The sequence below is a fragment of the Magnolia sinica genome, chromosome 12 (assembly GCF_029962835.1).
Source record: "Magnolia sinica isolate HGM2019 chromosome 12, MsV1, whole genome shotgun sequence".
NCBI classification, from domain to species: Eukaryota; Viridiplantae; Streptophyta; class Magnoliopsida; order Magnoliales; family Magnoliaceae; genus Magnolia; species Magnolia sinica.
In genome coordinates, this window is record NC_080584.1 from 64,608,420 (window position 1) to 64,680,508 (window position 72,089).

Consider the following 72,089-nt stretch of genomic DNA (forward strand, 5'->3'; position numbering starts at 1 on the left):
TAGCACGACCGTAGCCATTGGTACCATAGCCATAGGTCTAAAAGCTCTGGCTACGGATTTAATTTGTAGCCATATAAACAATAGCTACGGATTAAATCCGTAGCAATACTTTCCGTAGCTCTAAAGTATATATAGCTACGGATTATATTTATAGCTAAAAGTAGAGCGAGAACCGTAGTAATAGGCTGAAATTAGCAACTGCTACGGTTTCCAGATAAAGGGCTACGGTTGATAGCTGTAGCTACTACCTATTTTTTTTTTAACAAAAAATTAAAGAAAATATAATAATGGCATCTCTTACCATTGTAGTACATGCCCTGATAGATGAACTCATATAAGCTAATATAGATAAATACTTCATGGATAAATCATTCAATTAAACACAATCATTCATTCATTTAATCAAATACAATCATTTATTTTAATCCATTTCCAAAATTACAATGCCAACAAATGTCTATTTAAAGTTCCCATTGACTCAAGATCCAATGCCTTCTTGCAGCAAATAGCTTCTCAACAATCACAAGCGAGAACTCCATGGATGTGCCTCTACTGGTTATCACTTTGCCATCAACTAACACCTTATTCTCAGCTTCGTTTTGATCTGAAAGCTTACTGCACATGGCTGAAAATTAATTTCATCATACAAACAATGTAGTCATATGAAAAAGCTATGCCCCGAAACTGAAGAACTAAATTATAGAGAAAGATGATGACAAGATGGCATAAAAAAGAAAGACAATACTCAGGAGCATACACTGATCTTCTCATTTCTGAACAAGAAAAATCTGCAACAGCCAAAGATAAAATAAACATTCAGCTATTCAAAATACCAACTAATATAGGTATAGCAATACTAACTAAATTTGTAAAAACAGAATAGATCAACTATTTTAGCTAAACTCAACCAATGTTTAACATTGAGGCAAGCTTCAAATTTAATAAAACACAAAACCAAGAAACTGAGGTTCCATATGCACATGCTTTGCCAAGAAAAAGGCACTTTAGAGTCACTTTCCACTACAAAAGTCTGCAGCAGTGATTTAAAATATCAGCATTGATGCATGTATTGCACTGTTGGGATACAAAAACTCATCAGTATCACATGAGAAATATCACATGTATTGGGGAATGTATCAGTCTGAATGAAACATTTGGAAAGTATGATGGAAATTTTCAATGATTATACACTCTTGAAAACATTACAAAAAGCAAGTATGCACAATGAGTTTTCTTGTATAGGGTCCTAAACTATGTGTTGTCTATAACGATGCAATTATATCCAAAATGAGTTAGCATAATCCATAACCACATCTAAGAAAGATGGATGGATAAATCCACATTGTTTTTTCAAATTTAAATGGAGATCTTTTCCAGTTGAAGGATCTGCTGCCATTGAGCAAAAATAGAGAATGATCATATGCAACTCTGTCCAGATGGTGAAGAAAACAATGCTTTTTTTTTTTAAAACCATTCTAAATCTATAAGAGTTTAATCCAACCATCTTGCAACAAAATTGGTTTGCTTGCGATTGTTATTCCAATGAATGGGTGCTTTGAATCTCCAATATTCAGGAAGTCACAATCAAAAACGATTTCCTGAAATCCAGTAACAAGAAACAGATTGATTGATGGACCTTTTGCTTCTCATATAGTATGGCATTGAAGATCCCCATAACACACCATGGAAACCTATTAGCAGCAGCTCCATCCGCTAAAATATTCCATAAGTTAAAGATTATCATTGTAGCATGTCCCAGATATTTGGGGCCAGCAAAGCATGGAATTACTGACAGAATATGACAACAATGAATAAATTGTTAATGCATGCAGTGTACTGATTAAAACTACTAATCCCATCCTCTACTTCTAAAACACTCATGACATGGTTAGCTTCATAGAGCAGATTCCAGTATTAAATAAAGGCGAAGTTTACCTGGTTAGTCAGTTCCTCAGTTTCCTCTTCGGCCTCATCATCATCTAAGACATTGTCAAGCGATTCTGACATTATCTCACTATGCATATAGGAATGGAATATTGTTAAATATTGTAACTCCACAAACCAAACAAACATTACATTTTCCTCCATCATGACAAAGATGTCTCTAAAACTGTGAAAATAACATTTTATGAGCAAGTCGTTTAAAGTCAACTGAAGGCAACAGGGCCTTAATTTTTTATGTTCCTCAACCTGGTTAGATATTTCACTTAACCATGTGGGTAGAGATGCTGTTGGCTTTAGAATTATCTTGTTTATGAGAGTATTAAGAGCAGATATTTGTTTTTGGGATCTGTGGCTCCTTAATGCAATAATGTTGTTCCTCTTTGACAGAACGTTTTTTTTTTTTTTTGAGAGAGAGAAAGAGCATAAATGTTATTAGTAAAGATTTAAGATGAGCAATAGATGCTCTATAGATTTACAAAGAAGCGGCCAAAACGAATCAACATAAATGTAAGAAATTCCGGCCAATAGCCTAAGGTTCGATGCCCTGGTGCGATTTGCAATTTGGCTTGCATAAATTACTCATAAAAAATCATTTTTTTATTGGTTAATGGAACAGGTTACCACTAGAAGATGCATGCATACATGAAAAATGCTTAAAAGATTTTTTTTTTTAAATGCTCGCCTCTCGAGGCAGGGAAAAAATGCAGGAAATATTTAACAGAAGCCCTTGCAAGCAACAAAGATATGAAGGATGGCTTAGCCATAGAAACATGGAATTCAAAAATCGAAGTTATTGACAATATGAAAGAGAAATTCTTCGGCGAAAGGAACTTGCAGACATGGAGCTTCAGTTTGGTTATCTTGTGCAAAGGCAATTAATATGAACTGGGAAGTGGGGAAGACAACTCCACCCACACATGCTTTTTAGAGACTCCACTCACACATGAATGTAACCCCATGAATGGTAACAGCTACGGAACAGTAGAATAAACTTCCATGGGACTTTGACATTGTCATTTGTCAGTAACAACACCACAGTATTTCACAATTGAAATAAAAGATAATATCTTACCGTCATATCTATTTGTGTTGATTGCTTCTGAAATTCTTGAATCACCTTCATTTGCTTTCCAAGTGCCATTTGCTAAAAATAAGTTCTAGATAGTTTAGTCAGGTGCAAGGAAAAAGGAGACACGAGAAAAACTAGATGAAGTTACAATTTTAGGCCAGATCTTTATGGTAACTGAAGCCTAGACACCAATGAAATATCCACTAGACATGTCCATTGAAACAAAGGTAATTTCTTTGGAGTCATAAAGCACAGAATATTAAAGAGATCTAACAGTAGCCTTCAATTAATATGCGTGTAGTTTCCAGACCTTGTTCATGGCTTTCATCACCTTACTTGCACCTTTCATGCCATTAGCAACTGAAGTATTGGCATGCATTGCCTGCAATGGATTAAACAAAACAATTCAAGTAAACAATCTCATCCAGGAAAAAAAAAGGAGTCAATCTGACAACAAACCCACTAAATGAGGTAATGTTGGTTCACCTGTGTGTGAGTTGCTATACCTCGCATTTGAGCTCGACTACCTTGTAAATTAGTAATTTGTTGCCTAAGCCTGATAAGTTGACGGGCTAAAATTTTAGTTGCAGCCTGTAAATGAAACAAAAATATATTTAGTAGTCTTTCATTTGAAACAATAGAAGTACTTCATAACCATTGACAATGGATTTAATGATGGACACTCCTTGTAAGACCCGTATCCTAGCCCGTACCGTTCCGTATGCCTCCATTGTCCTCTCGGTCGAATTCCGGCGACCCACGATCTGCTATCGGCATTTGCGCGTGATCCTAAGTCATATCCCGCATTCTAGAGTCGGCTTAACTCAAGACTTGTACCCTTGCGACCGTGTCATCGCCGTAGTTCCGATGCCGTGTCTCGTGCACCGAGGTGATACCCGAACCAGGAGATGTGTGCCCACATTCAGTTCGAGAAAAATGTCGCGCGTTGCAAATACTGAGGGAATCTCTACGATACGTCACATCAATCCATCAATCAAGTACAAGCATCCCAACCCATCCATCTCTTACACAACCTTACCTAAAGTCAACTCTCCCTTACATGTCAAGTACACCCATCCATCACTCACCATCCCTCTCTCCCATCACTCCTCTTACATCAACCCTCTCTCTCATCTCTCTCTCTCATTCCCCAAGCAACTCCAACGTCCAAGCCTTCCAAGAGAAAGCTAGGTGTGGCCCACTCTCTACCCCCCTCAATCCTCACCATCCAACCCTTAGATCATCATCTCCACCATTGAAGGAGCTTCTTAGGAGACTTGGAGCACTAGGGAGGAAGAAGAAGGAAAGGTGGGTGATTTTCTACCGTTGTTTTTATGATTTGAGGGCCCACATATGGTGAGACCCATCTTGATGTATGTGATTGTAAGCTAGAGGGGCCCATAGTGGCGGGGTCCCTCTTACTTCCTCCGATCTCTCTCTTTTTCTCTAGTTCTCTCTCTTTCTCCCTTTTGATATGTGTGGCCCACCCTGATGCAATCCCATCATGATGTATGTATTAGATCTATGCCATCCATACGCGGGGCCACCTCGATGTGGGTGGCTGGTGGGCCACTTGTACATGGACCCCACATTGATGTCGGTACTGTATTCATATCGTCCAGCAGCTGAGGCTGCTGGACTGCATGAAGGAAAATACATATATCAGCTTGGTCCTAAGCTTGTGGGCCACCTGTGTGGATCCAACCTTAATGCATCTGCCATGCACGTGGGTCCCGCGTGGTGTATATATTTTATTCCATGTTGTCCATCTGCTTGAGCCCCACTAGCAAGATCTGTGGGTCTGACCGTGTGGATGTGTTAAATCCAGACCGTCCGTCCACCAGCAGCAATAGCTGATAGATTGAAGTCAGCAAGAGTGGATCTGATCACGAGGTGTGCGTTTTAGCAAACCGTCCAGATCATGTGGACTCACTTGATCTCCACGTGTGACTCCACCGTCCAGCAGCAAGGACGGTGGGTCCCACATGGGATTTATATCCAGACCGTCTGTCGGTTAGACGTCCAGGTCTGGACGTTTGAACTCATGATAATATTAAAATAATAATGTTATATATATATATATATATATATATATATATATATATATATATATATATATATATATATATATATATATATATATATATATATATATAATGTTATATTATATTTTAGTATACAATATATTATATTATATAATATGATATCACCTCTTCCATCCGCCGTCTAGTGGATTGGACGGTGGATAACTCACCACGCCGTGATGCAGGTGCCTTATCAGCACCGTCTAACTGTGGAGCTCACATGAGATGTATGTGCTGTATATCTAAGCCGTTCATCCATCTTCAGCAGCAACAGCAGCTGCTGTTGACGTCAACAACTTCTGTGGGGTGACGTCAACAACTTCTGTGGGGCCCTCATGATGTATATGATGTATCCCAGCCGTCCATCATCTGTACGGTGGGCCCCAGCAGCGTGGCTACTATGCTAGAATGACTATAGAGTCCCGTGGGGCTAGCTGATGTGTGTGTTACATCTAAACCATCCATCCATTTGGCAAGCTCGTCACAAAGCCTGAGATTAAAAATAAGACATATCTATTATCATGTGGACCAAACTACAAAAATAGTGGAGATTAGACGTCTACCATTGAAAACCTTTTGGGCCACAAAAGTTTTGGACCAATATGATATTTGTTTTCTCTGGTTGGTTCAGGTCCCTGTGACTTATGAACAGGCTGGATAGAAAATACATGTTATCATGGCCCATTTTGTACGGTGGAAATCATTGTCTCCATTGCTATTTGTGATGTGGTCCAACTGACCTTTTGATCACTATCACCACCGTTATTTTTCGTATGGTCCAGATGATCTTTTGATATGATTCATTGTTTGGATAATGCTCTAAAATGATCTTTATAGATAGATGAATGGTGTAGTTGTTGAGGCCCATTGATGTAGCCCATTTGATGTGTATGAGGCCCATGTGCAGGGCCCTCCAGTGATGTATATTAGGCCCATGTGTAGGGCCCACCTATTGTGTATTTGAAGCCCGTGGGCAAGGCCCAATGTGATGTATTCGAGGCCCGCGGGCGAGGCCCAATGTGATGTATTCGAGGCTCATTGCGATGTATATTAGGCCATTATGCGAGGCCATGCGCCCACTTATATTTGGCTCTATGTGGGCCACTGCTTGGGAGTAATGTTGGTTAAATGTCCACATTGATTGGCGATGATGGTTAAATGTCTACATTGTGACCTTCCCTTAGGTCGATTGTTAAGGCCGATTTCGATTGTTGTGACCGATTGCCGATTCCTATTGATGTGACCGATTTGCCGATTCTGATTATCGATCATTTTTTATTGTCATGACCGATTGCCGATTCCGATTAACATGACCGATTTACCAATTCTGGTTATCGATCGATTTCGATTGTCGTGACCAATTATCGTGACCGATTGACGTGACTGATTTACCGATTTTGATTATCGATTGATTCCGATTGACGTGACTGATTTGTCAATTCTGATTATCGATCATTTTCGATTGTCGTGATTGATTGCCGATTCCGATTGACGTGACCGATTTACCGATTCTGGTTTTCGATTGATTCCGATTGTCGTGACCGATTGCCGATTCCTATTGATGTACCGATTTACCGATTTCGATTGTCGTGACCGATTGCCGATTCCGATTGACGTGACTGATTTGACGATTCTGATTATGAATCAATTTCGATTGTCGTGACAGATTGCCGATTCCTATTGACGTGACCGATTTACTGATTCTGATTATCGATCGATTTCAATTGTCGTGATAGATTGTCGATTCTGATTGACGTGACCGATTTGCCAATTCTGATTATCGATCGATTCCGATTGTCGTGACCAATTGCCGATTCCTATTGACATGACCGATTTGCCGATTCTGATTATTGATCGATTTCAATTGTTGTGATCGATTGCCTATTCCTATTGACGTGACCGATTTGCCGATTCTGATTATCGATCGATTCTGATTGTCGTGACCGATTGTCGATTTTGATTGACATGACCGATTTGCTGATTCTAATTGTGGTGACCGATTGCTACTTTTGTTTGACGTGACCGATTTGCCGATTCTGATTATCGAGTGATTCTGATTGTCATGACCGATTGCCAATTCTGATTAATGTGACCGATTTGCCAATTCTAATTATCGATTGATCCTGATTGTCATGATCGATTGCTGATTCCGATCGACGTGACCGATTTGCCAATTCTGATTATCGATCGATTCCGATTGTCTTGACCGATTGCTGATTCCGATTGACATGACCGATTTGCCGATTCTGATTATCAATCGATCCTGATTGTCATGACCGATTGTCAAGGCCGATTCTGATTTATCGAGGCCAATTGTATAGGCCGATTCTGATTATCGAGGCCGATTCTGATTTGCCGATGTCGATTGTATAGGCCGGTTCCGATTGTCGAGGCTAAGTATCGAGGTCGATTCCGAGTGTCGATTTCGATTGTTGAGACCGATTTCGATTGTCAAGGACGATTTCGATTACCAAGGACGATTGTTGAGACCTATATGATGTATATGCGACCCGTAATTGAGATCCATTGTGTTGTGTATTCGGCCTGTGTGATGTATATGCAGCCCGTGTTTAAGGTCTAATGTGATGAATATGAGGTCTATGTGATAGGGCCTATTATGATGTATTTGAGGCCCATTGGCAAGGCTCATTGTGATGTATTCGCGGCCTATGGGTAAGGCCCATTGTGATATGTATTAGGCCCATGATGCATGGCCCATTTGATGTATTCGAGATTCATGTGTAGGGCCCACATGTCATGTATTTGAGGCTCATGAGCAGGGCCCACATGTTATGTATATGTGGCCCTTGTGTAAGGTCCATTGTGTTGTATATTAGGCCTTTGTGTGAGGCTGTGGACCCATTATATATTTGGCTCTATGTGGGCCATTCCTTGGGGTCAATGTTAGTTAAATGTCCACATTGTTAAGGTCGATTGTTGATACCAGTTATTGATACCGATTATGAGTATGTGACAGCATAGCATCCTGATACATCCTCATACGCATCATCTATATGTTCGTTATGAGATGTGGTTGACCATTGCATATGTCATTGGGCAGGTTGTTATGAGACTCCCTAATAGGTGAAGGTTATCTTACATGAGCGCACGGTATGCGCAAGATTAATGCATGACTGGATTGTATGACTCATGCATCTTGCATTGTGATTACTATACGCCCTAGCGACATAAGGGTCGTAGCCTCCACAGGTATATCATTGATGGCCAGATGGGACATCGAAAATTTATTCTAACATCGGGCTGCCATAGATAGCCTTGGGTGAAAATCTCTAAACCCTCTTGGTACCAGAGGACCTCCCAACGTCAAGACCGAGTGGATATATATGAGCGCATGAGGGCCGTATACCAGTAGGCCGCGTCTCTCATTGTGTCGTGGTCGGTTAGGAGGGGGTGTGACCTTACCTACCTAAGTGAGGGGGCATTATATAAGTTGAGTTTTACCAGCTTGAGGAATGGGTCCGCTATCGACGAGTCGAGCCTGATATTGGCAGGCGGATAGTGAGGTCTCTTCCACTTACCCAGTTGTGCGCTTGATAGGGGCGACGAGATGGCGTAGAGTGTAATAGACCCCGGTGATAATCCTAAGGATGAACAGTACTAATATGTAAACTTATTGGGCAAGAGTTACATACTCATTCATTTATTCATTCACTATCCACTCGGGCTGGTGGTGCATAACTATTTGTTACGTGTACCTTCGCAATGGCCAGGATTTCGGTTGGGGCGCGCGACTAACCTGAGATCAGGAGTTTACCACATCGAGTCTAACTATCTAAATTTAGGTATGAGACTGGTTTGGATAGAAGTCCCTTGTGGTGGACCCCATAGCCTACGATACTACGTATTATCATCTCGACTTCACACTTCAGTTTGGTCATTTCATTTGCATCGCATATTGCATTACATCCGCACGCATATGACATTTTGGGATTGTTATGTTTCTGCACTTATATGGCCTAGATGGACTCAGTAGGATTTACATATTGCATTGTACCCTCGGCATCTGGTATTTGACTCTCTTGAACTCCTCATTTGCATAGCTGAGTTGTATTGCATACTCTGATATTGTATGTCTCATGGACTTATCAGTACCTTCGTTTACTCTTATATTACATTCTGAGCACGCATATACTGCTCACACACTTAGACCACCCTCTAAGCTTTCTATAAGCTTATGCACGATAGATGCGTGTAAGTGGCGTTAGGTTTCAGCAGCGTCGAGCTTAGAGCGTGTAACAGACTTCTGGAGCTTCGGTTTTGACATGTGTATTTCCTTTTCAGCATTGTATTCAAATATTTATATTAGTGGATATGTAATGATGATGATATTACCTTTGTGATTTGAGTAAACTTGTGGTTATGCTTCTTATAAGATAAACGTACGTTGGAAATCCTTTTTGTAGGATCTCAGGATCGAAATCTGGCATATGAGCTCTGGGAGCTGAGAATGGGGTACTACGGCGGTGGTCGGCACCAGACTCGGCGATCGGGATTCCTGTGAGTCCGATCTCTGGGTTTGGGGTGTGACACTCCTCGCCTCCTAGGAAAGGAGAAACACAATCTGCTAATCAAGCAAAAATAAACAAAAACCTACTTCATTTCCAGTTTTGGCAGTTTCCTTTATTTAAGCAACAGGCTTTTTCTCCTGCCATGATGATAGCTAAAATTAAATCTAATCCGATCTAAAAGTATCCTAGGAATGCATGACATTGTTTCAAAATTCAATTCCAAGTTCTTAACATACTTCTAGCTGCAGTGCTCCAATCTCCATCTCGATCCCTGAAACATGAAAAAAAATAAGAAACTTAATATAATACATAATGATGACTAAACCTGCAATTTTATGCGTCTCCAGTTGGAATTGAAATGACCAAATGTTAAGGTTGGGGCTACTCCCTCATTATGAAGGGAGCGGTTTTAGCCCCACATTTGTCGTTTCCCCCTCGACTTTGTATCATTGCGGTTCATTTCGCTAGAGTATCCAAATGCGTCCTTGTTTAAGTGTTACATCACTTACACATGATGTCATTTTGAGCAGGACATGAAAACATGAGCAGAACATTTGTTAATAACCATGCTCAAAGAAGGTAAAAACAGAGAAGCCCATACCTCCTGCACTGATTATCAGTACGCGAAGGCACCAATGCTGCTATCTTGGACCAGCAATGTCCATGTTCAGCAATTGCTGCTTTCAGTTTAGGGTCCTCTTCTTTAGTCCATGGTTCCAGATTTAAAGACGGATCCAGAGTGTTGACCCACCTGTCACCACAGTCAAGACTCTGCAATTTAGTCAAATCAATGGTTCATTCTTTATATATATATATATATATATATATATATATATATATATATATATATATATATATATATATAATGATATGTGAATGAATCATACAACCCTTGTTTTTTATGCATGTGCCCCCCTTTCGACTATTTATGGTATTAGAATAGTTCTTTAAAATGCTCAGCTACCACCCATAAGAAAGAGAGAATCTGTATATCAAAGATGGGGGCAGAATAGTAACTAATGGTTTTAAGCAATTGGTCAGGTTAAATTTTTAGAAAATTATTTTGAAATACCTCTCTCTACATTGAACTTGAGTTCGGCTAGGGACAAACTAAGCAATTTTCATCCAATTTTTCTGCCAAGTGCTTGTCTTCATCCACATTCCATCTCCCTACCCTTTTCCTAGAAGGGTGAAGTGTCTTTCTCCATCTGCATTAAATAGGATCACATGATTGACTTCAATGAAGAAAGTTCATGACCCAAACCCTATCAGGGACTACATTGTTTCAATCTTCTAGCCTAAAAGTTTCAGGCTGTTCCACTCCTCAAGTAGGCCACGGTGTACAAAGTAAACTAACCGTTGAAACAAAATTTCCAACCGTGCATTTGTATTGTATGCTGTGACCCACCTGAGGTATGAAGTGGCCTAATTTCTAGGCCAGAAGATCTAAACAGTGCATCCCACCTGATGGAAAGCTCAGAGCTTGCAAACCTACTCTAGCAAATGAACCTGCATAAGGATGAGCGGGGCTCCACGACGTGCAGTATTAGAAAGCCTTTTTCTCAGAAAATGAAAATAACAAAAGATCTCGACCTGTTTTCCATTTTCTGTGCAGTAGAAACAGGTTGTGGTTAGCTCAATTTCAATCTAAAGAAGTCCTAAACAACTAAGAAGGGACATTGGTATAGAGAACATTTAGAAAATGGAAGTGCCGACAAATCAAACTCAGCAAATTAATTCATTTCTACCTAGCTGATGTAAAAAGAAGGAAATTAAAAAACAAAAGAAAGAAGAAGAAGAAGAAGAAGAAGAAGAAAGTTAGCAAATAGTATAAGGGCAGTTTGCAAAACATTTACAATACAACACAGAAATGATCCAATGCTTTCAGAGCACCATCGGTTATAGTGCTCTTAGTAGAATCTGGACATTTGGACCATCCAGTAGATTGATCTAGACAGTCCAGGTCTAGCACATATTTCATGGGCAACAATGCAAAAAATGTATTGATTGGAAAATTCTAACCATCATTAAAATCTATATAACTGGAACACAAGGAAGTGAAAGAAACAGTCCAGGAGAAGTGAATTCTTTCTTACATTAATATCCTCATATGCTTCCAAATTAAAAGCACATCCACAAATTACTAGGCAATGAAACACAGGAATTATATGTTCCTCAACCAGGAAGATATGTATAGCATCCTTGAATCTACAACTTACACAAGCGGGGCCCATGATTCAGTGATCCATAATGTAAATCGATGGACCTCACCATGGACAAGGTATATATGCTCCAAATTTTCTTAGATTGGAAGATCCTAACCCTTCAATTCGGGGCCTTTCAGAAGACCATTAAGGAAGTAAACATAGGAACCATCCACATTTAACTGGAACAATGTGAAAGACTGGTTGTTTCAGATCATCCAACCCAGGAGATATTTGGGCATGGTCAATCCACACGGGTCAATCTAATGAATGTTCTGGATAATTGAACCATGGGCCTGGCTCATACACAGAAATCCCAGCCGAATAGAAGGATTGTATAATTCCTCGAAGACAATATATGCAGCATGCTAACATGTATTTCACCCAGATGATCAGCATAATTATCAAACCCTCACACTCCAGCATAACATGGATCAAAGAAATCTGTTACTCAGATCTGACAACATCCTAGTCAAAAAGGAAATCATGATTGAGAAATCTCCTCCTAATATATCCCAAACAACAGAAAAGGGTGGGAAAAAAAAAACCCGAAGCTGCAGTTGCCATCATATGGCGAAAAAAAAATGGGATCTTTGCTCTCTTTGACTGCCCAACACACATGACGTGTATGTTCGGAGTTCTAGTCATTCTGTGCTACATACAGTTAATTGTGAGAATCTTGCTGGGAGCTACAACACAAAACAAGGAAACATACAACCCTAACAGAACAAGGAATAAATTCCAGTAAACTGGTGGATATGCAACCTCTCTTTTATCAGCAACTAAGAAACACAAACAAGCAAATCATTCTTGCATACCTAAAATGGACGCGGATTATGGCGTCAGAGTGGGAAGTCTTCGTGAGATCGAGAGAGAGGGGATGGTTAGGTAGAGAAGAGAGATTCGTGAGAGGGGAGATCAAGAGAGAGAAAAGGGTCGCGGGAGAGAGAGAGAGAGAGAGAGAGAGAGAGAGAGAGAGAGAGAGAGAGAGATGGATGCAGAATGGTTTTTTTTCCAGGAGTGGAGGGAGATGAAAGGTTTCGTGCGAGGAGGGAAAAGAAAAAGGGCAGCACGAGATGAGTTTTCGCATTTTTACTTGTTATGGCTTTGCTATGGTTTTAATCCGTAACTAAAAGCCTACTGGACCGTTGTCGTTTACCACATATCTACTTTCACACAGTTTTGACGGTTAAGGACAAACGACCCTCTCAAGGGCGGCTTTGTGGGTCCATCATGATACAGTTCATATATCCAATCCGTCCATTAATTTTTTAATTTTTTTTTACAGGGAATGACCGCAAAACATAGGCAATTCGAAGGTCAACTTGTAACACACCATTGATCAATGGTAGGTATTTAATCTCCACTTTTCCTATCGTGTGGTCCACTTGAGCCTTCAATCTACTTTCTTTTTTGAGCTCTTGCTCAAAAATACTCTTCCAAAATGAATAGACGTATTAGATGTAGCACACACATTTTAATGTGCATCGTAGAGTCCCTTATGGGGTCATCCCAGGTTGTGGGTACTAGTAGTGGTGTCAACTTTTAGCTACAGTTTGATTATTTTTAGCTACGGATTTAAGCTGTAGTAATATAGCTACGGTTTATATCCGTAGCCAAAAACTATCATAGTCCGTAGCTTTTGATCGTTTTTTTGGTAGTGTATTGATCCGTCTGTAACAACCCCTCCACGTTCACACGTTCGGCGAGATCCGGACGGACGGAATTTTCATGCGCTTTGTGGGGTCCATATTGATGCATTTGACATATCCACTCCGTTCATTAATTTTATAATTTTTTTTATAGGGAATGACCCCAACATCTAGGCAAATCAATGGTCCAATTGAACCACACCAACAATCAATGATAGGTATTAATCTCCACTGTTTCCTAACATGTGGTCCACTTGATCGTTCAATCTACTTCCTTTTTTGGGCTCCTGCACTAACATTCTTTTTCAAAAAGGATAGACGTATTAGATGGAGCACACGAATTTTAATGGGCCTTGTAGAGTCCCTCGTGGGGCTATGCAGGTTGGATGCACGTGTGAATGGTGCTAGCTTTTAGCTACGGTTTTGGTATTCTTTAGCTACGGTTTTAAGCCATAGCAATTAAGCTGCTGTTTGTATCCGTAGCTGAAGGCTAACATAGTCCGTAGCCTTTGGTCGTTTTTTTGGTAGTGGATTCTCAGTCGCTCTAAAATCATTTGTTGTTTCTGTCGCAGATTTCGATCCGCATAGCAGTTGCATTAACATATTGAAAATAGTTAAGAGATGCATAACAGATCAAGCAAGATTCGCCAAGCTAGTGGAATGGAAAATTTACATCTATTTTTGTGATGAAGCTTGGGCATAATTTTGTTTTCAGGTTTACACTTTAAATGCAAAAGATTTACAAAAGAAAGAAAGAAAAAAAAAAAAAGAAGAAAAGAAAAGAAAAGAAGCAGAGATAACAAAGTGAAAATGATTAGAAAATGCAGCTCATAAAAATATAAGACCATCCACACAGCAACTCATCCTGAAACATACATATTTCAAAGGGACGTCGATTTGTTCCCTAGTGAAACCAAGTCAACTTGGTTTTAGCGAGTTTTAAAGCCTTTTTTGGTGTAGCACATGTGTAATTTTCACTACTTATTTAAATGTCTCAGAAGCCAACACCAATTAGTCGGAATAAGGCTTAGAAGATGGTGATTTAGATGTCTCAGAAGTGGCAAACAAACTTAAGAACTGAGAAGCATAAAGCAGTTGGAAATCAAAGCTAGAAACCAAAAGCTGAAATTTTAAATGAATTACCTGGTATGCAACACTGTGACTATTGGCAATTCCTCTAGATTTCAATTCATCCATTCTTAAACTGATACAATCTTCCATCTAATCTCTACAAGGACCCCTGCATCTTCAACATAAATTACCATAGCACCATGCAGCTTGGCATATGTCATCAACAACCTAGTGCTCAGCCCCTATCCTATCTGGAAGAATCCATCGGTCTGCAACAAAGAAAAGGACAGAACATGAATATCAGTTGAAGAAAGCATTTGATTCATGTAAGCAGTAGGCCCCACTCATCAATTTCAATTTGGTCAATTCTTGGCACACTGAAGATGAGACGTGACTTGATCCTCAGTCCAGCCTTGTTGGGAACCAAAAGGATTTTGAATCCTTTTCAGATACAATTGTGAATAGGAAAGGGAAAAAAAGGCAATGCCCTATAAAAAACAAAATAATAGACCAATAAAAATAAAGCAAAGTCCCCTTGTCTGATGGCTTTTTGATCAATAATTTTCATTGGGATGTAGGAGTTCCTTGTCCGATTGGAAATAAGGAAACCAGATTTTCAGATGGTCGTCCATTGATGTTTCTTATTTAGAGATGCAGATGGTTTTATCTTTTACATGGGTTGCATGCAAATACAGGTATGCAATGATACCCATGTTTTTCTTTTGTTGTTTCATTGTGAATTATGGCAAATCGAAGTAAGTGTGTGTGCATGTGAATGGCTTGACTAACCCATACAACTATCTTTTCTGTGCTATCATGCACCATAAGGAAATGGGTCAAGATTGTAAGGATGCAAGTTAAAGGGGGCATGATCATGTTGGTGGGACATAGTCTCAAGTTCCTTTTACGACCCAACAAATTTAGACCATCCATGGTGTGCAATTGGCGATCACAAGATACAAGTACGGCAATCATGTAATTGTAATTCTGTTTCGGTGGCAGTCTCAACTTTCATGCTGAATGCACCATGACAATTAAAACTAAGTTTGAATCAAGTATTGAACCAATTTTCGACAGAGCATATAAACTTCACAGGTACAGCATCTGTTGAGATTGTTAAAATGTTGGTAGTTGAGAATCACAACAATAAATTCTAGGACCCTGCTGAAATCTTTTCAAACTAATCCTATAACACTGAATTTCTTCATAATAAAGTAAAAAACATCTATACTACAACCATAATACGAGCATATTTAATAAGAGAAAGAAATAGCAATTCTGTAGCAGTTAACTCACAACTTTAACTGTTTCCAATTGGTGAGTGGGTTGGTGGGTAGGCTTATTTTTAAGTACCAGAATGTTCAGTGTACTGTGCCAGATGAACGTCCCAGATCTGGAACACATGCCATGATAGTCTCCATGCATCTCTCGCAAGCAACCAGTAGCAGGTACACTTATCATATGAAAGCTAATGTTAAACATCTGTGATGATATATAAACAGCTTGAATACATCAATATCATTTGTAAAGCATGAAAAGAAGGATCATTTTGATGCTTACCTCATAAGAAATCGCTTCATCATCAGAGCCACTTGTATGATTTCTTGGATGAGAACGAAGGAATTCATCTTCATATTGGAAATTGTGCATTTCAACCTCATCCTCGGAAGAGAAATTTTCGAGCTTCTGAGCATAGTGATTTCATCATTTAACTACCAGTCTACCACTTAATACAATCAATATGGTTTGAGAATAGAAAATGGAACAGTAACAATTAATTCATCATTATGGTTTGAAATACACACACACGCGCACACACACACACACGCACGCACACACACGCACACACACACACACATAAAGAAAAGAAAGAAAGATGGAACAGAGAATTCAAAGAGCCATGTCTCAAGCGAATAGAAAATGAATCTTCTTAAGCGACAGACTACTTTTCATTTTCTCATGTATGAAACTTCTCCCACATTGCAGGTTTGTTCATGCACAGCAAGCCTTCCACATGCATTGATAGGTGAACCATATAAATAAACTAGAAAAGTAGTGATAAATATTGCAACGAGACAAGGTTTGGCCATCATTGCCGTCTTATGGAAACTTTAGCTTTCCATCTACAACTTTCATTGATTTTTTATTTTATTTTTTAGCATTTTTTGCCTTTCTTACTTCTAATGCATGTTTTTCATTCATCTGATCACAGAAGAAAAGTGGCCCACTGATTTGCTCTTCCCAAAGGCAAATTGATGAGTGATAAAATATGTTAAGCAGCCCATTCTCCTCAAATAGTACAAACAACCATATAAGTGAGCATGGAAAATGCTGCAAACACATTCAATATCAACCTCACAAAGACAGCAAGAAAAACTCAGAAGGAAAATGAAAAATAGTATAGTACATGTCCTCGGAGCTCTCAACCTATTAGTAACGGAAAATTAGCCATTGATGATGTCATCGAGAGAAAGTATAAAGAACAAAAGCAGAAAACAACATGGAATAACAGCGTCAGCATATAAACATGTTACCCATGTTCAGTGATCAGAACCATCAATCTGATGAGACCACCCTGCATGGGATGCAGCTCCAAAGTCGCACCAGTCAGAGCATAGTTGTAAATAACAGTTTTGGGTTGTCACTCGCCTGGAGACCAAAACCAGTACAATTTGCCCGGCTAAATCAGATTGCTCAGCCTTGGTCTGGTTTCAAAGCGGGACTCACCCACTGACTAGTTCTATTGTCCACTCCAATTGTCTAAAAATACAAATATTCTATCCAAAAAAGCTCGATGTGCAAGTAATAACAAAGGTCAATAACAACATTGTATCCATTCTATCCCAACTTTTGTAAAATCAGAAATCCCTAATTTGTAAAATCAGAAATCCGTAATTCTGGTTGGATCCTCAGATCCCCAAAATCCTAAAATCCCCAAATCCCTAATTTGTAAAATCAGAAAAACCCCAATTCGGGGTCCACATTCAAATCTGTAAGCCCTAAAATCCCCAAATCCCTAAATGAGGGTCCACATCAAATCAAAAATTCATAAATTACTAAATCCCCAAATTCCTAAATTGGCATTGAGAGAGAGAGAGAGAGAGAGAGAGAGAGAGAGAGAGAGAGAGAGAGAGAGAGAGGAGAGGGGGACCCGGATTAGCTACTGACAGGTTGAGAGAGAGAGAGAGAGAGAGAGAGAGAGAGAGAGAGAGAGAGAGAGAGAGAGAGGATTAGGGCGAGAGAGAGAGGAGAGGGGGATGCAGATTAGCTATTGACAAGTTGAGAGAGAGAGAGAGAGAGAGAGAGAGAGAGAGACAAAGACAGAGAGAGAGAGAGGATTAGGGCGAGAGAGAGAGAGGAGAGGGGGACGCAAATTAGCTACTGACAGGTTATGTAGCGAGACTGCTATTGAAGTGACGTCACTAAGTTCTTTGGGGCCCACTACGATGTATGTGTTGTATCCACACCATCCATCCATTTGGAGATATCATTTTAGGGCGTTATCCAAAGAATGAGGCAGATCCAAAGCTTTAGTAGACCCCATGACAGAAAACAGTGGGGAGAGTGATTCTCACTGTTGAAACCTTCCTAAGGCCGACCATGATGTTTATTTGAAATCCAAACTGCTCACAAGTTAACATAGACACGAAAGAAGGTAAAACACAAGTATCAGCTTGATCAAAAACTTTTATGGGCCTTAGAAGTTTTTAATGGTGGGCATCACTCTCACCACTCTTTTCTGTGGTGTGGTCCACTGGAGCCTTGGATTAGACTCATTCTTTACCTATTTCCCTAAAATGATCTTTCCAAATAGATGGACAGAGTAGATACAAAGAATATATTATCATGGGGCCACAGAACTTAGTGATGTCACACTCGCTACTCAAGCTGCATGTCAACAACTAATCTTAAGTAGACTACAACATAAAAAACAATGGTAATTCAACACCTAACATTAAAAACTTTATGGGCCCACCTTAGTGCCCACTATAATATTTATTTTTATCTGACCTATTAATTAGGTCAAACATACTCGGACAAAGGAAAATTAAAAAAAAAAAAAAAAATTAAAAAAAACAAATATAAGCTTCATCCAAAATGTGGTGTGGTCCAACAGAAATTTGGATGTGCTCCATGAGCCAACAAAATGGATGAATGGTGTGGATACACAAATATCATCTTGATATAAAACTTTTGTGGCCTTTAGAAGTTTTTAACGGCGGATGTCACTATCCCACTATTTTCTGTGCTGGGGTCCACTGGAGCTTAGGATTTAACTCGTTGTTTAGATATTGCCCCTAAAATGATGTCTCAAAATGGATGGAAGGTGTGGATATAAAATATACATCATGGTAGAATCAGAGGTATATAAATATCGACCACACCACATTAAAACAATAGTGATTGGATATCCATCATTAAAATCCTCAGCCCACTGTACTATTTATTTGACATCCAATCTGTTTATTAGGTCATACAGGCCTAGATGAAGGGAAAAAACAAAAATCATCTTAATCCAAAACTGTTATGGCCCCCAAAATGTTTTAAATGTTTGACGCTCATTCAACATTGTTTCCTGTAATATGGTCAATTTCATATTGGGACGTGCCTCATTTTTGGTCTTATGCCATAAGATGATCTTTAAAAATAGATAGACAACATAGATTAAATACATACACCAAGGTAGGGCCCACAGAGCACCAACCACTAGCTATTGGATGGTGTTAAGGGGAGTAGCTAATCTGTTCCCCTTATTTGTGGTGTGGTCCATTTAATATTTAGATATGATTCATTTTTTGGATAATTCTCTAACATTATCTCAAAAAACGGAACAATGGTGTGGGTTAATTCCAAAATTTCGGTAAATCCAAAACCTAAGTGTACCATGGCATGTGAAACAGTGTCGAATAATGATTTCCACCGTTGATACCTTCCTTAGGCCCACAGTAATGTTTATTTGACATCTAGCATGTTTATAATATCAAAAACAAAAACATCAACTCGATCCAAAACTTCTATGAATGTTATTTTTAATGGTGGACGTTCAGTCCCCACTTTGTAGTCCACTTAAGCTTTGGACCCGCCCCATTTTTTGGTTAATTACTTAAAATGATTTGAGAAAAGCGTTGAATGGTATGGAGAAAGTCAATCCATGACTTAGGTGGGCCAAGAGCTTAAAAATAAAGTCAATCAATGACTTGGGTAGGCCACACCACATAATATATAATGGAGAGGGGTTTCCTTAAAACATTCATAATCATATATTGGGTTTGCCTAAATGTGATTCACATATCCAACCCACTCATTATGTGTGTCCCACTTGGATGAGGGGTCAGACCAATTTTCAGCCGCATCCAAAACTCATGTGGGCCCCACCAAGTGCTTTTATATTTTTTAGGATGTCTTCACATAGTTTTAGATGGTATGGCCCACTTGAAATTCTTATACAGATGATTTTTGAGATATTTCATAACCTAAAGGAGACACATCAAATCCATGGTGTTGATGTTTGACACACATCATGATGGGGCCCACAAAACTTACTAACATCAATTCTTAGGTTCTCACGATGTCAGTAAGTTGGGTCACAATTTTGAATAGAATATTGGGCCCATTTTACATGTTTGGTCCATTCACTCTATTTTACTGATCAATACCCTCAATTTGAATAGTTACTCGCCTCAATCAGGCTGCATATGAGAAAGATATTGGGCATACCGAGATTGATCAACAATTTCAGTGAAATTTGATTTAAACATCTGAAGTTATTTACTCTTCAATTTGAACTGATTAGATTGTCCAAAAATGATTAAAGGTTCAATTAGTCGATGTGCCTAATAATTTAGTAATTTTATTTTTCATAGAAAAATTACAATTTCCATTTAAAAATAACATTTTTTTTTTCAAAATGTATATATTTTTACTCTTTTAACAAAATATCATTTTTATTATAAAATATTTAAAAAAAATTTAAAATACAAATTCTAAATTTTTATTTTCAAAATCTCAAAAGAAATCTCATATTTTAATTTTTTCTCAAAAATTTCAAAATGCCAATTTCTTTTTTCTTCAAAAGCATCATTTTGTTCTCAAATTTTTTGTCAAACATTGTTAAAATTTTTGAACTTCTCAATATTCTTTTTCATGTGACATTAGAAACCATTTAAATATTAATTTTTAATTATATATATAAAAAAATTCCACTCATTTGATATAAAAACTATCCTAAAAATTATAACTTTTACCGACGAAAATTTTCATCGGTAAAAACATTGTTCTCAACGATTTTAGCTCGTTGGTAAAACTCTTACTGCGTAAATTTTCAAAATAGTGCGAAAATTTTCTATCTTAAGAATTGTAATAGTTTTACCGACGAAAATTTTCATTAGCAAAAATATTATTACCAACGAAAAAAAATTTCGTTGGTAAAAGTAGTGTTACCGACGAAAGTTTTTTTAGTCGGTAAAAAACATTATTCTTGACAGTTTTAGTTCATCGGTAAAACCTTTACCATGAAAGTTTTCAAAATAGCGTGAAAATTTTCTATCTTTAAACTTATAACAGTTTTATTGACGAAAATATTCGACGGTAAAAACATTATTACCGACGGTTTCCAGCCGTTGGGAAAACATTTACTGACGAAGTTAAGTTTCGTTGGTAAAAACATTGTACCAGATTTTCGCTGATGATTTAGGTCCATCGGGAAAAACACTTGTACCAACGAAAATAGATTTCGTCGGTATTAACATTGTGTTGGAATTTTGCCAACGGTTTATGTCCGTCGAGAAAATAGTTTTTACCTACGAAATGAAAATTTCGTTGGTAAAACTGAATTTTTTTATTTTTTTATTTTTTTCCAAAAATGAAAACAGTCATTAGCAATAAAACTTTTCATCGGTAAATATGGTTTTTACCTACAAAATTCAAATTTTGTCGGGAAAAGTAAATTTTTCAAAATTTTTTTTTCAAAAATTCAAAATAGCTATTACCAACGAAACTTTTCGTCAGTAAAAAGCACTTTTTACCTACAAAATGAAAGTTTCATTGGTAAAACTAAATTTTTCAATTTTTTTTTTTCAAAAGTTCAAAACAGCCATTACCGACGAAACTTTTCATCGTTAAAAATGGTTTTTACCTACGAAATTCAAATTTCGTCAGTAAAAGTAATTTTTTTGAATTTTTTTTTTTCAAAAATTCAAAACAGCCATTTCCGATGAAGCTTTTTGTCTGTAAAAAGCACTTTTACCTACGGAATTAAAATTTCATTGGTAAAACTAAATTTTTTGAATTTTCTTTTTCAAAAATTCAAAACAGTCATTACCGACGAAAATTTTCATCGGTAAAAATGGCCTTTACCTGCAAAATTCAAATTTCGTTGGTAAAAGTTTATTTTTACCGATTTGTTAGTAAAAGTCCTTTTTACTAACGAAAATAAATTCGTTGGTAAAAGTTTCATCGGTAAAAATCATATTTCTTGTAGTGGTTGGTCTGCCTCATTTTTCGATTCATGTTCCAAAATGTTCTAATAAAATAGATGGATGGTGTAAATATATCATATACATTACGGTGGGGTCCACATATTTAAGTCAACACTTTTGTTTCAATTTTTGAGGTGGAATTACTCTCATATTTTCAAACAAGGTGAAAAAGTAATAATTACTTATTTACCATGATTTACATGTATAATGGAAAATCAAACAGGCCCCACGGATATTGTGTACTGTGTGTGGGATGTGGCTTTAATCAATACTTATACATAAACTAAATCATACATCAATGTGAACATACGATAATATAAGCATAATTAGGTAAATGTACTCAAAACAGTCCCAAACACAATCATGTATAGTGGTTTAGCTACTTGCTTATTCCACTCTCGGCGGACACACTCTCTCTTAGAGTGTACCAGATTTCACTACCCAATGGTTTTAAATCAGGTTAACCATGAACCTTCACAACCTACACAAGGTTAAACTATGACACCTACACAAGGTTCCTAGATGCCTACACAAGGCAACACGTCCTACCCAAGGACACAACACAGGGAGCCAACACAAGGCGACACGACCCTACACAAGGCTAACCGTCCTACACAAGGACAATAAACGTATTCTCCCGTTGGAGGCCTACAACTACAACTTGGCGAGTTTGACACTCAAACTCTAAATCTCAATCCTACACATGGAGAGAGCTTCAAACACTTTTAGACTCTAAGTATTTACGAAGTAAGTTGGTGAGTTCCGTTCTTGCATAATGAAGATCTTCGATGATGACGAAGAATCTTCTAATCCCTTGAACCGCAACCTGTTGATGATGCTTTTGTGACATCTCTGAGGTTATGAGGTTTAGGGTTTTGATCTTCACTACTTAAATGATGGAGTTTAAATCAATAGAGAAGGTTCCCATGAGCTAGGCATTTAGAAGTTCCAAATATAATATGATTAGTTGGAAACTTCATGAATGCTAGGTTCATAATTCAATGCAAGCATGAAAGATATGAGTTAATGCTCAAGCAAGGGAGTGAATGATGAACTCTAATGGGAAGGAGAGGATGAGTATGAGGGTAGATAGATCTTGGAATAAGAGGGTTAAACTCTCTTGGATTCTAGCTCATTTTAATCAGAACAACGCTTGTGTATTTATAGAGGCAAGATCCCAACGGTAAAAATAAAGGGCAGAATTTTGAACTTGTCGATGCCATTGAAGGATGTTCGATGTTATCAAAATTTGAATTTCGATATCATTAAACCATCTTCGATTGCATCAACTTCCTACATAAGATTTATATTTGGGTGCAGGAAAAATTCCAATTGTCTTTCATCGAGCATCCTTCGATGATATCGACGTGCACTTCAATTCATCGAGGGACTCTCGATCCATCAAGATTTTCATTAATAAAATACACAAGGTTGTTGGACAGTTTTGTCTCATGTTCGATATACTCGAGGCACTCTTCGATTCATCAAGGGTTTGAATTTCGATGATATCGAATGATCTTCGATATACTCGAAGAAAATAGTTTTTCTTTGAAAAACTTACTAGACAAAACTAAGTAAGTTCTGATATGATTGAATAGACTTTGATATTATCGATAACTTACTCTTGATTTCTTCGAGGCTTTGATGTTATCGAGGAGCACTTAGAGTATTTTCAGTTTCTTTGGAAGATTTTCAAAGTCTAGAATCGAGGTTTATTCAATTGCATCGAAGTGTGAAGATCGATGATATCAAATTTTACTCGATGCAATCAATAATTCTAGCATTTCTTTCAATTTTTTGTTGGACAGAGTGAGTGAATCTTTGATAATATTGAACGAAGTTTGATGGATCGAAGACTTCTTCGATTGCAGTTCGATGCCCTCGACCAGGACTTGTGATTTTTTAGGTTTTGTTTCTTTCTTCCTTTTATACTCTTGGTGCTATTTATACTTACCTTACCAGAAGATGCTTCAAATCATTTTAAGGGTAAGTTGGGATTATATGGGATCATATACCTACTAGGGTTTATTTGTTGGATGATGAGGCTGTGGCTGACATGTTTGATCTTGAGCATGGCCTTCATCTTTTATTGAGGCTTGGTCTTGATGTCTTCTTCTAAGAGTTCACTTGAACTGACCGACCCATGTATATTGACAAACTAGGGCACTTTCAAATTACACTTCGAATGTGAAAATTTATTGAATCGTTGCTTTCACTTGTACTTGTCGTATTTCTTCCTTAATAAGATGAGTTGATGTTTGACAATCGCATGTCAAACTTGGCATATGCAGCTAAGTCCCTAACTTCTTTCCTTTGTTGATTGCACTCAGCGCTCTTCTCTTCGAGATCCCTCTTTAGCGCATCAATTATGCCTTTAGGGCAATGACCCGCATGCTCATGTCCTCCACAATGGCCTCACTTTGCTTCAATGCTATGTGCTCGTCCTTCAATTTCACAGTAATGCCGCTAGTTGTATCACTTGAGTTACTAATGTAATGCACTTAGATTTAAGATGTTCAATTGCAGTATGGAGCTCATAATTTTCTTTGACCAGGTCTAAGAAAACTTCAAGTGATGATAGCTTGGTCGAGATACTTTTGTTTGATCAAGAGAAGAATTGATACTAATAGATCTGTTCGGTAAGCCTCTCAATTGTGTCTAGCAATGCAATCTACGATTCCCCTAGATATATGAGAGTTTGATATTGCTCTTTGAGATGTTGTAGTTCAGAGGAAGGTATGGGAGATTCAGCCACAGTGACATCGTTGTTGAGAGCTTATAGGAGGGAAGAGATGATGTCCTCAACCAGGATTACTTCTTCAGTCATCATAGCAGATGTCAAGGCATCGTAAGTCGGCATTGGAAAGGGTGTTGGATTGGATGCCGATGTGGGAAGAGAAACATCAATTGCTGGAATTTCTCCCACTATTGGGATTCTGATGTTGGTCTCAAACATTGCACTTGACTGAATAGCTTCTTTAATTTCTTTAGTTATAGGCTTCGTGGTCAGGACAGGAGGCTGTTCTTCTACCTCGTCATTTTTTGGGATAATTACAATGGTCAGTGTCTGAGGTTGTGCGATTCCAGACCTGCATTGTCAACCGATATTTCCACTGACGGTTACACTTGAAGGGCTTCATTGCTGATCGTCCCTTTTGAATTGGTAGTCTGAGCTTCAATTGTCCAGATGGCATTGGTTGCAGGTAGGATTTGTTGAAGTGGTATATCTTGAATGATGAGTTGTTTTGCGCCCAACACCTCTCGAGTAACTACAAAAAAGTGACAATTAGAAAAAGGTGATTGAAAAGGATTGAAATGGTACAAAAATAAGAAAAACGTCCACCTAAATCAGAATGGACAGCATAGGTGATGAGTCGATTGTCTGTAGCCTGAGGATTTCATAAGATCGTTGTCACTACTTGAGTGAAAGTTAGGAATGATGGCGGATTAGGACATTACGGGGTGAGATATTTGTCATCAAAAGGAATGTCGAGATTATTCAATCTTTCCTTATCCTAGCACCATTTACGCTAGCACTTATTATACTGATCGTCTTTGTGATATTTGAGGCCTTCTTTAATTTTGGTAGCATAGTCTTCAAAGGAGAGCCCTAGCCAATATTTGGTTTTGGAGTATTTTTCAAAAGAAGATACTATATCGGCCAAGGAAGTACCTGATGGTTATCGTCTTCTAGTGATGAGGGGTACCAACCAAGTTATTAATGGTTGTTGAGTCGGGTTAGTGCAACTATATATTAGAGTAGGTGGTTGAGAAGTTGGGTGAAGATGAGTTCCTAGGTCAAGAATCCTCAAGGGAGTTGGTCGAGGTGGTTGAGATGAAGTAAGAACAGATCTTTTGACTGTTACTTTTTAGCGCTTATGCTTTGGAGTTGTCTCAGTCAGTGGAGCTGCTATAATAAGGGCGACAGCCCAAGAGCTCTGCGGCTTATTCATTTTTCATCTTACTATTGTGGCCGCTGTAGGTGTGGCTCTCTTCTTACCTCTTAACTCCATGGAGGAGAAGATCTGAGCAGTAATGAGTTGGGAAAATTTATTAACCAGTCGGCTGTAGCGACTCTCCCACAAATAGGAGAATATGTCCATCTTCTGAGGATGATTTGGATAGATTGGAAGGTCGAGAGTCATGTTGGCCAACTAGAAAGGAGAATGAATAGAATGATAAATTTCAAGATGGGCTTAACTCTGCAAGATGAAAAGGGATGGAGGAACAAATGTGTTTGTCCTTATTAAGAGAAAAACAAATAAAGGTTGCATATAACTGGAAATTGTATGGATCTCTTGAGGGAAATGAATGGGCACAATGACCGTAAGAAGTATATACAATACCAGATGGAATATGAGAATGTATAAGGGAGGAACAAAAATATTCATATAGCAACATTTGGAGAAGCCACAATGGTCCTCCACCAAGATACAAACCTTTGGTTTTGATTTTATATATGCCTTTGTACATGTGGCCCAACACAAAAGGAGCTAAGAAAAGTTTTCGACCTTGATTGAGCACCTCAGGTAGTTGAATGTACTCATTCGTGATCTGAAGAGCATTCACACAGAGCAAATGTCAGTAAATTCAGAGTAGAAGGAAGGCTGTGTGCTTGTCATAATCATCTGGGACTTCATACTTCCTGTACATTTGTAAGAAGTGTGAATACGTCTTGCCAGCTTTATTCGAAAAATATTTTTCATCCTTCGAAATGAAGTTGGGGAAAACTGCTTCGCTGAAGGGAAGAAGCTGTGTAAAAGAAGCAATATCCAAAATTGTTAAACTCATCAGTCCACATCTAAAGAAAAATGTATTAGTGGATGGGCTCTAAAATGTCGAAGTTGCTGTAAGGAGGGCAAGATTTGATGGTAGTTATACAGGGAGAGCTTGATGCATTCATAGATGCCCGATTCTCTCCATGTTGTTTTACATAGAGCGGCTATATAGTCAAACCAGATATCCCATTCTAGTAGAGGTGTCATCCATGATTGAGGGTTTTTTAGAGTGTTAGATGAATATGGATGGAGCAAGGGAAAGAAGTCTCCCCTCAAAGACTTCGTTCTTGAGTGAGGCTCCGAAGCTTAGCTAACGCATTTGTAACCTCATTTGCTTCCCTCGGGGCAAAACTAATGTCGACCTCAATGTTCTTCATAAGGGCCTCAATTCGGTCTTTAGAATCACTTTCAACATGGATTCTAATGAAACCCCACTCCACACAAAACCTTAGCCTCTCCACGAGACATATCCTATTTTTTTTTCATCTGTTTTAGGACACTGTTATGAGGAAAGCTTAAAAGCTTTTTGTTGCTTCATGTAAATTTTCTCTTCCAATTCCCCATGAAGGAAGGCAATCACACATCCATTTGCTCTAACTCGAGATCGTATTGGGCAACCAGGACCAACATGAATCTAATAGATACTTCCTTCACATGGGTGCAAATATCTTAGTGAAGTTGACACTTTCTTTTTTAGCGTATCTCTTCACTACTAGCATTGCCTTGTATCTATCCTATATTTTCTTGAAGATCCACTTGCACTTGATCACTTTGTGGCCAACTAAAAGCTCCACCAGCTGGGAATCCATCGCATTCTCCATTGCGGCTTTTCACTTTTCAGCATTTGGCTCATCCAGAGCCTCCTAAGGAGTGGATGGATCCTCCTCAGATGTAATGAGATAAATGTGACATTTGAGTCATTCCTGTATCTTACTGGTAACCTATGATCTATCAGCGGATTTCTTCTTATAGGTGGTTGGTCCACCTTCTCCTGTACCTCTATCTACGCTTCTTCATCAACCTCTGTCTCATCTTATGAAACAAGGATCCTTCGTCGAATCTGACATCACAATTAAGGATGATTTTTCGTGTGACTTAGTCTTAAAGCTTATAACTATTCACACAATAGCCGACAAAAATGTAGTTTTTAGCTCTTTGGTCTAGCTTATCTCTTTCAACTGATGGTACATGAGAGTAAGCATCATAACCAAATATGCATAGTTATGAGTAGTCAATCCCCTGACCATTCCCCAACTCCTCTGGAATTTTACAATCGATTATAGTAAAAGGGGATCGATTTACCAAGTAATAAACTGTGTTAACGGTCTCAGTCCATAATTCCTTGCAAAACCCAGAATTACTGATCATGCATTGATCCCTCTCTAAGAAAGTTTGATTCATCAGCTCAGCCACACCATTTTAGTTCAGGTGTATGGTGCATTATGTTGTGACTCACGTTCCATTAGTCTTTGCAATAGTTATTAAATTCTCCAGACGTGAATTCTCCACCATTGTTTATTCTCAATGACTTCACCATTCACCTTAACTCTTTTCAACTATTGCTTTCCATTGCTTGAAGATGGTGAAAACATCGAATTTATTTTTCATGAAATAAACCCACACCTTTGTAGAGTAGTCGTCAATAAATGTTACAAACCATGACGGTCCTCTAAGTGAAATCACAGGCGCGAGGCCCCACACATCCAAATGCACATAATTGAGAACCCCCTTACATATGTGTTTCCCATATTTAAAAGATAATCTAGATTGTTTACCATATATGCACTGTTCACAAATACTAAAATTAGTACTTTTAAAAGTTGGAATTAAGCTACGGTTGGAGAGTATTGTCATGCCCCGCTCCCTCATATTTCCAAGGCGCGCATGCCAGATATGTGTAGACATGGATTGTGTTATAGATGTCGTGGCTCCACCTGATGAAGTGATCCCAATAAGCCTGTATAGGTTTCTGTTTTGCCGTGCCATCATGACTATAAGTACCTCCTTTGACACTTTGAGGACACGATCAAACCTGGTGAATTTGCTCACGAGCAGCTCGAGTGATCATAAAGAAATCAAACTCTTCTTCATATTAGGAATGTGTCTCACCTCTGTCAAGATACGTTCCATGCAATTAAACATCTTGATGCGTACCGAACCAATACCAACAACTTTACAAGTGTTATCATTGCCCATAAATACCTGGCCACCATCACACTCTCTTTAACTGGTGAACCAACTCTAATGAGGAGTCATGTGGTATGACGCTCTAGTATCTGAGATCCACTTATCCTTACAATCATCATATATGTATTCGACCATGGATACTTACAACACATCACATCCGTTGTTGCTTACATTAGACTCAACGTGTTAGCCTCCCTTAAGAAATCGTTTGAATTTTCTCTTCAAAAATTAAGATTTGTAGAAACCTTCTTCATTTGCTTGGACATTCAACAATTCCAGAACTTTAACTTTTCTTTGCCCTTGCCCTTAGGTTTGGACCTTAATTGAGAAGATCCATTGTCTCGCTCAAAATTTTGTTGTCTCATAACTAATGCATTAGTAAAGGCGCCCACGTTATCACTTTTCTTTCTCATCATCTTTTCTTAAAGGGCCGAGATAACGATGTTGAGGCTAACGGTCGACTTACCGGTACACAACGAGTCTTGAGTGTCTCATACAAAGTTGGGAGAGAATTCAACAAATGCATTCATGATTCTCATCTTTTATTGTTTCTTCCACATCCAGCAATTTGTAAATAATCTTATTAAAGTTACTAATGTGGGCCTCAACATTGACACTCTCTGTCATCTTTAGATTGAATAACTAAAGCTTCAAGTATATGCAATTTTCAAGAAATTTCTTCGCATAGATGTTCTCTAATTTTTCCCATATACTTGCTGCAGTTTTCTCTCTCATGACATTATAGAGGACCTCATTCATTAGGCATAATTGGATAGAAGTTCTCGCTTTCTTATCAATCTTATTCCATTTATCTTATGTCATAGATTTCATTCATTTCTTAAGAAGTGCATCATCGTATCCTTGCTGAACTAGGTGACTGATTATCTTGACCTTCCATAGTTGAAAGTTATTTTTCTCAGAATATTTATCAACATTGAACTTCAAATTGGAAGCCATTTATACTATGCTTTTCATATTTAAAACTGCTTCCCAATGTTATGCTCTAATACCACTTGTTGAGAACTGGCGGAAGCACTCAGAGATGAATCAAACAAAGTATTCCAATCTCACAAATAAGCCTAATCATAAACACTCGGATCTTAACACGGAAAAATCCTTGCGGGGTAAAAAAACCAGGGCATAAAGCAATAAAAAATCACTATGAAAGAAGGAATTATAAGAGAGAGATTACCTGGTCTGAACAAGCCTCGAACCTCTAAGCTACACACTTAAAACCCTAGGATCGATTTGGAAAGCTCCAAGATACCCCAGCTATCCACTGAGATACTTCATATTCCCAATTACACCCATATATGTATGTAGCCTCTATAAGAAACACAATCGAAATAGGAAACAAACTCTGCACATATGCAATTTTCTGTGTAAATCTGTACATGTTCGATGACACTTTGATGGCATCGAACACCTTCGATGTTATCGAGCATAAAATCAGATCATTCCAATGATAAAACATGGACTTTTGGGATTTTATCGATGTCACCTTTGTTGTGACTTTGATGTCATCGATGGCATATAATCCCATTCGATGTTATGGAGCAGGATACCAAAAGTGTCCAACAACCAATTGTTATTTTTTCAGATTTTTTTGATGGCATTGAAGTCTGCTCGATGTCATTGAGCATTCCGTTGATGGCATCGACAGACAGTTGTTGCTGAAAATTCGAGACATCAACAAGATTCTTTAGATGAATGGTATGTACTTATGTCATTGTATCTCAACCATGTAATGAGGATGAAGTTTAAGATATTGACCACATTGGATGTGATGTGGATTGTATCATCGGTAAAAGATTGTTACGAGACATTATCTGATAATACCATCTGAAGCATCTGAAAGACGCAACAGAGGTGCTTTCGATAGAGATAGTGCCAGGGAAGTCTGTGATGCGATTGACAACGCTAACCTCTCTTATGTAAGTTTCTTGGGGCCGCTTTTCACATGGTGCAACAACCAGTCCGGTACCTCGAGAAGTTGGGCCAGGCTTGGCAGAATGCTTATCAACTCATCCTGGGCTTCCTCTTTTTCATCTTTCCAGGTTGATCATCTTCCAAGGTCTAACTTAGACCACAACCCTCTCCTTCTTTCCTTCCCTCCTTCACTGCCGACTGCGCTTAAGCCGTTTAAATTTCAGAGGATGTGGACATTGGATGACTCCTTTATGCAGGTAGTTAGCAATGCCTGGATCAGCGTTGACTCCTATCACCCCATTTTTAATGTCATTGCCAAGATGAAGAAGGTGAAAGCACAGCTTAAAATCTGGAACAGGGAGCATTTTGGTGATATTTTTGAAAAGCTAAAGACAGCAGAAGCTGAGGTGGCTGAGCTTGATCGGAAACTCCATCAATCTACCCTTCATCAGGATGACTTCTCGTCATTACAAATCAGATTCCAGGAAGCTTCTAATTAGCTCAATCAGTGGGAGACTAAACATGAGGTTTTCTGGAAGCAGAAATCCAGCTGGCTAAGAGAGGGGGACCGCAACACTAAATATTTTCATGCAACAACCACTGAGCATCAACGGAGAGCCAGGATCAATAACATTCAGCTGCAATCAGGTGAAGTTGTGACTGATCACGAGGAAACCAAGAAGGATGACAGCAACTACTTTGAAGAGCTCTTTAAAGGAAGATCCAATCAGATAAATTCGGATTTGTTGGATTTGGTTCCTAATCTCGTAACACAGGACATGAACAATTTTCTCACAGCTCCTCCTTCCATCCAAGAGGTTAAAGCAGCCATCCAAGCCATCCCGTCCGATAGTGCACCTGGGCCGGATGGTTTCTCTGAAATCTTCTATTTCGCTTGTTGGGACATTATTGGCAGAGACATCCATAAGGACATAACTTATTTCTTCCAAGGTGGTAAAATTCCTCATGTCATTAATTCCACACTTATCTACTTGATCCCCAAGAGGGAAACGACGAGGAAATGGATTGATTTTAGACCGATACCTATGCAACTGCCTTTACAAAATCTTCTCTAAGATCATTGCAGTTCGGCTCAGTGACTTTCTCCTCACCCTGATTTCTCCAGAACAGGGGGCTTTCATCAAAGGAAGAGCTATCTCAGAAAATATTGCTCTTGCCCAGGAATTGTTCAGAGAAGTGAATAGGAAGAACAGAGGAGGAAATGTGGTGCTAAAGCTGGATATGGAAAAGGCATATGATAAAGTCGACTGGAACTACCTAAAACAAGTATTGCTCCACTTCGGTTTTTACGACAAGTGGGTATAATTGGTTGAAAATTGTTGGGCCTCCTGCTGGTTCTCCGTTCTCATTAATAGGGAATCAATTGGTTTTTTCAAATCCTCACGCGGGTTGAGACAAGGCGACCCTCTATCTCCAAGTCTCTTCATTTTGGGGGCGGATGTATTGAGTTGTGGCCTCCAAAACTTGATGTCAAATGGCGACTGCCTTCCTTTCTCGCTAGGGAGGGGCTGCCAACAGGTTTCTAACCTCCTCTACGCAGACGATACCCTCCTCTTTCTGAATAGTGGTCGAACTTCTATGAGGAAAATTATGGCTCTGTTGGACGAGTACCAATCAACGTCGGGGCAAGTTATTAATAAAAGAAAAAGCTCCTTCCTCTGCTCGGACAAGATGTCAGCGTCTAGGATTCGTGCCATCAACTCCTTACTTAGAATTGTCAAATCCACTCTACGTTGAAGTTCCTCAATCTGTTGGTAGGCTGAAATCCTCTGCCTTTCAGCCTTTAGTGGACAAAGTCAGGGGTCGTATTAAGGGTTGGACAGCTAGAATTTTGTCTCAAGTAGGAAGAATGGTACTCATTAAGCATGTTCTGAGTCGTATCCTTATTCATTCCATGGCTACCTCTTACATTCCATATTAGGTCCTGGACAATCTTGACAGACGTTTTGCCTCATTCTTTTAGGGGTGGAGTGAAGGCAAAAGAAAGTTACATTAGAAGAGTTGTAAAACTATCTCTCTGCCCAAGGAAGAAGGAGGTCTCAGCATCAGGAAACTTGCCAACGTGATGCAAGCCTTTAACATGAAAATGGTTTGGGTGCTAAAATTTCACAAGGATTCCAGTTTTTGGGCATCCTTCTTGTCAACTAAATATAACCTCTCCCATGAACCGATGAGGGTTGATCTCATTCAGAGAAGAGCTTCCCCCTTCCTTGAGCGGATTCTTTATAAATTTTTTCTCATTGATGACAACGTTTAATGGAATGTTGGCGAGGGTGATTGCAATTTTTGGCAAGTGAATTGGACAGGCATTGGCCCCCTTTGAAACTTTCTCTCAACAGATGTTGCAGCCACAGTCTAGCCCCTGAAGGTTAATCAAGTGTTGGGTCCCTCGGGTCCGCTTCCTTCATCGATTGCCCTGTCCATGCTCCTTAACGAGGTGAATGATTTCATCTTCCATCATGGTTTCTACATCTTAGCTAAACCTGACTATCCCCTGTGGCCTTTCACCTCTTCAGGTTCCTTTTCTGTCAAGACCGCTTGGAACGTCAGTAGGCTATCTGGCCCATCAAAGGAATGGACGAACTGGGTATGGCATAATCAGCTTCCGCCGAAAATCTCTCTCTTCCTTTGGAGGCTTCTCCATAATGCGATTCCCCTTCAGTTATCTATCCAAGCTAAAGGCATTTCTCTGGCCTCTAAATGTTTATGCTGCTGAGACGGATCCGAGCAGGGCCCAGACGTAGAGTCTTATTCTCATCTTTTTTTGAACGGCCAGATTGCAAAATTAGTTTGGAAGTTCTTTGGTGTTCAGGCAGGGATCGCTATCATGCAAGCGTTAACAGTTCAATCCAGAATCATTCAATGGAGAAGGGCCTGTGCTGGCAGGAGAAACCAGAGGAAACACCATCTTTTCACTCCTGAGTTCATTTTGTGGGATCTTTGGAAGTCTAGGAATGGGGCTTGTTTCAATGACAGGTTGATGAACCACCAATCGATCATCGCCAAAGTCCTCTGGTGGTTGTATTGTGACAAGGAGGAGGTGGCGAGATTCAGGTTCTCCCAGCACCTCCAATCTGTGGATGGGCTTCACTCGGTTAGTAATTCCTATCATAACCAATCGATGCCTACAATCATCCGATGGCAGAAACCACCCACTGGTTGGGTAAAAATTAATGTTGACGGCTCTTTTAGAGGTAACCTGGGCCTGGCGGGGGGAGGTGGTGTTTGTAGAAATGACAAGGGGGATTTTATCTTTAGTTTTTCTACAGGTTATGGTCTTATGACTAACATTGGTGCCGAGTTCAGGGCCGTTCATGATGGAATCTTTTTGTGCTTGGAGAAAGATTTCTCCCAAATCATTGTGGAATTGGATTCAGATATGGTGATTAAGGTTTTCAATGAGGGGGCCAAAATTGGCTGGGCTTGGAAAGGTTGGAAATCAGTAAGGCTCCGACGGCTTGCTTCGGTGAATTTTAGGCACACTTTTAGGGTGGGTAACAGTATGGCGGATGGCCTTGCTCGAGTGGGAAGTATGTCCCAATCACAGTTAATTTTCTCCAGCCCTGCTGATCTTCCACGACATGTGTGGGGCGTCCTTTTCCTCAACAAGGTGGGGCTCAAAGTGATTAGAGAGAGGGAGCTTTAAGTTGTGCCCTCTCCCCGTTTTCTTTTTTTTTTTTTTGTTTTTTTTTTCTATTCCACGTTACGATAGGTCTTCCTTTGGTCTTTTTTCGGAGGATGACCCGAAGCATTGTATTTTTTGTCCAGAATGAATATATCTCATATTTAAAAAAAAAAAGAAAAAAGGATAGCTTTAGGCATAAGCTTTACCTACAAATATTAATCCCTATTAGAATGAGAGAAAAGTAGTTCCTAATAAACATGATATACATTGTAAATTGTATAAGATGAGATGTGGACATGTCTCATTAAGGAAAAAAGAAAGACATGTTATGATCACCCAATTATATATGAAGTCATTCGTGTTTGACAAACCTTGGTGTGCACATGGCTCTATGCTCCACCCTATGTATGTTGATTTTCTTGCTACATGGATAATATTTTGAATAGTGGATTTCTTCACTGGTACTCTTATGGTAATACTGTCATTCGATATAGTTCACTTGATTCGTGATGTGGTTTGTGCATGTTTTATTCATGAAGATCATGATATTATTGGGAGAATTCTTGTCTGGTGGGTGGTTCAAATCGCGTGTAAAAATGCACAATGAGTGGGATAATATGGAAGTTGTTGCATAACATAGTGGCTTTGTGTTGTGATTAATTTATGCATGATGGTAACATTTAGCACTAGAGTGTTTTTATATGGTTAGAAACTTGATAATTTCTAAAAGGTAATCCTTAGGGCTTCATCAATAGATATGGACTTTTGAATAACTTTTAATTTTCAATATTTTTTGAAAACTATTACACAGTTACTATGTATAGCTAATTCTACACTAGTAGATTAATGATGGGGACATCACGCACACATTCACGCCCTCATACACACGTACGCAAGGAGGAGGAGGGCCCCACCATCGATCTGGATTGATGACAACGTCCAAGGAGGGCCTCCTAGTTAGAAGACTATATTTTGGTTCGTTGGAGTGGACCCGATAGTCATGTGAATCCCATCATGGGGTTCTCATGATCATGACCCACTATTCTAATTGATCTAGTACTTTAAGTTTTACTTATTATTGTTATTAGGAATATCATGGATATTTTAAATTGATTTGATTAGTTGTTATTTTTTATTACTTCGTCTTCAAGTAATAGGTTGCGCATATGGTGCGAGTTTTGGTATATAGGGTTTTATTATAAATAGGCACCCCTTATAGTCTTTTTTCTCAATGAAGTTTAATAAACTTGTTGCATTTTTTTGCTCCTCTAAATTCTTGAGTTGTGGAGATTCAATTGGGTGTGAAACCCTCCCTTCCTCGAGGGCTAACTACCGTGGTGCGAAGCCACACCTATCCCAATTCACCCCCACCTTTTCCATCCATGTTTCTCTTCTCCAATAAGCATTCCATCTACAAATCCATCAATATTTAAAGGTAATTTTCACTTTACAGTAGATTTCTAGAATCTGGCCCTACACGAGGGTTGAAACTTTGGTGGGGCACCATGCACAAACCGTGCATTGTATCGAGCTGAGATTTGGAGGTTTTGGAGTCCATCTCTGGCCAACTAGGGCCAAGGTGGCCTTTTTCTTAATAGTGGGCCCCACACATGAGCGGTTGGGATCAAATGCATGTGTATCTGCGCCATTGTTGCTGTCCACATGTACGATACTTTTTTGGTTTGTCTCTCTCCTCTCTTTCATGCCTCTTTCACCCCAAATCCCTAACCATAACCCCAAATTACTCAAATTCCCAATTTTATGCCTTTTCTTCAACCTTAGGGTTCCCCAAATTGAAATATATAAACCCCTTGGATTGGAGAATTATTTATGTGCATGTGTGGATGAATTTACCCTCTCTTGATTCTTGTTTGGTCTATAATTTAATTGATCCGGCCATAGCATATGTAGGCCTAGATCCCCATATGATTTCCCTTGATTGAGTGTTTGGACTTTTGTATGGGATGTGAAATTTTATGTAATTATTTCTAAACTACTGTGATCTAAAGCCTAAAATCTTGCACATCATACTTGAATTTCATGTCCTGCATCAAATTTAGTATCAAACTTAGGGTTCTTATAAGGGAATGCATTGCATGTTTAGGGTTTAATTTATTTGTGTCCATTATGCATCAAGTTTCATCATATAGAGCTGTTTAAAGGTCCATAATTTCTGATATTGACTGCTGAATTTTTTGCTATAAAAAAAATCTGCATATCTCTTTGCTGGATTTTCTGTTGACAAATTTTTTAGGGAATTAGATTGCTGGAAATTGATTAGTATTGTGTCATTTGCTACATATAGAGTCTTATAGGTGCATTTAGTCCTATCTAGGTGCATATAGTTGTAATAGAAGGCCCTTAGATTGAGTTAGTTGTTGTATACCCACACGTATGGGTCATGGTTTTGGCTTACACCCTGAACTAAACATTGAACAATTGCAAGAGTCAATGAGCAAGCTGACCCAGTAGTTCAGCAGTTTGAGTCTTTGAGTAGGCGCTTGGAAGAACGTATGGACCAACCCTTGGAAGAATGTATGGACCAATGCTTTGAACAGCTTGATGTGCGCGTTACCCAACTAAAGACTTTAGCAGGGTAAACCTCACCATTGGGGAAGTTGCCCAATCTTAGGTAGGTGGTCAAGAGGATAGACCAAGGAATATAAGTGGCCAAGGAATTGGTTATGGGCGCACACTCATTCACGCCCCCTGTGAGGGACATCAAGACCATTATGACCCCGATGCACAACTTCTTAAAGAATTTAGAGTAGATGCCCCCACGTTTGATGTCCGCTTGGACCCTAAAACTTTTCAAGATTGGTTGGCAGACGAGGACCACCTTTTTTAGTAGTTCGACATGTACGGCCTTATGGCTAGAGAGAGTGCACCAGAGGCTAGTGTAGAGTTACCCATTGAGGCTATTCTGGTAGTGGATGAGTTTTTTGACATCTTTCCTAATGATCTACTGAATGATTTTCCCCTTATGAGAGATATACAACACACCAGGACGTAGGACATCGTACTACCTATAGCTGAGTTTGTGTTTAATAGTTCAATCGATAGGTCTATAGGTCTAAGTCCTTTTGAAGTTGTTACTGGTTATAAACCTATGAAACTTATTAATATTGTTCCTGTGTCACTGTCACATAAGTCATCAGCGTCTGCAGAATCTTTTGCGCATCACATTTATTCATGGCATCAAGAAATCAGGCAGAAGATCATGATTAGTAATGAACATTGAAAGTGCCCTGGTTTGTCAATTAGCGTGAGCGTTTAGTCAACTAGACAAAGGAGCCCCATAGGAAGATTGATCAAGCGTCTGCCTCAACTGGATGTGTGTCAGAACTCGCGACAGGTAAATCTTAGCCTCACATCCCATGTCCCAAAACACCAAGTACTTAAATCCCTTAAAATTGAATTGAACACCTTAAGTTTTTGTGGTTAGAAAACTTTCCCAAACCTTAGGAAAAATCTTTAAAGTTTTCTACTTTTGTCAATTTATCGATACGTGGTTTGATGAAATCGAACGTTGTTATCCATGTCCTTGAAGCTCACTCGATATTATCGAAATTAGGACATAAGATGTCCAGCAACCACAAAGATCTCCGGACGGAATTATCGATGTATCGATAGATGGTTTGATATCACCGAAATTTGAATCTCGAGTCCATTGAGTAGACTCGATAAAATCAACATCAGATTTGTAGTGTCTAAAGTTCTAATAAAGAAAATCATGTAATCCTCGATATATCAAAGAAATCCTCAATATCCTTGGAATTCAAATATCGAGAATATCGGAAGCCCTTCGATGATATTGGACTGGGACACATTTTTAACAAGCAAAGTTTTCAGGCTATTTTTTTGGATCGAGGGTCACTCGATAAAATCAATATTTAAATATCGAGCATATCAAGGCATGGTCGATGTCATCGAATGTGGACACAAACTATCCAGCAAGCTTATAGGAAAATTCCTTGAAATTATCGATGAATCAACAATGTCTTCGATATCATCGATATTCAAATTCAGATGATATCGAGTGATGCTCGATCATATCGTTTACCTGAAATATTTCAAAGGTAAGTGCTATCACATTTTCAAATGTCGAGGAATCGAACCTCGTGTTGATGAAATTGGAGTTCAAAATCCAATGACATCGACACACGTTCGATTTCCTCGACTAGTTAGAAAAAGGTTTCAAAAGCGTTTGACATTTGAGTTTGTGTCATCGAGCGGCCAGTCGATGCTATCGAGAGTATACACTCGATGATATTGAACTCTGTAAAAAAATTGACCGTTTTATATCCGTTAGAACCTTTTGCCTATTTAATGAGAACTTGCCCTTGGTGCTAGATAGAGAGAAAATAGACAGTGCTTTTTAGAGTTTAACTCTAGATCATATACCCTAAGCCTTTTCTCTTATGAAAGTTCATCCTCCAATCCACCCTCATCATTGACATTCAATAGAGTGGATTGAGGAATGAACTTCCACATTCAAGGATCCTTTAGCTATTACCTTAATGGAAAATCATTAAGCTAAGATGCCTTGAATGCATAGATGATTGGAATCGCTCTATCTCCATTATAGGAAAACTTTTAATAGAGTAGGATTCCATCATAACCTTGACCCAACCCACCGCCATGTATTGGTACATCTTCTGAGTTGTGGTTCTAGGGAGCTGAAGATTCTTCGTCATCAAAGGAGGAGATCTTCATTAACATGCTGAATAGGGCTCATCTACTTATCTGTAAGTCATTAGAGTCTAGAGGACCCTTGTGATCATTCCTTCTGTAGGATTGGGTCTAAGGTGTTTATGATCCCTTGCAAGTCCTTATAGGAGGCCTCCGGCGGGAGTGTATGTGGGGGTGCTTTGTGTTGACCCTTGCTCTATGGAGAGCATAAACTCTTAGGTCCTTGTGTAGGTCCTTGACCGGGATGGTCTAAAACTTGGGTGCTTTGTGTCGACCCTTGCTCATGGGAGCATAAACTTGTGAGGTTCCTTGAGTGGATCCTTCGCTTGTGTGGCCTAAAATTGGGTGCTGTGTGTTGACCCTTACTCATGGGAGCATAAAGTGTGTCGTGTAGACACGTTGTATCAGCCTAAGTATAGGTTGTACTGGTTAGAGGCGAACCTGATTTAAAACCTCTGGTTTAAGGTGAAACTATTTTGAAACCTCCTTTAGTGAGATCCGGTACACTCAAGGGTTAAGTATGTCTGCTGGAAGTGGAGTAGACAAGTAGTTGAACCACTATAAAAATGAGTGTGTTTGATATTAATATTTATCCTCCATTACTTATGTGATTTCCTTAAATGCCTTCATATTTGATTATTTGAGATCACACCTCACACACAGTCACATCCATCATAAACTATGATTTGCATCTTATTTATCTTTCAATTAGTTTTATGATTGGATCCTCTATTTGGTTTGGAAGCCATTAGAGTTACTTTGAAAAAATCCTGATACATCCACATTTATTCAAGATTAGATTGATAGGATTTTAAATAACCATAAAATATTTAAAAGTCCTATTCACCCCCCTCTAGGACATATTAGCATATTTCCACTTCAACTAAAGCGGTCATTATCACAGTTTTAATTGGTATCAGAGCGGGTCTCTCTTAAGGACTTCACCGCCTAGAGAGTGATCTTGACTGAAGTTAGAATTATGACCCAAAGTGTCTCAGAGGGTGTGATAGATCGGAACAATTGTCTAGTAATCCATACTGCTCTGAAGGTTGGAAATAGTTCAAAATGGTACCTTGACAGTGGAAGCTCCAAACACATGACTGGTGATCAAACTCATTTTTGTGAGTGTTCAGACTTTGATGGAGGATCAGTCACATTTGGAGATGGTAGCTCCACCAAAATTATTGGACAAGAAATGATAAATGTACCAGGACTTCCAAAAATCAAACATGTTCTTTGTGTAGAAGGTTTGAAATATAATCTCCTTAACATCTCCCAAATCTATGATAAAGAACATTTGGTTACTTTCTCAAAGGATGTGTGTAGAATCCATACCATACAGGAAAATCTCTCATAAAAGGTTTACGCACTAGTGATAACTGTTACGTTATTAAAGTACAAGTGAGAATGTGTTATCCACAAAGTGTAATATGGGTGTAAAGAGTGAATCCAAATTATGGCACCAAAGGTTGGGACATGTTCACTACCGAAATTTAGCTAAGTTTAGTTTAAAACATTTAGTTAGAGGACTTCCCAAGATTAGAAAAGAAGAAAAGTTGTCTGTGTAGAATATCTAAAAGGAAAACAGATAAAGGTCAGTCACAAAAAGACAACCACCATAACAACAACAAAACCCTTAGATTTGTTGCATATGGACCTGGTTAGCCCAACCAAAGTGGAAAGCCATGGCAAGAAAAGATACTTCCTGGTGGTAGTAGATGACCACACCAGATTTACCTGGGTCGCATTTCTTTGAGAGAAATCAAATGCCTTTGATGAATTTGTAATTTTGGCAAAGCGACTTCAAAATGAAAAAAAGGATATTGCATAAACTGTATCAGAAGTGATCATGGTGGGGAATTTGAAAATGAGCGATTTGAAAAATATTGTGATGAGAAAGGAATTCGTCATGAATTCTCAGCCTCAAAAACTCCACAACAAAATGGAGTCGTTGAAAGGAAAAATCGAGTATTATAGGAAATGGGGTCAGTTATACTAAATGGAAAAGATATGACAAAAAGTTTCTAGGCAGAAGCCATCAATATTGCCTGCTACATCATAAATAGAGTATATCTTAGAGCAGGTTTGAACAAAACTCCATACGAACTATGGTATGGAAAACAACCCAGTGTGAAATACTTTCGTGTTTTTAGAAGTAAATGTTATATCTTGAGAGTCAGAGATCACCTAGGGAAATTTGAGCCTAAAAGCGATGAGGGTATCTTTCTGGGGTATGCCTTGAATAGTCGTGCTTATAGAGTGTACAATCTAAGGACTCTCACTATTCAAGAATCAGTCAATGTGGTAATCGATGACCAACCTCACGAAGAAGATAGCCCTGTGAATGAATTAGAAGATGAAGTAGATTCATGCATTCTAGACAAATCAGATAACAAATCTCCATCATCAAATGAACCACAAACATCATCTAACATACTCATCATTAAGCATCACCCTTGAGAGCAAATTATTGGAGATCCCAATGATGCTGTGAGAACTCGACGGCAAATAGAAAATATCTATAGTTATTTCTGCTTTACCTCAAAGATTGAACCCAAGAATATTGTGGAAGCTCTTCAAGATGAACACGGGATAAATGCTATGTAAGAAGAACTTCAACAATTCTAGAGAAATGAGGTATGGCCCATGACTTGGACCGTAAGGTGTTTGGTGGCAATATGATTGTCAAGCTTGACATAGAGAAAGCTTTCGACTAGGTTGAGTGGTTTTCATGCTCAGGTGCTAAAGAAATTTGGTTTTGACCTTAGGTGGATCCTCCAAGCTCAACGGTGTTGGATGGGCACTTGGTTCTCGATTCTCATAAATGGTAGATCCTTTAGCTTCTTCCCATTGTCCCGAGGCTTAAGACAAGGAGACCCCTTATCCCCATTGCTCTTTATCCTTACAGCGGAGGTCCTCGGCAGGGGAATCCAAAACCTCTTCCTGTTGGAGCTTATCAACCCTTCAAGATCCCTTAGAATTGCTCAATGCTAACCCATTTATTTTTTGTAGATGATGCTATATTGTTTATGAATGGTAGGCTCAAGATGGTGCATGCGCTTCTTCGCTCCATAACGGCCTATGAACATGTGTCTGGTCAGAAAGTTAATACCAACAAGACATCTTTCATCCTCCCCAAGAAAGCGACTCAAGCCAAAGCTTGTAAATTTAGGAATGAGATGGGGTTCAAGCAGGCTTTCCTCCGATGCACTTATCTGGGTGTCCCCTTGAAGAAAGGTAAAATTGATCAGCTTCCTTACTCCCGCTGGTCCAGAAGGTTGTGGGTAGGATTGAAGGTTGGAAAGCCAGGATTCTGAACCCGGCCGCCAGAATGGTCCTCATCAACCATGTGCTGTCAAGCATTATAATCCATGTTATGTCAGCGGTGAATTTACCAAAAGCAATATGCAGGCCGCTTGATTCAAGCCTTTCCAATTTTTTCTGGGGGAATGCGAAGGGAAAGAAGAAGAAGCATTGGGTTAGATGGTCAGAGCTTTGTTTCCCTCTCCAAGAGGGAGGCCTGGGATTCAGAAGCATGGAGGACATCATGTGTGCCTTCAAGACTAAAATGAGTAGAAGCTTTTTGGAAGGGACATCCCTATGGGCACATTTAATGTCAGCTAAATACTCTCGTAAACTCATCACTTCCAGAGGTTTGCATTTAGCGAAAAAATCAACCGTTTGGAATGACCTGATGAAGACTCTCCCGTTCGCCACCCTGCATTCCAAATGGCTTCTGGGGGAGGGCAGGATTAATTTTTTGTTGCAGAATTGGCTTGGGGATGGCTTCCTAGCAGGCATTGTCGTGGGCCCCATCCTGAATCATCTCAGAGAAGCCTCGGTTAGGGACTTCTTCTCCCTACCTGCCAGATTCAATCTGAATGAAATCAGCCACATCCTTCTTACTCCTGTCCTTCAGAGCTTGAGGGACAGCCCTGTCCCGCTGTCATGTAGGGAGGACACCCTGGCATGGGACCTAATTGCAAGTGGCAGATTTTTAGTGAACTCTGCGTGGCAAAGAATCCAGCAACACCGTCAAAAATAGCGGTGGGCAATGTGGGCCTGGATCAAGCTCCTCCCTCCCAAAATCAGCATGTTTATCTGGAAAATCATGCACAACGTCGTCCCTGTTGATGCGGCTATCAGAAAGTCTGGCATTCATCTCGCTTCTAGGTGTGCATGCTGCAGTAAAAATCTTCTCCCCGCTACGGGCTCATGCCTCCCTAAGTCCCTTACTGTCCATGACCCCCTCCACGCTCGTCATCAGGCTAATCAGAGATCGCCCCAGCTGCAGCATCTGTCTCCAGGTCTGGTTGGTCCGGGAGGTCTGGACACTACCAGTGCTGAGGCGCCTACGCATCACACGCCAGTGAGCACCCTCCCTAAGGCGACAGGCCCCTGTTTATCTGCTCCCTCCTCATGCATCGACTCTCCCGGCAGCTGACGTCTATCCTAACGCCAGTCTCCCTCACTTTTAGGAGGAGTTTGCAGACCATCTTTTCTGCTTCAGGTCCATAGCCACCGTCATCTGGGCCCACTTTCATTGCATCTTCGACGTTCCCCTCATGCCCTCTCACACGATTCACCGGCGCATAACGTTCTGGGCCTCTAGGGCCTCCCACTCTCCCCGCCTGAAGTTTCCTCTTGGTATTGCTCCTACACTGATATGTTGGGATTTATGGCTTAGCAGAAACGCCTCCTGCTTCGATGGCATCAGTATGTCCGCTCGTCAGATCATCTCCTGGGTCTCCTCGTGGCTTCAGGAATTGGGCAGCCCTCAGCCTGCCAGCTTTTTCTCCCTCTCTCCCTCCTGCCTTTGCTTTGGCTTCCCCTCTCAATGATCCTGGTTCATCGGAGTTGCTGACGCAGCCTCAGCTTGTTACTTGGGGTAGACCTAGCCCGAGGAGGTTCAAATTGAATGTTGACAGTTCGTCTTGAGGTAATCCAGGATAGAATGGTGGTGGGGGTGTCTGTAGGGACTCTCAGGGCCGGTTCCTCTCTGTTTTTCATAGATAATATGGAAATGCAACGAACACGATTGCGGAGGCCCAAGCAATGCTTGATGGCATCATTCTTTACAGCAAATTGGGTTTTTCCAGCATGGACGTAGATTCCGATTCGAAGTTAGTTGTGGACGCCGCTGCTGCCCCCTCTAGGCATTGCCCTTGGAATATTTGGTACAGGATGGGGGTTATCCCCCATTTTAGCCAATCCCTTAACATTTCTTTCAGCCACATCTTCCGGGAGGGAAATGTTATGGCTGATGCGCTGACAAGAGTGGCTAATGAAGGCTACTCTAATTCCTTCTTTCACCTCTCTTCGGACTTGCCTCGATGTGTCAGGGGGTTGCTGGTCCTTGACAAGGCAAGACTGGGAAATCTCAGAGTTTGAGCCTTTCAGTCTCCGTTGAGTGTGTTCTATTTTCATTCATAGTTTATTCATGTGTGCAGTCTTGTATATGATAGGTGGGCTCCATTGCTTTTTGTTGGAGCCTGCCCGAAGGCCCTGTATAGCTTCTCTATTCATTCAATGAAAGGTTGCTTTTGAAAAAAAAAGGTATGGTAATTGGTTTCCAGACCCCTCAATACAAATGTTATTGGAACCAAATGGGTCTTCAAGAATAAATCCAATGAATCTGGAAATGTGATCAGGAATAAAGCAAGGCTAGTAGCTCAAGGGTATTCACAGATAGAAGGCATTGATTTTGATGAGACATTTGCTCCTGTAGCTCGTCTTGAGCTTATTAGAATACTTCTGTCTGTTGCATGTGCATTAAAGTTTAAACTGTTTCAAATCGATGTAAAGAGTGTGTTTCTTAACGGGGATCTTGTGAAAGAAGTTTATGTAGAACAACCTAAGGGATTTTCAGATCCTAAGCACCCCCATCATGTTTATCGTCTAACCAAAGCTCTCTGTGGTCTCAAACAAGCACCACGTGTTTGGTATGAACGATTGACAAAATTTCTTTTGGACTATAAATTTTGCAGAGGAAGTGTAGATAAAACACTGTTTACTCAAACAATAAAGGACTCATTGCTTATTACATAGATCTATGTGGATGATATAGTCATTGGTTCAACATGTGAAGATACTGCATACAAATTTGCCGACCTCATGAAATCAGAATTTGAAATGAGTATGGTTAGCAAAATAAACTTCTTTTTAGGATTACAAGTCAAGCAGCTAAATGATGGAATCTTCATTTGTCAAACCAAGTATGCAAACGACATGGTGAAAAGATTTGGGCTTGATTTCGGTCATACTTATCATACTCCTATGAGCACCACATCAAACTCTCCAAAGATGTTAATGGCAAAAGTGTGGACCAACATATCTATCGGAGTATGATAGGAAGCCTACTATATCTCATAGCCAGTCGTGTAGATATATCTTTTAGTGTGGAAGTGTGTGCTCAGTATTAGGTAGATCTTAAGGAATCCCACCTAATGACTGTTAAGAGAATCATCAAATACATAGCAGGAACTACCTCTTTCGGGCTGTGGTATCCATTTGAAACATCCATCATCATTGCAGGATACTCTGACGTTGCTTGGGCTAGAAATTTGGATGATCGAAAATCGACAAGTAGAGGATGCTTTTACATTGGCAATTGTCTGGTCTCCTGGCAGAGCAAGAAGCAAAATTCAATATCGTTGTCTACTGTCAAGGCCGAATATATTGCTGCAGGAAGTTATTGTGCACTGCTCTTTTGATGAAACAACTGTTGTTGGATTATGGGATTGAGCAACCCACAATAAGTCTTTTCTGTGATAACACAAGTGGTATCAACATCTCCAAGAATCCTGTTCAACATTCTCGAACTAAGCATATTGACATTCGTCATCATTTTATCCAGGAACTTGTTGAAGATAAGATTATTATGTTGGATTATGTATCTACTGAAAAGCAACTTGCTGATATCCTAACAAAACCTCTTGATACAAACAGGTTCAGTGATCTTCAAAAGTCAATTGGAGTATGTACTCATTGATGATATCTCAGGAAAAATGATCCACATAGGTAAATCCTCAATCTGAGATATTCATGGTTAATTGTCCGGAATAAATCTAAACCTCATGAATTAACCATGTTGGCTTTGAGAATAAAAATGTAAAATCTTCACGTTTCCGATGGTATCTAGATGGTTTCGATATTATCGAGATTTCAATATCGATGATATCGATATTCACCATCGATGCAATCGAAGGGTCTCAGGAACGTAATGTTATAACTACCGGTCCTTTCCAACAGTTAGACTGCCTCAATTTCCACTGGATATTTGCATCTTCCCAACGTTCATCGGCACAGTCTTTGATGTTATTATGAGCATAATTTCGATGACATCAATGAGGAATCGATATCATTGACGACTCTGCTATAATAGAGAAGCGTGCATTCGATTTCAATCCACACATCCCTTCTCTTCTCTAGTTGTCTCTTCTTACATTTAATTTTTTTTTTGGACTTCTCTCACTAACAAATCATGGTCAAAGGCAAAGGAAAGTCTCTTCCTCAATCTTCAAAATCAAAGAATAAGCAACCTGAATCTAGCCAGTATCATCTCATTTCGGTGGAAAGAAGTCCAGCCACTATAGTTGAACGTCTTGTCTTGAACAGTGCCATTGAGCCCTTTAGCATAGATCTTCTCTTGGAAGTGATAGGATGGCAGAATATCTTTAATCTTGGTGGATCTTATCAACTAGGTTTAATTCATGAATTCCTCAATAGCTATGATCTCATTCGTGTTGATCCTCCTTATATTCGAATCGAACATGTGCATCACTCAAAACTCATCACTCCCATCACTCTTGCATGACTTCTAAATCTTGAAGTCACTCAAATCCCAGTGAAAAATTGGAATCTAAATGGTCCGGGTGTTTGGGGAGAGATATCCCGCGCATTATGTCATGGCACCATTGTCCCCCAAAATGATGAGAAATCGCTTCACATCAATCATCTTGGAGCCTCTTTTAAAATTCCCCATAGCATTCTCGGGTCTAATGTATATCCATGTGATGTAAAAGGTAATCACCTTCCTCCCTTTGTGCTAAATGTTATTTATGATGTGTATGAAGAAATCCAAGTGTGCCTTCCAACTCTTCTTCTCAAGCAGCTCATTCGTATAATCTAAGGCGATCATCGGGATACACTACCCTTTCCTGCACTCATATGTAAACTCGCTCATTATGTGGGCCTCCCTACCACATCCGACACCGTTCATCTAGAAGCATGGTTTGACAGTGACGCAGTCCAGGAGCCTCAACAGTTATGTCTCACTTCATCTCTTCCTGAGAATAGTCCTCCCATCCAGCCGACTGACCAACATGCTCAACCCTCATATCCTCCTACACCTTGGGGATCGAATCAGACGCCGCTGCTCAGTCTGGAGTCTATCACAAATTGCCAGGCTCATCACCTAGAATGTCACCTACCTAATAAGATGGCTGGTATGGAGAAACGTCTTTACAACTTTGAAAGGTGCCTCATCGTGATTGAAGAAAAAGTCGACGTCTTCTAGCAAACCAGCCAGCAAGTAGTGGACTTGCTCACACATGGCGAGCCTCGTGGACGTTAGCTGTCAACTGAGAAGTACAAAGTTGTTGTGGGTCTACACAAGGTTTCTCTTTTTGTTGTGCTCATATTTGAGCCACATTGGATGGTTTTGTTGTTTTAAGCTAAATGATACTCTACTGCCAACCTTGGGAAGTATATATTTTGGATTTTGGCTGTTTATATCTCTTATGTCGTTACTGCCACTTTAAGTTGGTTTGCTTACTAGTCTACTTTGAGGAATGATATCAACTGTGGATCTTATCCCTATTTTTCCTGTTTTATCTAGTTTATATCAACTGTGATGCATGATATCTATGCTCATACTATTAGTCATCACAGGTATTCTTTGAACTAATATGCTTTCAAGGAATGTTCTTTTATGCTCCCTGAATTTTGGTTCTCCCATATTCTCTAACTTCAGTCAATATCAATTGTTATATTATCCTTTGCCAATGACAAACAAAAAGGGGGAGAACAAATCCACCCTGAAGGAAAACTGTGTGTATCTGTTTGTGGATGGTGGTGTAGGTGTTAAGGACGACAGGGAGGGATTGTTGTTAGTGGAGCAGCTACTGATTGTGTGTGTGTGCTCACTAGATAACTTTGTAAAATTGTGTAAAGTTCATGTACACACAATTTAAGGTGTTTGTCTAGAAGTGGTTCTTGGATGTTTTGGTGTTTTGTCACGTAATTGACAAAGGGGGAGATTGAAAGTGCCTTGGTTTATCAATTAGCGTGAGCATTGAGTCATTTAGACAGAGGAGCCCCATAGGAAGATTGATCAAGCGTCTGCCTCAACTAGATGTGTGCCAGAACTCGCCACAGGTAAATCTTAGCCTCACATCCCATGTCCCAAAACACCAAGTACTTAAATCCCTTAAAATTGAATTGAACACCTTAAGTTTTTGTGGTTGGAAAACTTTCCCAAACCTCAGGAAAAATCTTTAAAGTTTTCTACCTTTGTTAATTTATCGATACATGGTTCGATGAAATCGAACGTTGTTATCTATGTCCTCGAAGCTCACTCGATATTATCGAAATGAGGACAAAAGATGTCCAGCAACCACAAAGATCTTTGGATGGAATTATCGATGTATCGATGATGGTTTAATGTCATCGAAATTTGAATCTCGAGTCCATCGAGTAGACTCGATAAAATCGACATCAGATCTGTAGTGTCCAAAATTCTGCTAAAGCAAATCATGTAATCCTCGATATATCGAAGAAATCCTCAATAAACTCAGAAATGAAATATCAAGGATATTGGAAGCCCTTCGATGATATCGAATTGAGGCACATTTTTATCCAACAAAGTTTTTAGGCTATTTTTTCCAGATCGAGAGTCACAAGATAAAATCGATATTTAAATATTGAGTATATTGAGGCATGGTCGATGTTATCAAATGTGGACACAAACTGTCTAGTAAGCTTATAAGAAAATTCCTTAGAATTATTGATGAATCAACACTGTCCTCGATATCATCGATATTCAAATTCCGATGATATCGAGTGATGCTCGATCATATCGTTTACCTGAAATATTTCAAAGGCAAGTGCTATCACATTTTCAAATGTCGATGAAATTGGAGTTTGAAATCCGATGACATTGACACACGTTCGATTTCCTTGACTAACTGACAAAAGGTTTCAAAAGCGTTTGACATTTGAGTTTGTGTCATCGAGCGACCAGTCGATGCTATCGAGAGTATACGCTCAATGATATCGACCTTGCTCGATGATATCAAATTCTGCCAAAAATTTGACCGTTTTATATTTGTTGGAACTTTTTGCCTATTTAATGAGAGCTTGCCCTTGGTGCTGGATAAAGAGAAAATAGAGAGTATTTTTAAGAGTTTAACCCTAGATCATATACCCTAAGCCTTTTCTCTCATGGAAGTTCATCCTCCAATCCACCCTCATCATTGACATTCAATAGAGTGGATTGGGGAATTAACTTCTACATTTAAGGATCCTGTAGGTACTACCTTAATGGTAAATTATTAAGCTGGGATGCCTTGAATGCATAGATGATTGGAATCGTTCTATCTAGAGTAGGATTCCATCATAACCTTGACCCAACCCGTTGCCATGTATTGGTACATTTTTCGAGTTGCGGTTCAAGGGAGCTGAAGATTCTTCGTCATCAAAGGAGGAGATCTACATCAACATGCTGAATGAGGCTCATCTACTTATCTGTAAGTCATTAGAGTCCAGAGGACCTTGTGATCATTTCTTCTGTAGGATTGGATCTAAGGTGTTTCTGACCCCTTGCAAGTCCTTATAGGAGGCTTCCGGTGGGAGTGTACGTGGGGGTACTTTGTGCTAACCCTTGCTCTTTGGAGAACATAAACTCTTAGGTCCTTGTGTAGGTCCTTGATCGAGGTAGTCTAAAACTTGAGTACTTTGTGTTAACCCTTGCTCATAGCAGCATAAACTTGTGAGGTTCCTTGAGTGGACAATTCACCTGTATGGCTTAAAATCGTGTGTTGTGTGTTAACCCTTGCTCATGGGAGCATAAAGTGTTTCGTGTAGACAAGTTGTGTCCTCCTAAGTGTAGGTTGTACTGGTTAGAGGTGAACCTGATTTAAAATCTCCAGTTTGAGGTGAACCTGTTGTGAAACCTCCTTTAGTGAGATCCGGTACAATCAAAGGTTAAGTACGTCTGCCAGAAGTGGATTAGACAAGTAGTCAAACGACCATAAAAATGACTATGTTTGAGATTGATATTTGTCTTCCATTACTTATGTGATTTCCTTAAATTCTTTCATATTTTATTATATGAGAGCATACCTCACACACAGTTACATCCATCATAAACTATGATTTGCATCTTATTTACCTTTCAATTAGTTTTATGATTAGTGATCCTCTATTTTGTTTAGAAGCTATTAAAGTTACTTTGAAAAAATCCTGATGCATTTACATTTATTTAGGATTAGATTGATAGGATTTTAAATAACCATAAAATATTAAAAAGTCCTATTCACTTCCTCTAGGACGTATTGGCATATTTCCACTTCAACTAAAGCAGTCATTACCGCAATTTCAAACATTACACACTTTATGCAGACCAATATAAACATTTCAGGGAATTCAATGTAAGGGACTTTATGATGGTCCGTATTAGGCCAGAGCGGTACCTTCAGGGAACTGTTCGTTAATTAAACGCGCATAGTGCTGGACCATTCAAAATTATAAAATAAAATGGTGTCAATGTGTATGTGGTAGATCTTCCACCCTCCATGAGAATTATTTTCTCATTTAATGTAGAAGATCTAGTTGCATTTCAGGGGGCCACTAATGCATTGTCCAGTCTTTCGCCTAACCATCCCGATTCTCCAAACTTTTTTCTTGATCCATGACCCTTTCAATTAGTTCTATTATATGAGATCATACCTCACACACAGTCACATCCATCATAAACTATGATTTGCATCTTATTTATCTTTCAATTAGTTTTATGATTAGTGATCCTCTATTTTGTTTAGAAGCTATTAGAGTTACTCTGAAAAAATCCTGATGCATCTATATTTATTTAGGATTAGATTGATAGGATTTTAAATAACTATAAAATATTAAAAAGTCCTATCCACCTTCCTCTAGGACGTATTGGCATATTTCCACTTCAACTAAAGCAGTCATTACCACAATTTCAAACATTACACACTTTATGCAGACCAATATAAACGTTTTAGGGAATTCAATGTAAGGGACTTTATGATGGTCCGTATTAGGCCAAAGCGGTACCTTCAGGGAACTGTTCGTTAATTAAACGCGCATAGCACTGGACCATTCAAAATTATAAAATAAAATGATGTCAGTGTGTATGTGGTAGATCTTCCACCCTCCATGAGAATTATTTTCTCATTTAATGTAGAGGATCTAGTTACATTTTAGGGGGCCACTAATGTATTGTCCAGTCTTTCGCCTAACTATCCCGATTCTCTAGACTTTTCTCTTGATCTATGACCCTTTCCTGACCTATCTTTCCAGCCTTTACCTCTTATACCTGCCCGTTCCGACCCATTGTTCCAGCCTCTACCTCCCATACCTACCCTTCCCGACCCATTTTTCCAGCCTCTACCTCTTATACCTACCCTTACCACACCTAGAGAGGAGATAGACGATATTCTGGACCATCAGATAATATCCATGTCGGATGGCGGATTTCAAAAGTACCTGGTTAAGTGGCAGTCACGGCTAGCTTCAGACAGTATTTGGCTCATTGAGGAAGAGATTCAAAGACTTGATCCTAACATCTTAGAGCAATTTAGGAGTTTTATTTCACTAGTGGCGAAATCTTCGTAGCAGGAGAGATTTGATGGGGACATTACGTGCACACGCACGCTCTCCTATGCACGTACGCAAGGAGGAGGGCCTCACCATCAATCTGGATTGATGGCGACGTATAGGGAGGGCCTCCTAGTCAGAGGACTGTGTTTTGGTTCGTTGGTGTGGACCCGATAGTCATGTAAATCCCACCATGGGTTCTCATAATCATGGCCCACTATTCTGATTGATCTAGTACTCTGGGTTTTGATTATTATTGTTATTAGGAATATCATGGACGGTTTAGATTGCTTTGATTAGTTGTTATTTTTTATTACTTCGTTTCGAAGTAATAGGTTGCACATATGGAGCGAGTTTTGGGGTATATGGTTTTATTATAAATAGGCACCCATTTTAGTCTTTTTTTCTCAATGAAGTCTAATAAAATTCCAACATTTTTCTGCTTCTCTAAATTCCTGAGTTGTGGAGATTCAATTGGGTGCGAAACCCTCCCTTCCTCGAAGGGCTGACTAGTGTGGTGCGAAGCCACACTTATTCTGATTCGCCCTCACCTCTTCCATCCATATTTCTCTTCTCCTAAAAGCATTCCATCTACAAATCCATTAATATTTACAGGCATTTTTTTCTCTACAGTAGATTTTCAGAATCTGGCCCTGTAGGAGGGCTGGAACTTCGGCGGAGCACCACGCACAAATCGTGTATCAGATCGAGTTGAGATTTGGCAATTTTGGAGTCCATCCCTGGCCAACTAGGGTCAAGGTGGCATTTTTCTGAATAGTGACCCCACATGCATGCGTCTGGGATCACAAGCACGTGCGTTCACGCCATTGTTGTTGTCCACACGTGCGGTACTTTTCTGGTTTGTTTCTCTCCTCTCTTTCACCCCTCTTTCATCCCAAATCCTTAACCCTAACCCAAAATTACCTAAATCCTCAATTTTATGCCATTTCTTCAACCTTAGGATTCCCCGAATTGAAATCTATGAACCCCTTGGATTGAGAAATTATTTATGTGCATGTGTGGATGATTTATGTGTATGTGTGGATGAATTTACCCTCCCTTGATTCTTTTTAGGTCTATAATTTTGATTGATCCGGCTCTAGCATGTGTAGGCCTGAATCCATATAAGATTCTCCTTGATTGACTGTTTGAACTTTTGTGTAGGATGTGCAATTTTGTGTAATTGTTTATGAACTAGTGTGATCTAAAGCCTAAAAATCTTGCACATCATACTTGAATTTCATGTCCCGCATCACTTAATACCCATATATTTACTTGAATATGTAAAATAAGAAGTTTTTTTTTTCTATTTTTCGAGATGAAACGATGATGATTACTGATCGAAGCTAAAAGTTGGTAAGATTGGTAGTGTTAACATTTTCTTGTTAACTAGATTGGTAGTCTCAAAATTTTATTAGGCGGTTTCGTCTTCCTCTATATCAACTCAAAAATAAAATAAAATCAAACCTTATAATTTTCAGGCCATTAGAGAATCTTCCAATACCTTTAACTCACAAACAACCTCATGTTGTGTTACTTCAAAAACTAATCTCAAAGTACATGGTTACATGGATGTTGATTGAGAAGCAGTGGAGATTGAATCAAGTCCACTTTATGTTCTTACTAGTAGGAGGAGCCATCCTATTATCACAAAAGAAATTAATTTCTATTGTTCACATGTAGATAGAATTTAAATAAATTGCATGTATTGCAACATCTTAGGAAGCAATAAATATGAAAATATTGTCAACCAACCTATAGGTTTTCACTAGTGCTAGGGAGCTAACACCTATATTATTGCAACAAAGGATGTTAAATTTTATAAGAGGTTAAATCTGTTGGTTTTATATGTGCCCAAAAAGGTCAAATAACCTAGATTTATTATTTGTTGATTGTAACTTGGTCATTATTGATTTTTAATGATGAACACAATAGGGTTATAATTGACCCATTTTTGATATATTTTTATATTAATTGTGATTTAAAACTTTGATGTATTAATGGGTCATAGGGATTCCTATATATAGAACCCCCTTAATTCCCTGAGAGAGAATGAAGTGGACATAATGGCCTACATGGGCTACAGGAAAGTTGATATGCCGGTATACGGATTGGGTAGGAAGACAAGCATTTAATGATATAGGAAATACCAAATTTCATAGGGTGACCAAAGCATCCAAAAATATGCTCCACCAAAATCCTAAAACTCATCTTATATATAGATCCGTTACACAAGGAGAATATGACAATTAGCGAAAAACATCCCCTCTTTTCCAAGGATTGGACGTCCACACCCTTACATATAGATAGAGAGAGGAGAAACATAAAAAGAAAAAGGAGAGATCTTCAACTCTCATCTCTTCCCATCTCCTTTATAGTCCACTTGATCACTGGATCTTCTTCTTCAAGCTTTCCTCTACATCACTATAGTGTAAAGATCTGAACTACTCAAATTAGAAATTTGGAATATGATTACATCTATATAGGAAATCCATCACACATCAAAATAAGTTTCTCAAAATTTTTACAATTCCATCTTTCAAAAATTACTACAAAAGCATATCACAAAAAGATACCATTTTGTTGAGGCTAGATTATCATCAGTTATGTTCCCACTCATAAGATGCTAGTAGACATTTGACTAAGTAATTAGCGCATGACTTCGAGAGGAATACATTATATTGTCATACATTTATGTATATAACATTCATATTGAATGTTAAATAGGTTTACATGGGTGCCCAACTTGACTTGATTTCTAAACATCTCACAAGTTTTAGATCCAAACCCAATGCAAAACTTTAAGACAGACGTAATCACAAATTAGAAACATATATGTAGAAGTTGTCCTGATGGACATTTTTTTTAATATACAAGCTGAGGTTGAATCATGGTACTCCAGATCCGACCCATTAGAGCATGAGGCTAACCCCTATGCTTGGTCCACTCACCGAGGTTCAAGAGTAGAGATAGTTACATCATTGTTAGAACATATTTTGGCACTTGCAGCAGATTTATCTGATTCAACAGCAGCCCTTGCAAAGAAAAATCCTGGTTGTGTAGGTTGTGGAAGTTTCATAGATTCACTTCCGAGCATGAGAATGACGAAAGATATGGTGGGCCTATCCGCTGCATCTTGTTGAACACATAACAACCCAATGTGGATCCATCTGAACACTTCGCTTGTGGGACATGACTCTGCTAATAAAGGATCAATCAACTCCATTGCTCTTCCATTGCACCACATTTCCCATGCCTATAAAGCCAAACATCATGTAAGAAAATGAAATTAAGGTGGCTTTAAATTTTAGTTTTTAGGGATAATCTTACATAAATTAGGAGGCTTTGAGCATCTTCAGGGAGATGAGGACTGCGATTCCTTTTTCCGCTTATGATCTCTAGTAGTAAAACTCCAAAGCTGTAGATGTCAGATTTCACAGAGAATAACCCTCCCATTGCATACTCTGGTGCCATGTAGCCACTGTAGACGATGACCAAATTCAAACAATGATTAGAAGCATTATAAGTAACAAAGGGAATAAGGACCTTAGATTCACTCACATGTGATGATGTGGCAAGAGCATCTTGCCACTCATGGGGTGAATCAGACTATTTCAATAACCTGGTTTGGAAATCAAATATGTACAATCAGTTGGTGTGTTACACATTAATGCTGAATCAGACATGTACAATCAGTTCGTGTGTTACACATTAATGTTGAATCACACAGGTAAGATCAACTGTTTTGCATCTTTAATTTCAAAACATGAATCATAGTCATATGAGAGATGAGTCTTGCTATCAAAGCTCATCGGCCATTAAATGCATTTTGAGAAGTACAACATTGCATGACAACTTACTATGTTCCAACTACTCTATTGGTATTGACCTGACTTTGATTTCCACCTAAAAATCGAGCCATCCCGAAGTCAGAAATCTTTGGGTTCATTTCATGGTCTAATAAAACATTACTAGCTTTTAGATCTCTGTGGATGATTCTGAGTCTTGAGTCTTCATGGAGATAAACAAGGCCCTTCGCAATTCCACCTACTATGTTTTGCCGTCTTTCCCAGCTTAATTGAGCACGCTTGATTGGATCTGAAAACAACTTATAAATCGAGTTAGATCATGTTTAGGTTGCATTTCTTAGAATTAAACATTTTTTGTTGTGTATTTTAGAAATGCAAATTAAATAAAAGTCATGTGGAATCCACTACACAACTGCAAATATTTGGGAATACAGAAAATCATGGATTTCATGATGTAATAATTGTAGTTATTATCTACGGTGGAAATTCCCTGGCAATAGAAGCAAGCTGATTGTTATGTAATAAAACTAGGATTTTCGCTTGTATCCAAACAACTCCCCTAATTTTAAAATCAATTTTCTACATTTATGATATAAAATTATAGCAAAAGTTTCCAATGTCATACAACCCTCCTCTTTTATACAGGCTTATGACAAGCAATATGGGCACAATATAATGTCTATTACATAGGTTGGATTAAAATCAATGACTTTAATAATTAGGTAATCATTATGTTATTCTTTGAATCCAAAGTTCCATGTTATTAGTTGACTTTGGCTAGTATATTCTCCTGTTATAGCCATCTATAGTGATCGGAACTAATCATTTGGTAGTTAATGTCACAATTAGGGGCTAAAAGAGATTGCACCATGCAGTCATTTGTGAACAAATGGAGGCTAAGAAAATGACCTAAAGGCCATTTGTTTAAAGTTTAATGACCTTCAAGTCAGTGCTCATTTTGTTGCATACGGTATGAGTCCTGCTGGATGACAGGGATTGCAAGGCATAACAATTTAAATGATATGAGCAACTAGTGATTTTTCAAACACTAGCAGCATTGGGTGAAAATTAGGGCCTCATATCACTTTTTCTAGCTTTGTTTAGCTCTGTTTAAAGTGCAAGTGTGTTGTAGATGTGTTGTGTGTGTGTATGTATTTGTTTTTGGTGAAATTCAGAAACTAAAGAAGAGAGAGGCTCCAAACCAAAGAGGAAGGCATCGAGGCTTGTGTTTGGCATGTATTCGTAGATGAGCATTTTCTCTCCTCTCTCAATGCAGTAATACAAGAGCCTCACAAGGTTCCTATGTTGGAGTTTGGCAATCAATGTGACTTCGTTCTTGAATTCCTCAAGACCCTGACCTGAGCTCCTTGATAACCTTTTAACTGCTATATCCTTCCCATCAGATAGCATTCCCTAAAATGATTTTTGATGTAATGGTTAGTTAATTGGAAAAGCTATATGTCCTACTCTGTTTATGCATAAATCAACTACTCCTAAGTAATTCTGCGTTTTGGATGGCCACCAAGCTTGAATTACAAATGTTCAATTGAGTCAAGAATAACAAAACTAATTACGCTTTCCAGTATACATAATGAGGTGATGGCCATGAAATTGGTGCAATTACTTTTAGGGCTTGTTTGGATTCTGGAAAAACAGAAGAAAGGAAAATTCAACACTTTTTTTCCATTTATATGACATTTAACTATGTTTGGATAATAAAAATAAAAATGGATTCCATGTAGCAATCACTACTTTCCATAGTCAAATTTCCCAACACAAGATACGAGGCAAGCATTAGCTCATAGAAATAAAATTTCCACTTACTATCCAAACAAGATCTCCAAAATTGGAATCCGTGGTTAAATAGGGCCATGGATTTCATGGGAATCCATGATTGGATGATCATTATATTTTTCTTTTCCTTTCTTTTGATTTTCCTCAATCCAAATATACCATACAAGTGCTTGAAAAATTCAAACTTATTTCTATTTCCTGAGATTACTAATCTATAATGAGTTCAATTGTCGATCCTAATGCATCTTTAATGAAGTTAAATTACCTTATATACAGGTCCAAATCCACCTTCTCCGAGTTTATTTTCATCAGAAAAGTTATATGTAGCAGCTTGTATTGTAGCGAAGTTGATGATCGGCAATTCTGGAATTTGATCACCTTGCATACTAGCATCCACAAAATTTGAACCATCTGGAGTCCCAAAATAACGTGATAATGCTTGATGTTCTTCTTCCTCTAAAATAAGAATGTGAAATTGTCACGTTAGTTCAAGATAACGATTCCACTGGAAGGTGATTGAGGTCCACAAAAAAAAAAAAAAAAAAAAAAAAAAAGAAGAAGAAGAAGAAGATAACGATTCCACTGGAAGGTGATTGAGGTCCCTTGCATATGACTCTCAATTTTATTGGTTCTTTGAATTGGACATTCCAAAAAAATGATGACAATCAATGGTCTACTTGTAACATGAAATTGGTACCTTAGATTTACCATCCTATGTTTCCAAACATGTATGGATTCATGGAAAGGCCCAGCACGTTGATGGTACTGATCTTTCCTATTTTAGCTAGGTGGGCCTCATCATGGACAGGCCATGTGGAAAGGACAAGAAGCACAATTAAGGCAAAAAATGATAATTCACAAATGCATTCCAACTGGCTATACTTTATAAAGTTTGAATCGGGCCAAAGTATAGCCTTAGGCCTACCCATGAAAATTTCATATGGGCTAAAGATTGGCCCAAGATTGGGCTGGGATTACGTAAATTGGCCTAGATTGAGGCTTGGGTCAGGCCTTGAATAGAGAATCTCGTTAAACTCAACAAGGGTGATTTCTATTTATGTTTTGAATCCAAAAAATACGTACTAAGCCTGGCCCACTAGTCTAAACGTTAAACCTAAGCCCGGCCCATGGGCCTCTTTGGTGAAAAAACATTTATCCTGTCCGTCACTATTGATGTTCAAAGATAATGAAATCAAGTTTATTTGCTTCTTCTTCTTCTTCTTCTTCTTCTTCTTTTTTTTGAAATTTTATTTTATATACCTTTGTGCTGTCTCTTTGTTCGTAGTAAATAGTAGCAAATGCAAGCACTAGAGAGACCCAATCCCAAAACTGATGTTACGGTAATGATGATTTTCACCCTTGATTTTTTCCCTGCAATAAAAGAAAATTATTAGTCATTTCTGATGCAATCCACGTAAGTGTACGTTTATGTATTTATTTATTTACTAAATGGTGTAAGCACAAGAGAGTTAAAGACCCAGTGTGGCTCATCAAATTGTTATTGACATGTGCATATTTATTCATTTGAATAATTTAGATATTATGATGTTTGAGTTTATATATCTTATTTCTTTAGTATCATGTATGCATATAGATATCTACATTGGCCTTCAAACGAGGTGTCACCAATATTGATTAATTAAAGACTTAGTCCATGCATAAGAGTAGTGATGCATATTGAGATAGGTTTACATATAAAATATACTTTTTCCCTGATTGACGAGATGATCTAGATAATATCTAACATAGATCAGCATCATCGACTCTATACCCAATCAAACTGTGTAAGCCTATGTGTATAGCAGTGGAGATGGACTATTGGTTGATTAGATGTATAGTGTGTGATAGTCACATTGACGGCAAACACTTGATAATTCATGATATGTGAATCGAGTCATACATGCTACGAGACCAGATACTTAAAGATTATAGATCAATTACACACTAGTCACTGTGCATGTATGTTAGTCCTATATTGACTATTGTGTCATTATTACTCTATCCAATGTAGCAAGATCACCATAAAGTGACCCTATTTTACTATGTAAGTCATGCACACAAATTTAATTGTGTTAAAAGTAGGCTGAAATAACGGTCAAATTAAGATTGGGTCACGAAGATTGGATAGAAAAAAATTATAAATGATCATGTAGTGATGATAGTAATGCATAAGAGACTTATTTAAGCCGCTGCCAACAACATGCAACTATCCCTTGGCAAAAAGCAACCAGCATCACGTGACCATTGGAACTGGACATGGGTATCATGATACTTTCGGAATTGATAATCTCACAAAAGCACTCATGGCCATTTTAAAAGGAGATCCTACTGAAGTATAGAAAAGGCAAGTGATAACGGATGTGGGTCAACAACTAACAGGATTTCCAGCGGTGGTGGAATGCGTGTGATCGTCATACCTTGTGAGTGGCATAGGCAGCGCCGGTGTTTGGCTTGGGGTAGGATTCATGGAAGTGTTTTGAGTTAGAAAGGAACTTGGAAAATATATGGTGATGGGCTGATTACTAGGCTTGCATTAGGTGTTAATCGGCCCATTAATCTTTTAGATTGGACAGTGGGGCCAGATCTAATTTCATGGTACAAATGTAGTCACTGTATTGAACCTAATCACATTGGCCAAGGACGGTGGTGATATTTGATCACCACCGTTCAAAGGCTGTAAATAAAACTGGTCTAGAATATGATTGTCGGGCCCATTTACTAATATCATGTGTTTTCATGCCCAAATCTTCAAAGTGTATATATACATCATCGTAGGGTCACTTGATTGGATGGTTTTTTAGCCTTATGCCTAAATTTGGATTACTCTCCTAATGGTCGGCGTAGATGTTTAGATGTTTCAAATACATGATACTATGGCCCACCCAATAAACCACCAGTTACCGGCATTCACCAGTCGCTGAACTGAAACTAATTGGGAGCTAAAAAGCTCTTAGAGCCCACCATGATGTACATGTCTTATCCACACCATTTATTCATTTTTAATTTTTAGCTCATTTCAAGGCATGATCCAAAAAATGAAGTAGATTCAAATATAAGGTGGACAAGACCACTTCAAAAAGAGTTTTTTCCCACTGTAAATCTCACCTTTTACCCACCGTCTTTTCTAAGCCATCCAAACTTTACCTTCCCAATCGAAACCAATGTCATTTCTCGGACGATAATATCCTTATAATACAAATTCATTTTTTGAAATCTCATCTCCTCTCCTCTCATCTTCTTACTAGAATACCTTACCACCAAAAACCCATTTTCAGAAATCCTCTCTCCTCTTCACACCAGATTTTCCTACTACTGAAAATCCATTTTTTGGAATCTTGCTTCGCAAACATGAATTCACCTCAACATATAACTAGAACCAGCTCGAAGCAAAATATCAAAATTGTCAAACATCATGCTTCGCAAACATGAATTCACCTCAACATATAACTCCCATTTTAAAACTAAAACCACCACCAAAAAAGAACCGCAAAATAAAACTGCCCTGCTCTGAAACAGAGACAAGAAAAGGGGAAGCATCCAAAACGGTGCCTTACTGGAAATGAGTGCACCACGTTGTTCTCACTTGCACCATTACTACAACGATACCAACAACTGGTGTTGAACTTTTCAGAAGACTGTGTGTGTCTTTCCCATTGTACTCTTCAGATACAAGCACCGCACATTGTGCCAGTTCTTCTTCAATAGTGAGACAAGGAAATTGACGCTGAGCTGCACATTTTGGAAAACTTGCTTCTCCTCCATGCCGCGGTTCCCCACAGCAACCCCCATGCAGAGGACCTTCTTGAGCTGGAACTTGACCATAGCTTTGGTCTCGTTTACCTTTGATTCCAAGGACTCCTGGTGGGAAACTAGAGTTGGAAACTTACCTGCCTTGTTGAGACATGGGCCAAGAAGCCTCGGAATCTGCTTGATAATGGCCTCGGAAGCAAGGAAGGTATGGTATTTCTTTGCAAGCTTCTTCACCAACTTTTTATTTTTGTTCATCTTCTTCAACCCTTCCACATCCATGCAATCTAACCCTATCTTCTCTGCCTCTTCAACATGCTGTGCATCCCCAAGCATGCAGACTTTCATTTTAGGGCGGGGAATATGAGGCAACTTCACAGAGCCACTGAAACGCTTGTCTTTCTGCGGGTCATAGTTCTTCAGCCCAATTTGGAGCTCAATGGTCTCCATAAACTTGCGGTTCTTCTCCATGGCATCACCAACAACCTGGCTGATAGCCTCCCTCAAGGCATCACTCTGAAGCTTACTCATCGTTTCACCTTTCCTACAAGCTTCGAATCCTGCAACGGAGAGGAAGAACAATCTCCTAAGTGTTTCTCCTTTGGAAGAGAGGGTTTCCTGCTTTCCTAGGGTTTTGAGAGGAAATGCGATGGCCTCTGGAGCCAACCGCAATACCCTTATACCTAAAACTTGTTTTCTGAAAATATTCTCTCTTCTTCATAAGAGAATACCCTTCTACCAAAGTGTTACTTCTTTTTCTTCATTTTATTTTGTCAACAAACAAAGAAAATGGTTCCTCCATCAGAGAAATGACGCACTGTAGGTATATTTGAACAAATTGCCCTAAACCCTAAACCGAAAAAATATGCACTTGCAATGCTCGGTAAATTTCAAGAAGTAATTGTTCAATTTCATGTGAAGCTCGGTCAATTTAAAAAAGTACTCATTCAATTTTATGTGAGGCTTGGTCAATTTCATGTGAGGCCCGATCGAGCCTATTTCATGTGAGGATTGGTCAATTTCAAGTGAGGCTCGGTCAATTTAAAGTACTCATTCAAATTCATTTGAGGCTTGGTCAACTTCATGTGAAGCTTAACCCATTTCAAGAAGTACTCGTTCAATTTCATGTGAAGCTCAATCAATTTCATGTGAAGCTCTGTCAATTTTAAGAAGTACTTGTTCAATTTCATGTGAAGCTCAGTCAATTTCATGTCAGGCTCGGTCAATTTTGTGTGAAGCTCGATCAATTTCAAGAAGTACTCATTCAATTTCATGTGAGGCTCGGTCAATTTCATGTGAAGCTCGGTCAATTTCAAGAAGTACTTGTTCAATTTCATGTAAGGCTTGGTCAATTTCAAGAAGTACTCGGTCAATTTCAATAAGTACCCGTTCAATTTCATGTGACACTCAATCAATTTCATGTGAAGATCGGTCAATTTCAAGAAGTACTCGTTGAATTTCAAGTGAGGCTCGGACAATTTCATGTGAAGCTCGATCAATTTCAAGAAGTATTTGTTCAATTTCATGTAAGGCTCAGTAAATTTCATGTGAAGCTCAGTCAATTTCAAGAAGTATTCGATCAATTTCGGTCAAATCCATGTGAAGCTCAGTCAATTTCAAGAAGTACTCGTTCATTTTTATGTGAGGCTCGGTCTATTTCATGTGATGCTCAATCAATTTCATGAGAAGCCCAATCAATTTTCCATGACATCGAACCTAAATACAACATGAGACTACTTACCTTATCTTTGACATCTATTGCATTTACGAGTATTATTCAATTGCTTTGGTATACATTAGATCCCCTCTTTCAAGGTCGTCTTCCTTGCCTCTTTGAAATTCCATAGATCTGGTACAAAATATCGTCCACTAGGATTTTATTCATTCATATCCATCTATGCTCTAATTGTAGACTTGAAAACTTTAATGCCACATTTATTCTTTAGTTCCTTTAGATTTACATCATCCTCATCTATTATTTCAGTGTGTTCTTGGCCATCTAATTATTCAACCGAGTTATATCTTATGGTATGCTTCTATTGTTTAACAATTCGTTGAGAATCTTGTGTTTATTTTCAGATAATGGCTATGAAAATCATCGCATGCTCTTATGGCAAGGAGTTAGTATGTGGAAACAATCGATACACGTATAAGGGTGGAAAGTCGAACAATATTGTTGTTTGTGTTAAGACTACATATGAAGAGCTTGTAACTAAAACGTATGTGATTATTAAGAGTACACCAACGGATTGTGATATTTGGATGAAAGTATTGTAACTTTGCTCAAACCAATCAATCCCTCCAACTGAAATTGAAGACGACGAAGATGTGAGAGTGTTATTGGTAGCATAGTTGGAGCATTCGGATAAATTCTCCCTTTAATCATCGAGACAGTACAACGCAATAATGAGACAATACACGAAGACCCTGTGGGTGAGCAACATGGCATAAAATTGGAATATATGACATCACCTTTACAAGTAGAACTAAGCAACACTCCATTGCTTGAGCCACTTCAAACATCAAACTTTATGACTAGTCAAGTGAGCTGGGTAGGTGACCTTAACCTCAAATATGAATAGAGGGCACCACCTTTATCTACAATAACAGATTTGCCTTCATCATCTACCACCAAATTTGTAAATGTAAGCGACATTTCGCTACCCGAGCTTGCTGGAACATCAAACTTTATCACTAGTCAAGTTAATGTGCCTTTCGAAGATGCTGCATTCACCAATGCAGATCTGTCAAAATATTCGAATTCATTGGATGAGCTGATTCATATAACCATTGACCAAACTTTTAAGGCCAAGTGTCGTCACTAGTATGTTTTGAGCCAATTTGCAATTCGTAAAAAGACAAGAATTCTTTTTTGTTGACCATGACAAGAGACAATAGGAAATATCGCTCGATGGTTTGAATTGGGCAATGATCTTAGAGGGTGATGATTATAGAGGGCGATGAAGCATAGCTGATAATAGCATTGAGATGGTGTCAATGCGGGATAGAAGAAAGGCCCCTTCTAGGGGTAGTGGTAGAGGAGCCTCAGGAAGAATCAAATCCTGTAGACTTAGTCGCGATAGAGGGTCGAGCAGAGGAAGATCGCCTGGGAGAGTGAGATACGATAGGAATCGGAGAATGGGAGGTAATGTTAAGGGGTTCAGTGTATTTGCAGGTAATCTCCCCTTCGACTGCTCCCAGCTGGATCTATTTAAAATATTTTAAAAGTTTGGGAAAGTGATAGATGCTTTCATCCCAACCTTCCCAGATTCGGGGCGTCCAAGGGGATATGGTTTCATTCGTTTCTTATATGAAGCTAATGGTAGAGCGGCCATGGGTATGCTTGACGGCCAGAGAATAGATGGGAGGATAGCCTCGGTCAAGGAAGCAAGACCCAGGGGTCCTACCCAAACTTCTACTAGGCTTTCAAATCCCGTTTACAAGAATCAGTTCATAGGGGTCCCACAATCCTATGTAGGTGTGGTAGTGCATAGAGGTCAGAGGGGAAGAGTAAATGAAGCAACCAATCGTAGGCCAGGGAACGAGAGGGATATTACAATAGTGGCAGATGTACATGTTGTTTCCACCAAACTACAGGATCTAAAACTGGGTTTGGTTGGAGTTGTGGCAGATAGCTCTATTTCCATTCTCAAACTAATTGAAGCTATCAGGGGATCCAAATATATGGCCTCGGCAATCGATGTTGTGAGAATCTCCCCAGTAAAATTCCTGTTAACACTTAAATCAAGAGAGGATTTTGGAGAATTCAAGGATGATGGCCCTGGTGGATCTATATCCATGGTCCCAACAAGAAGTGGAAGAGGGCGAGGGAACCTAGGTGCATTTTTTTGGGATTCCGCCGAACGCCTGGTTAGAGTCAGTGATTCTTGACGGGGGAAGCTATTTTGGTAGGGTAGTTCAGGCCGACATCGTTAGCAGATTTGGCCTTTTTCAGATGTTTGCTAGGATCAGGATCAAGATCCATCTAAGGACCATTCTAAAGTGATGAAGTTATTAGTTGGGGATGTCATCGTCCCAATTCATGCTCAACTTGAAGCAGGCCCATCGTGCAGAGAGGGAGGCCCAGAACACATGATCCAGTTTTGGAATCAACGGGAGAATGGGTTACCAGAAGGTTTGGGCAGCAGAATGTATTGAGAGCCGAATGCCTTCCATTTGTTTGTCAAAACGTGGAAGAGGGAAGATGCGAGAACCCACAACCTGTTCATTATAATGTCAACTCCAAATTGAGGATGGTAGACAATCTAGCGGATAAGGCCAGAGGTCTTGTATAGGGTAATAAGGATGACAGGCAACAACTTGGTAGCCTAACTATAGATCTAATTATAGAAGTCTCGAAGATCAGTGAGCCCAACGGAGCCTCTACTTAAAATTGTAATGTGGAGCATCTTAGCTGAAACTCAGAGGATCCAAATCCAGGGGAAGACTTCCTTAATAACAGGGAGAATAGTAGGGAAACTACCAGCTCGCTTCACTCAATCCTTTATCCCAATGGGGAAGGAATTAGGAGAAGGGGAGGCCTGGGTAGATCGAAATCTGTCGGATCCTCTCCCAGGGGACCTGTTCACATCAACCACAGGGCTACTCCTCATTGATGGAAAACTGGTGTTGTTTCAAATCTATGGAGTAAAGTGGAAGGGAAGGCCAGAGATCTCGCAACAATTAATACGACAGATAGGCAGGAGAATGCTACCTCAGGAACAGATCCTATTAGAGAAGTCTCCAACATCAGCGCTTCCATCAAAGCTATAACCCATTATCACAATGTGCATCTGCTCACCTGGATACCAGAGGATTCCAATCAAGGGCAAATTCTCCCTACAAGCAGGAATCCCATCAGGGAGGCTATCTCTTCGCTTCATTTGTCCCTGAACTCCTATGAAGATGGAATCATGAACAGTATAGGCCAGGGGAGATCAAGATCAGTGGGATCATTGCCCATCGAACCCGCTCCCAGCAGACACAGAGACAAATCTCATAGCCGGTCCAATCCTCCTATATCATATCTTAGTTATAAGAGACCCATTCCCAAGACCCCCATGAGAGATGAAAGAGAGGCCAGCAGGAGGCTGGATTTGGAGGTGGATCTCTCTCCATATTTTTCCCAGGAAACTGATATCAGTAGGGTGATCAATATTCAGCAGCAAGCTTCATTGGCCTATCATGAGGACACCAATTGCCATCTGCTCTCAATTTCTGATGAAGTTAGGTCAGCGATAGAGGCCAACCCTTTCCTCATTCAACCAGGCCCAGGAAAGGATATGCATGACATGAGACCCATTAACTAGATTGGAGAGGATCTGCGTGTGGAGTCTATCATAGGCCAGGTTGGGCCTTCCTCAGAGATTGGAGGCTAGACAACAAAGCGCAAGAAAATTAGAAGAAATGTGCTAGTAAAGACAGTGGATGGAGATTAGTATAATAGATTGAGGAGGTTTAAGAGAAGGGCTATGAACTCTGGCTGTGTCACAGATGGATAAGGTCCTAGTGTGGAATGCCCACGGGGTGGGAAATGTGCCGATGATGAGGATGACAGAAAGGTTAATCAGAAAGCACAATCCCTGGATTGTTACTATCCATGAGCCAATGGCTAGAGAAGATCACGGAGTGGGGATCGAACTCAAGCTTGGTTTCCATTCCTCCTTGTCTAATTACATAGAGGGAGTAAAATTTTGGGTGTTCTACAGGAACCACCTCGATGTATCTGTGCTTTCTTCCTCTAACCAAATGATGTCCTTGATTATTTTCCTACAGGTTAATACTCCTCTTATCCTTTGTATATGCTAGATGTGGGAGAATTGCTAGAAGAATGCTTTGGAACGAGATGACAGTTATCAACAGATCTTGGCAGGCTCCGTGGGTGGTTTGTGGTAATTTTAATGTAGTTTTAGAAGCGGCAGAGAGGTTGGGCAGAAGAAGATTTATCAACCTAGGTTCAACTGAATTCGTGAATGTGGTGGATAATGCAGGGCTTCAAGATGCGGGCTTCTTGGTGAACAAGTTCACTTGGAGCAACAACAAGGCTGAGACTGCTAGGGCGTGGGCTAGGCTAGATAGAGCATTAATCAACGGGGATTGGGCCAACCTCTTTCGGCATTTCAGAGTGGACCACCTACCAAGAGTGAGCTCTGATCATTGCCCCCTTTTGCCAGTGTTCCTAAGGGAAACCTCCTCAACTGTGTCTCCTTTTAGTTTCCAAAGGATGTGGACCTCCACCCCTCTTTCCTGTAGCTCGTTAAGATGAACTGGGATGAGCAGTTTTCGACTCATCCTATGCTGAATATTCAGCTAAAAAATGAGGAATGTGAAAAGAGCCCTTAAAAGATGGAATAAAGAGGAGTTTGGGAATATTTTCCTAAAGGTTAGATCAGCTGAGAAAGTAGTAGAAGATATTGAGAAGAGGACGCAAGACTCGTAGGACCCGAACACCCCCAACGAGCTATCGACAACTAGGCAGTTCTTGGCTCAGGTGGAACTGATGGAAGAGGTGTATTAGAAACAAAAAGCCAAGAATTCCTGGCTCCATGAAGGGGACAAAAACACAAAATATTCCCATGCCTCAGCTCAACACAGGATCAGAAAAACAGAAATAAATTCCATAGTGCTAGAGGGTGGAATCGTCTTATCAGACTAGTGGGCCATTAAGGCGACAACGGCCAGGTTTTTTGAGGATTCCTTTACGAAGGAACGTTACTCTATCGACCTAGCCATCCTTTCCTTCATTCCTCTGATGATCACGCCTCAGGAAAATGAGGACCTACTCTCTCCCCCTTCTCTGGGAGTTTTTTTGCCTCTTGTTAACATATTATAGGCCAGGATCTTCACAGGGCAGTGGGTTTCTTCTTTGAAGGCGGTGGTTTCCTAAGAGCTTTCACGTCCTTCCTTATATGTCTTATCCCGAAGTTGGCAGTGGCCTCTTCCTTTGTAGATTTTAGGCCAATCAACCTTTGCAATTGTGTTTACAAGGTATTCTCCAAAATTCTCACAGGTAGATTAAGCCTTCTCTTGCCCAAGATTATTTCATCTGAGCAAGGAGTGTTTACTAGGGGCAAGTCCACTGCAGAGAATATTTCCATTGCTCAAGAGATGCTTAGGGATATCAGCAGGAAGGTCGAGGGGGGTAACTTAGTTCTAAAGATTGACCTGGAAAAGGCCTATGACAAGGTTGACTGGCAGTTCTTAAAACAGATTATCTGTAGATTTGGGTTTAGTGAGAAATGGGTTAGTATAGTGGAGAGTTGTTGGTCTAACAACTAGTTTTCAGTCATAGTAAATGGGAAAGCGATGGGCTACTTCAAGTCCTCGAGAGGGCTCCGCCAGGGTGATCCTCTATTGTCCAGTCTATTCATCATTGCAGCAGAAGCTTTAAGCAAAGTTTTCAAGAGGCTCATGGAAAGAGGGCCTGGTCAACCGTTCCATCTCAAACAGGGGTGCCAAATTATCTCGCACCTGCTATTTGCAAATGACACCCTTCTTTTTCTAAATGGGGGGTGTTCATCGATTCAAGCAACAAAGAATTTTCTCAGCTCCTTCCAAGAGGCTTCAGGGCAGAAAATTAACTCCCTTGAGAGTTTCTTCTTGTGCTCGGATAAGGTGTCAGAAAGAAGGGTCAGGAGCATTAAGCATTTGCTGGGATTCCCTAGAGCCAGGGCTAGGTTTAAGTACCTGGGGGTGCCTATCTCAAAGGTTAGATTGAAGAAAACCGATTTCCAATTCTTGCTGGATAAGATCTAAAATAGGATAAATGGCTAGACTGTGAGATTCTTATCGCAAGCCGGGAGAGTCACCCTAATCAAACACATCTTGGGAAGCATCCCAATCCATGTCCTAGCTGCATCCAAGGTGCCTGTAGCTATCTTGGAAGATTTTTTCTTTGGGGCTGGGCTGACGGCAAGAGGAAGCACCATTGGCTCAGCTGGAAGAAGATTTGCAAGCCTACAACGGAGGGGGGGCTAGGAATCAGAGTCCTGAAGGAATTCATGAAGGTCTTCGGGCTGAAGTTGTCATGGTTAGCGAAATTCAGGCAGGTAGTTACCCAATGGGCAGTGTTGATGAGGGTCCCAATGGGCAGTGTTGATGAGGGTGAAGCACCCCCAGTACTTCCTGCTTGCTGGCAGGGCAGGGGCATTGGTGGTTGCCTCTCCCTTCTGGAAATCTGTCAGGGAGCTATTCCCATTATTGGAAGATTACATTCAATGTTAATGGAGGTAGGAGTTTGTGGACTAATAATTAGACCGGGTTGGGGCCGCTAAACTTGCTGGTAGAAGTGCGAATACCTGAAGCTATTACTGGGCTTCAAGTGAAAGCAGATATGTTGAGTAAGGAAGGGCCTCTTCCTCATTCTTTTGCCTTCAAATTTTTGCTGCAATCTGTGCTGGATTTTATTTTTCAGGGTGGTTTTGTGATGTCGGATGATTCGGACAGATGCTGCTGGCCCCTTGATCCGTCAGGCAACTTTTCGGTGAAATTAGTGTGGGACCTTTGCAGGTCCTCAAGACAGCGAAAGATCTGGACCAAAGGGGTCTGGCAAGGGAAGCTTCCTCCAAAGATAGCAACCTTTGTCTTTAGATTATTGCAGGGGGCTGTAGTGGTGGAGGATAGAGTTCAATCCAGGGGCATTCTTCTAGCATCAAGGTGCATTTGTTGTGATGAGGACGCAACTTATCATCCACATGTGGAATCTCTCCCTCACATCTTCCTCTGTGGAGTGCTGGTGTCCAAAGTGTGGAGTCTGTTTAGAGCCATGTTCGAGATCCCCTCCTTGATGGCCTTCTCTGTGGAAGCTAGATTGAAGCAGTGGTGGCTGGCGATTTCTAAAGGAAGTAATATCTAGCGCATTAAGGTGGACCCTAGCCTCATCCTCTAGGAGATTTGGCGATCCAGGAACTCCATGAAGATGAACGGTAAGGTCGGGTCAACCGCTACCACGGTGGCCCGAGTTAAATGTTGGCTGAGGTTGTTGTTTCCAGATGAGCGTAGGTCCCAGAATGAATCTCGTTTTGAGGTTGTGAAGTGGAATATATTGAGGATGGGCTGGGCCAAGCTAAATGTTGATGGCACGACATGTGGGAACTCAAGTCTGTCAGGTGGTGGATGGATATGCAAAGGCTCAGATAGGAAACTTATTTTTGCGTTTACGGTGGGTTTTGGAGAAAGGTCTAGCAACAAAGCAGAGTTGCATGTTGTTTGAAATGACCTCTTTAATTGCTTGGCTCAGAGCCTTTCCAGGGTAGAGGTGGAGTCAAATTCTAAGGTTGTTATTGATCTCATTTGTGGTTGCTCCCAAAAGAGTTGGTCTTAGAGGCACTAGTTAAGGAGAATTGAAGGCCTTATGTTTAGAGGCTCCTCCTTTTGCCATATTCTGAGGGAAGAAAACGCTCCTATGGATGCTTTGGCACGCCTTGGCAGTGCCTTTTAGGGGAACTACTTCTTCAAGAGTTTGGATGAGCTCCCAGTGCAGATTAAAGGGTTAATAATGCTTGACAAAGGTAGGCTTGGATCAGTTAGAAAGTCAGTCTAGGAGTTCAAATAGGGGTTTCTATCTTATAGATGCCTAATCATATGATAGGCGGCCCTCCTCTTTTTTCTAAGAGGGGTGCATGAATGTCTGTCCTGACATTGTAAAGGTTTTTCGAGTTAAAAATAAATAATAATAAAAATTACAGATATATATATATATATATATATAAATTACAGATATATATCACCCGAATTTAAGGATTATTGTGCGAGAATTAAATTGCCACAAAAGAAGAGGTTAGCTAGAAGACCGAAAAAGACAAGAATTCTTTCACGTGAAGAGGAACAAAAAACAGTAAAGTGCAGAAGATGCAGACAAACGGGGCATAATCGCTGGATGTGTAAGTTTCCAATACCTGAGGAATAATGTAATTTGTAATTTATATATTTTTGAATGATTTATGTTGTAATGTATTTTATATTTTGATGTAATATGATTGTAAATGATTTAATTCGAAAGTGCCTGTATATTTTGTTTAAATTGCAGAATTATTACTACAATTCAGACTTTGAAAGATTGAATGGGAATACTGACCCTAAAGATTGAATTCCCTCTTTTAAGAAGCCATGCATAGCAATTTCTCGGTCAATTTCAGCTAGTCATTAGTCAATTTCATCATATTGATAGTCTTTTGCAATGTGGTGCCAACTCTACCCCTGGGGTTGTTAATTACTATTCACTTATACCGAGTAACTTGTTCACTTGCAATGAGGCGCCAAATCTACCGTAGGGTGTTGCTAACCATTCACTTATACAAAGTAACTTGTTTATTTGTAATGAGGCGCCGACTCTATCTTAGATTTGCTCCTAACCATTAACTCATATCGAGCAACTTGTTCATCTCATCTGCATACAATCTAATTTTCATCCATAAAATTGCTCATCTATAATTTAATTAGCATGAGTTATTGCAAATCACTAAGGCCGGAACGGCCACAGCGGCCCCATGCCTGTGTCCATTGATCCGCCTAGCTTCGTCACTTCCAGTTCATTGCATACAAAGTGCTCGGTCAATTTCACAAAGTGCTTGGTCAATTTTGAGTTGAGAAGAATGCCAAGCATCCCACTCCTGCTTTGTGTAGTGAGACTCGC

General features: G+C 39.5%; 3 protein-coding genes, 1 long non-coding RNA gene and 1 pseudogene across 4 annotated transcripts; all 5 read right to left on the reverse strand.

Annotated features, from left to right (window-relative positions):
• Positions 1–485: 485 nt before the first annotated feature.
• LOC131221531 (uncharacterized) lies at positions 486–2,160 on the reverse strand. The gene is made up of 3 exons (XR_009159383.1): positions 1,936–2,160; positions 758–788; positions 486–625 (listed from the first exon to the last, which is right to left on the reverse strand). It is a non-coding gene; the product is annotated as an uncharacterized LOC131221531 (long non-coding RNA).
• A 258-nt stretch (positions 2,161–2,418) lies between these two features.
• Positions 2,419–12,838, reverse strand: LOC131221528 (vacuolar protein sorting-associated protein 2 homolog 2-like; annotated as a pseudogene).
• LOC131220170 (uncharacterized) lies at positions 10,197–26,176 on the reverse strand. The gene is made up of 3 exons (XM_058215135.1): positions 26,032–26,176; positions 25,156–25,300; positions 10,197–10,377 (listed from the first exon to the last, which is right to left on the reverse strand). The coding sequence occupies exons 1-3, from the start codon at positions 26,174–26,176 to the stop codon at positions 10,197–10,199; spliced, it is 471 nt and encodes a 156-aa protein (XP_058071118.1).
• A 28,796-nt stretch (positions 26,177–54,972) lies between these two features.
• LOC131221532 (cysteine-rich receptor-like protein kinase 10) lies at positions 54,973–59,094 on the reverse strand. The gene is made up of 6 exons (XM_058216816.1): positions 58,970–59,094; positions 57,975–58,165; positions 57,118–57,328; positions 55,967–56,204; positions 55,437–55,587; positions 54,973–55,362 (listed from the first exon to the last, which is right to left on the reverse strand). The coding sequence occupies exons 2-6, from the start codon at positions 58,092–58,094 to the stop codon at positions 55,054–55,056; spliced, it is 1,029 nt and encodes a 342-aa protein (XP_058072799.1). The 5' UTR covers positions 58,095–58,165; positions 58,970–59,094; the 3' UTR covers positions 54,973–55,053.
• Positions 59,095–61,097: 2,003 nt separating this feature from the next.
• Positions 61,098–62,114, reverse strand: LOC131221533 (large ribosomal subunit protein uL1-like). Its single transcript, XM_058216817.1, has one exon. It carries the CDS (start codon positions 61,985–61,987, stop codon positions 61,337–61,339), a length of 651 nt encoding a protein of 216 aa, XP_058072800.1. The 5' UTR covers positions 61,988–62,114; the 3' UTR covers positions 61,098–61,336.
• Between the last annotated feature and the right edge of the window lie 9,975 nt (positions 62,115–72,089).

Coding starts and splice junctions, on each gene's coding strand:
- LOC131221533 (XM_058216817.1), bottom strand. CDS start 61,987: ATGAGTAAGCTTCAGAGTGATGCCTTGAGGGAGGCTATCAGCCAGGTT.
- LOC131221532 (XM_058216816.1), bottom strand. CDS start 58,094: ATGCAAGGTGATCAAATTCCAGAATTGCCGATCATCAACTTCGCTACA. Junction 56,205..57,117: donor CCTCGATGCCTTCCTCTTTG/GTTTGGAGCCTC, acceptor AGTTGTTTTCAG/ATCCAATCAAGCGTGCTCAA. Junction 55,363..55,436: donor CTCAAAGCCTCCTAATTTAT/GTAAGATTATCC, acceptor TTGGCTTTATAG/GCATGGGAAATGTGGTGCAA.
- LOC131220170 (XM_058215135.1), bottom strand. CDS start 26,176: ATGACTCTCGACCTTCCAATCTATCCAAATCATCCTCAGAAGATGGAC. Junction 25,301..26,031: donor CTCCTCCATGGAGTTAAGAG/GTAAGAAGAGAG, acceptor ACTTTTTTGTAG/TTACTCGAGAGGTGTTGGGC. Junction 10,378..25,155: donor AGCAATGAAGCCCTTCAAGT/GTAACCGTCAGT, acceptor CTGTGGTGACAG/GTGGGTCAACACTCTGGATC.